Source organism: Gorilla gorilla, chromosome 3, assembly GCF_029281585.2.
Source record: "Gorilla gorilla gorilla isolate KB3781 chromosome 3, NHGRI_mGorGor1-v2.1_pri, whole genome shotgun sequence".
NCBI lineage: Eukaryota > Metazoa > Chordata > Mammalia > Primates > Hominidae > Gorilla > Gorilla gorilla.
The window spans coordinates 90,249,621-90,321,709 of NC_073227.2; the positions used below are offsets into that span (position 1 = coordinate 90,249,621).

The 72,089-nt window shown below is 34.0% G+C and overlaps 2 protein-coding genes across 3 annotated transcripts; both read left to right on the forward strand.

Moving 5' to 3' along the window:
* The first annotated feature begins 9,548 nt into the window (after positions 1 to 9,548).
* Positions 9,549 to 17,985, forward strand: HTN1 (histatin 1). 2 transcript variants are annotated; one of them, XM_004038766.5, is made up of 6 exons: positions 9,549 to 9,606; positions 12,168 to 12,231; positions 13,429 to 13,449; positions 13,528 to 13,557; positions 14,606 to 14,710; positions 17,717 to 17,985. In XM_004038766.5, exons 2-5 carry the CDS (start codon positions 12,181 to 12,183, stop codon positions 14,675 to 14,677), a joined length of 174 nt encoding a protein of 57 aa, XP_004038814.1. In that variant the 5' UTR covers positions 9,549 to 9,606; positions 12,168 to 12,180; the 3' UTR covers positions 14,678 to 14,710; positions 17,717 to 17,985. The 2 variants fall into 2 exon arrangements, with proteins under 2 accessions (XP_004038814.1, XP_063561193.1); XM_063705123.1 differs by lacking the exon at positions 13,429 to 13,449.
* Positions 17,986 to 26,539: 8,554 nt separating this feature from the next.
* On the forward strand, positions 26,540 to 45,956 carry LOC109026609 (alpha-S2-casein-like A). The gene is made up of 13 exons (XM_019025341.3): positions 26,540 to 26,583; positions 28,213 to 28,275; positions 29,589 to 29,618; positions 30,386 to 30,409; positions 31,687 to 31,713; positions 32,160 to 32,186; positions 33,271 to 33,294; positions 33,379 to 33,423; positions 39,464 to 39,487; positions 40,435 to 40,458; positions 42,170 to 42,293; positions 43,358 to 43,403; positions 45,663 to 45,956. Exons 2-12 carry the CDS (start codon positions 28,225 to 28,227, stop codon positions 43,381 to 43,383), a joined length of 426 nt encoding a protein of 141 aa, XP_018880886.3. The 5' UTR covers positions 26,540 to 26,583; positions 28,213 to 28,224; the 3' UTR covers positions 43,384 to 43,403; positions 45,663 to 45,956.
* The last annotated feature ends 26,133 nt before the right edge of the window (positions 45,957 to 72,089 follow it).

Consider the following 72,089-nt stretch of genomic DNA (forward strand, 5'->3'; position numbering starts at 1 on the left):
GGAGGAGAAAGGGCGCTCTGTTTTTTGGAATTTTCAGCTTTTCTGCTCTGATTTCTCCCCATCTTTGTGGTTTTATCTACCTTTGGTCTTTGATGTTGGTGACCTACAGATGGGGTTTTGGTGTGGATGTCCTTTTTGTTGATGTTGATGGTATTCCTTTCTGTTTGTTAGTTTTCCTTCTAACAATCGGACCCTTCAGCTGCAGGTCTGTTGGAGTTTGCTGGAGGTCCACTCCAGACCCTGTTTGCCTGGGTATCATGAGCGGAGGCTGCAGAACAGCAAATATTGCTGCCTGATCCTTCCTCTGGGAGTGTCGTCCCAGAGGGGCACCCACCTGTTTGAGGTGTCTGTCAGCCCCTTCTGGGAGGTGTTACCCAGTCAGGCTACAAGGGGGTCCGGGACCTGCTTGAGGAGGCAGTCTGTCCATTCTCAGGGCTCAAACACCATGCTCAGAGAACCAATGCTCTCTTCAGAGCTGTCAGACAGGGATGTTTAAGTCTGCAGAAGCTGTTTGCTGCCTTTTGTTCTAATATGTCCTGGCACCAGAGGTGGAATCTATAGAGGCAGTAGGCCTTGCTGAGCTGTGGTGGGCTCTGCCCAGTTCGTGCTTCCTGGCCTCTTTGTTTACACTGTGAGCTACTCAAGCCTCAGCAATGGCGGATGCCCTCTTCCTGCCAGGCAGCAGCCACGCAGGTAAATCTCAGACTGCTGCGCTAGAAGTGAGCAAGGCTCTGTGGGCATGGGACCCACCAAGCCAGGCATGGGAAGGTATCTCCTGGTCTGCCGGTTGCTAAGACTGTGGGAAAAGCACAGTATTTATTCAGGAGTGTACCATTTCTCCAGGTACAGTCAGTCACGGCTCCTCTTGGCTAGGAAAGGGAAATCCCACGACCCCTTATGCTTCCCGGGTGAGGCGACCCACCGCCCTGCTTTGATTCACCCTCCATGGGCTGCACTCACTGTCCAACCAGTCCCAGTGAGATGAACCAGGTACCTCAGCTGGAAATGCAGAAATCACTCATCTTCTGTGTCAATCTCACTGCGAGCTGCAGACCGGAGCTGTTTCTATTTGGCCATCTTGGAAGCCAGCTCACCACCAAAGTAATCTTACCAAAGATTACCAAAGTCATGTGAAATGAAAGGCATCTGAGTTAGCCTCTATTAGTCTGATAAGCACTGACTTTTCTTTAAGCCAATAGATTAAAACTCTTTCAAATAATTTGGTAGTGAGATACCACTTCCATGTGACACATTCAATTATATAAATATAACAGACATACAAAGGCAGGTCCAGAAGATTTTTCATTTGGCTGTTTTGAAAAAATTTGCTCCCTTACTTTAGATTATTAATAAAGAAATGTTACAGGAGCCCACAAAAGGTGAAGGAGAAAATTACCATCTCTGGCCTTTTCAAATGAGAGAAAGCACTGAACCTCAGGGATATCAATCTGAAGAATTAGAAACAGAAACATTTCTTGAGCAAACGGTCATATTATTTTAGAAGAAAAAATCACAATATAAGATTCTTTCTCATATAAAATTAAATTTCTATTATCCTTTTTGTTTACCAAAGGTACCTTTTAATATGTATAACTTTCCTTACATTTCTCTTATTTTGTTTCCTTTTACTTCATTTTATATACCTCTAAATAATCTTTGAATTAGACAAAAAACCTTTACCTTTTAATTAAAAAAACACTTTTTAACGTGTTTCTCTGTATTTTTTAAATTGGAAATTAGTCAGACATTTAATTAATATCTATTATTTAATATAACCTCAGATTATAAATTATATGACAACTTTAATATAATGGATTGAAGTGTCCTGATAGTGGGTACGTATCCACAGTGTTTCACCCCTGAGTTATTTCTGCCCTCTTACTTGCCTTGTTTTTTCTCTTCAGAGGTCTGGCACCTCCAAGAAGGCTCAAAAGATGGAGTAACCAGCTCCCATATGCATTTACCTATGAGTCTTTTTTAACTACTTTTGTTGGGGGTTCCCTGCAGGGCTGCTGTACATCACAGGGGGTCAAACCCCCAGACACTTTCACTTGGCTTCTGGTCACCCAGGGGCACCGTTTGCCTGGGAGGGGCAAAATGTCTTTTCTCTTCAGAGTGAGAAAACTCAGTCTCCCATTTATCTACGAAAACAACAGTTCAGTTCCTCGCACAAATGTGCAGACAAGACAATTGTGCTTAATTTGGGGAGAAAAAGCAGTGGAGAAGACCCTTTAGAATATACCTCTCTGAACCAGACACCAAACAGGTTGCCCAAAAAGGGGTCATTTTCCTTGTCTTTAGAAAAAGGCAATGGAAAATATCCTTTAGAATGCACCTCTCAAATAGAATTAGAATCCTAAACAACTTCCTAGGAGGAAAAAAAAATGCAGCTCAGAACAAATCAAGGACCCGCAACCAAAGGGACGTTCAGGGCTCAGGAGGACTTGCCAGTTTCACTAGAGGAGATGCTCAAAGTCAGGGAGGCTTTCAATGGGCCCCTGCTTGTACCCTAGCTCCAAGTTTGGGCCACTCCTTCAGTGTTCTGACTCTTCTCTGAGGCCCCACATGTTCAGGCAACAAATTGTTGTTGACAAAAAGAATCAAACTCTGCAAAATATTTGAAGAGATTTATTCTGAGTCAGAAATGAGTGACCAATGGCCTTTGACACAGACCGTAGGAGATTCTGAGAACATGTCCCCAAAAATGGCTAGGGTACAGCTTAGTTTTATACATTTTAGGGAGACATGAGACATCAATCAAATCCATGTAAGATATATTATACAATGGATTTGTACAGATAGGTGGACACTTCAATTTGTCCACTAAGTTCTAAGGGATGTTTCAAGAAACAACCTATGTATGAGATCAGAGTTTATCATATTATTTTTGTATAAAAGGATAGAAGTGAAAAAACTTTTATACTTGATCTTTAGTTATAAAATTAAGATACTAACTATTCTCTCATTTTTCATTTTTCCAAGAGAGCTGACGTATCTGAAGAGGTAAGTCACCTTCATTCACAGGAAAACTTAATAATCAAACACATATTGAATTTTTACTCTTGTCTTTATTTTCACAGAAATATCATGGGTGTAAAAGAAAATTCCTTTCAAGGATTCTCTTGATAATGTTGTGCAGTCCAAACAAGTGTTCTTTTCTGATTATTTAATCTCCTGGTATAATCTGTGATCATTTTTGAAATACATGTATATTATAAACGGCTAAAGTGTATATTAATTTCACTTACTCATGATACACTGGCAAAAGTCCCACATGTCTTAGAGAATTTAGGTGGAAGTTCATAATGCCAATTTAAAGAAGTCAATTATTCTCTGAGAACTAAAATAAATTTGGTAAATAATTATGTTGACATAAATAATAGTTAAAAGCCAATTCTACTAAGTATAATATATGCCTATACTGCCATATTACATGTGCTGGCAATCACACAGGTAATATGGGAAGTTCCAATCATTTGATTTGTTGATGGTGATAAAGTCTTTCAGTTAAACTGGCTAATCTAAATAAAATAGAATATAGTATTTCTTTAATATATTTCTTAATGTGTATCTTTGATATGTCATTATTGTTTGATCTCTCATCTTAATGTGATGGAGTTTAAAAAAATTCTTCTTAGTAATATAATAAATACATTGATAAAATGGCACTAAATAAAAACATAAACATTGGGGAAGGATAGTTATTTGGGTTAAGAGAAGGCAGAGTTAAAGAATGCAGTAGTGACATGGAGAAACTCCACTTAAGTTGGAAGTATTAAATTTTTCTTTCCCATAATACTCAATGATGGGCAAAGTAGTAGCTTAAAGGTAGTATTATAAAAAAAAAAGTTTTAATCCTCATTTGGAGTGGTTGCCTGTAATCAGTATTCCCATGTGTACTGTAAAACAAGAACTGGCAACAAAGTAAAAAGGTAAATGCTTTATGATTTTTACCTACTTTTACATTTTTTTATAAAAATGATAAATCTAACTAGTAGTTTAAAAATGATATTGCAGTTGATATACGAGTTGCAGTTGATACAACAAACTAAGCTTTTAAACACATTATTGTGAAACTCTTGCACTGTCACTGTCCCAATTATCTACAGCTTTCTCTAGTTCTTGTGTCTGTATGCAGGAAAGGTCTAACCAACATCAGCCATATCCAGACTATTGGCCATATCCAGCATATCCACCATATTACCTATATCCCTATCCATAGCCTTACAGTGTTCCTCAGTAACCACAGGACGTAAGTATAAAAGTAGGCTAGGTCTAGTGATATTCTTTACTTTCCAAAAATATCCATGCTCACAGTTAAAAGAGGAAAACAAACACGAGATATCAAACAAACAATAGACCCAGTAAGAGATGTGGGAAGGTTTAGCTCCTTGAAATGTATTTATTTATATAAACACCTCTGAGAGAAAGTTTCCGTCCTGTCGTGGTTAAGAGGCTGGACTCTGGAGAGGAGGAACCCTGAGTTTGTATCATGTTCCTGACAACTACTAGTTTCTTTACTGTATTAGTCCGTTCTCATGCTGCTAAGAAGACATACCCGAAACTGGGTAATTTATAAAGGAAAGAGGGTTAATGGACTTACAGTTTCACATGGCTGGGGAGACCTCACAATCATGGCAGAAGAAGAAGGAAGGGGAAACGAACTTCTTACACGGCTGCAGACATGAGGGCATGTGCAGGAGGACTCCCATTTATAGAACCATCAGATCTCCTGAGACTTATTCACTACCACAAGAACAGTATGGAGGAAAATGCTCCCACCATTCAATTATCTCCACCTGGCCTGCCTTTGACATATGAGGTTTATTACAATTCAAGGTGAGATTCCAGTGGGGACACAGCCAAACCATATCAACCTTGAAATTAGTAGTTTCTTAATCTTCTTTAAACATCAGTTTTCTTATCAACAAAATAGATATTATAATAATATCTATTATATAATTAATATATAATTAATTAATAATAATATTATTATATATCTATTATATAATTAATATATAATTAATTAATAATAATTAACCTCATTTTAGAATTGGGATGACTATTAACAAATATATTACGTAAAATCCCTTGACTAGAAAGGTGTACAGTTATGACTGCAGATTTCCCTGCCACTAATTCTGTTTCAGAATGTTGTTCAAAACTATGCCTTCTGAAACACAATCTTTGGAGAAGATGTACAAGCACTATCTGGGAAATTGTTGGAAATTTACATTATATGCCCTAAGTAAATCCAAGAGCAATTACTGAAAGAATCACTAGTATAATACCAACAAGGAGATATAAAAATGTCTTCAATTTCTTTTTTAGAATATCAGTTTTATCTAACTATACACAACATTAAATGTTCTGAATTCTGTGCAATATTAAATATTTATCTACAAAATAAAGCAAATTTTCAGAGATTAAAGATAACTTCTACATTCATCAAAGTTGAAATATTTCATGGAATTTTAAATATTTCTCAGTGCATTGTGAGATTTTATTCCAAGTAAATATCCTGTTGACATTAATGATATGGGAAACAGCCTGAACTTGATCTTCTAAGCATTTGATAATAGCTGATGAAATTTAATCAAGAAAGGATACATTTAAAATATTATTTGGGGAAAATAAATATGAATAAAGTATGTAGGCAGTATTTAAGTGGGAGAAAAAATAGAATAATAATGGAACTTAAGAGAAATTTAAATTTAAATTGCAGGTGTTGGATGATAATTTTTATTTATTCTGATACCCATTTAACAAGTATTTAATTGCCTATTATGTGTCAAATATTATTTTGAGCCCTGCATTATATTAGCCTAAATGATCTGTAAATAGCTATGCTGCACTAGGAAGAATATAAATGTTTTCTACAGGAGTTGGTTGAATTACCGAAAGGACAAAGTAAAATGAAAGACTACGGTTTAGTGTATTTTCTCTGTTTCAAGATGACTGACTTCCTAATGGATGTTTGATTGGATAGTTGCAATTTCAAACCATTAAGCTGTTTGCAGTGCTGTTTCTGAGTAATAGAAGTCCATTCTTTTTATAAGTGCAATATATTTTAAACAATTCTTATGCAAAAGTTCTTTATTTCTATTTTCTATATTTACAAATATAGCTATTCCTTACATCACTTCTTTTACCCGGTTTGAGAAGCACTGACTGAAGCACTCTATGTCAGAGGTCCTTTAGTCAAATTATTCCTAATTTAGTCTGTAGTATTTTATATTTTACAAGCATATAATCCTTAAGCTCAGCTAGATTATTGGGTCTATTTATTCTGACATTTGATTGGCTCCGGGTTTCCTTTGGTACACCTAATTTTCTCACCCTCGAAGTTTCTCACATTTTTTACCTCAGTTTCTACAAGACAGAAGGTAACCGTACCGCCCCCCCACCCCCACCCATCCCACTCATTGTCACTGCACAGTAAGGGAAACACAGACCCCAAACCATCTAATGCCCCCCATCAGTTTGTCTGCAATGACTTTCTTTATTATTATTATTATTATTATACTTTAAGTTTTAGGGTACATGTGCACAACATGCAGGTTTGTTATATATGTATACATGTGCCATGTTGGTGTGCTGCACCCATTAACTCGTCATTTAGCATTAGGTATATCTCCTAATGCTATCCCTCCCCACTCCCCCCACCCCACCACAGTCCCCGGTGTGATGTTCCCCTTCCTGTGTCCATGTGTTCTCATTGTTCAATTCCCACCTATGAGTGAGAACATGTGGTATTTTCATCACAGGAGATTCGGAGAATAAGGAGGAGGAGAAGAAGCAGAAAATGGAGGAAGAGGAGCCCAGAGAAGAAGAGGAGAAAGAGGAGGAGGGAGAGAAGCAGAAGAAGGTGAAGAAGGAGGATAAAAACCCAGCATAAATATCACTATAAAAACCCATTCATGGGTTGCATCCATAAGCAACCAGTGTATTGCCACAACTGTGATAAGACAGTGGCTCTTTGTTGATGCTTCCCTTGTAATTGAAAGGCATGGCCTTTTCAAAGAACATGATGTTTGCTTATAGAAGACAAGATACCTGTTTTACTTAATTATAAAATACGAAGCCATGTTCTGGTCCATTAGTCTTCTAAAATGGCTTACTGTTCCTGGAGGGTGAGACCATCCCTAGCATGAGAAGGTCACTACTGTATTTCTACACCACCATGCTTGTTCCACCTGTCATACATAACCACCACACTTCCTAACTTGGGGAAGCAGAAAATCATGGGTGAAATAATGCCTACATTTTGGTGTTCCAACATAAAATGTATATGCTTTAGGTTTAATTGTAGTTTTTAAATGAGTATATTGACATCTGCCATATCTTACCTGTTAGTTTGCTGTTTGGTAGTGTGCTTTTGGACTATTAGTTTGCTTTTTGTGCACTAGAACATGAATATCTTAGATCCACTGGAACTGTACCTAATATTGTTAGAAAAATGAACTAGGGAAGAAATGAGAGGAGGCAGAGAAGAAAAGAAGAAAGGAAGGAAACCACTTGACATTTTGTAATTAATTAAAGCAGGGTATATTTTTTAAATCAGACATAGTTCAGTAGTTACTGAACCATGAGATGGTGCAGTGGCTCATGCCTGTAATCCCAGCATTCTGGAAGGCTTAGGCACGAGGACCACCTGAAATCAAAAGTTCAAGAACAGTGTTGACAAAATTGTGAAACCCATCTCCATAAAAAATAAAATTAAAAATTTAGGCTGGTGCAGTCGTGTGTACCTGTGTCTCTAGCTACTTAGGAGTATGAGGGGAGGTTTGCTTGAGCCCTGTAGTTCCAGACTGCAGTTAGCTATGATTGTACCACTGCACTCCAGCCTGGGTGATGAATGCAGCCTATGTACCTATTAAAAAAAAATAGTCACTGAATCCTATGTAACTTTGTTTCATTGAGAATGTAAAGAGAATGGGTTTGTTTTGTGCCAGAGAAGAGACCTTATATCTCTGATGCTTAGAAATTTCATGCCAAAAGAAAAATTTAAATCTAATATACTTGAATTACATATTTGCCTAAATAAATAATTTACATTTTTGTATATTACCTATAGAATACCATAATTTCTAATAGGACTGTTCAAATTAGCATAGATGATTTATCTAATAAATATTTCCTTTAAAAACTCACACACAAATTCATTTTATTTTATTTTATTTTACTTTCCTATTTTACTTTAAGTTCTGGGATACATGTGCAGAACATGCAGATTTGTTGCATTGGTAAATGTGTGCCATGGTGGTTTGCTGCACCTATCAACCCATCATCTAGGTTTTAAGCCCCACATGCATTAGCTATTTGCCCTGATGCTCTCCCTCCCTCCCCCACCACCAGGCCCTGGTGGGTGTTGTTTCCTTCTCTGAATCAGACACAAATTTAAAACGTAATTTCTAATTAGTGGGATCAAGCTAAAGACCATGCGTTTACAAATCTGTTAAGTAGTTTTTCTATCTTTAAAGTACACAAGGAGTCTCCTGGACACGTTCTTAAAATTCCGGTTCCAGGTGTACACCACAAGATTCTGACTCAGTAAGTTTGGAAAAGTAGACTAAGAATCCGCATTTCAACAGGTACCAGCTGATGCTGATCATGATGGTCGCATGTGGCACCCTCTGAGGAACAATGGACTGGGCTGTATAACTTATCTGAACTTTAGAAAAGAGTTTTTAATACTCAGTTCTTAGCACATCAAATTCTCCAACTGGTAGCGAGTAGGTGAATGCTTATACATGTTTGCCTATGAATTAAATTAAAATTCTGTTTTTCTCTTTCTGTCTAATATAGTTATTTCAACAAATGACCTCTATAAATATATATGAACCTCTGAAAACTCCAGGGAAGTAAATTCAAATTTCTAAACATAAGAAATCAGTTTTATGTGAGAGATATATGACCAGCACCTAGAAATGTTTGACATTAAATATGAGAATGTTTTTATCATATGATATCCAAAAGATGATTGAATTTTTTCAAATGTTTTCATTCACTTTATTACTTAAAACATTTAAAGTCAATGTAAAGGTAAAAATACAAGATAAATAATGATTTGTAGGAAAACTTTTGAAGTACAGAATGACTCCAATTTTGTTGTGCCAATTATCACTATTTACTAGAGAATGTGTAAAATTTTGATAACATGGTAAGTATTATTTTTGACATAGCATTGTTCCATCTTGGACATATATTTGTTGAAAAGTAGTAGATGGTATTCTACAGAAACATCTTTATCACTGCAATCATTTCTATGCCTGGTTTCCTCCAGCATGCTTTTCCGTTGTCTGACTCACTCAGGGCTAGACTAACACTGGGATTAGCATGTGATGGGTCCATTTGCTTTCCGGTTGCTTTGTCTTCACAATGATCTATTGTAAAATCACCTGGTTAAGTTTATTTTTAGAATTTGTAGAGACAGATTTTGGGCATTACTTTCCATCTCAATCATATGATCTCCTAATTGATGCTATTTAGAAAAACAAAAGGGAGATTTCAACGTGTTTAAATACATCAGCCATATAGAAAAGGACATCTCTTGAGACTTCACTTCAGCTTCACTGACTTCTTGACTCTCCTCTTGAGTAAAAGGTAATATGTTCAAGTACAATCTAATATTATATATTAGCATAAGCTTTTGTTTGCTAAAATCGATTGTAACCCACTTATGAACATGTATATTATCTATTTAAATCTAGTTTACTTGAATTGCATATTTGCCTAAATAATTTACATTTTTGTATATTACCTATAGAATACCATAATTTCTAATAGGACTGTTCAAATTAGCATAGATGATTCATCTAATAAATATTTCCTTTAAAAACTCACACACAAATTCATTTTATTTTATTTTATTTTACTTTCCTATTTTACTTTAAGTTCTGGGATACATGCGCAGAACATGCAGATTTGTTGCATTGGTAAACGTGTGCCATGGTGGTTTGCTGCACCTATCAACCCATCATCTAGGTTTTAAGCCCCACATGCATTAGCTATTTGCCCTGATGCTGTAATGTGTACAATTTTGTAATCGGGATCTGAAGATGACTTCCTGATCTCAATTCCTATGAATTAACACCAGCAATCATCACGCAAAGTAAATTATGTGGAATATGGCAATGTATTACATCCTCTCTGATGGTGGGACCTCAATTAACTCTTTTTATTTCCTTGTCTAGATACCCAATATCTACTTTCTTAATTATTAATTCTACATTTAACTTAAAGCAGGAGTTCAAATTTTATAAGAAGATACTGATAAATTCTCTCTTCGTAAATGTATTATTATAAAGGTTTATTTTTAAAAATTTACTTTCTTCTTAATAGGAAACTATTTTATTACTTTTTTATTGACCTTTCCATCATTTAAAACAGTTCTGTTATAATGCAAAGCATATACTGTATAAGAGTTAGTCATCTCAATCTTACTAATTTGTTTAACTCATTTTCATTCATTTGTGTTATGGCAGAAAAGAAAGAGTTTACTGTTCCAAATTTTTATTGATGTGTTACTTGGGAAATATGTTTTTCATAACCATTAATTATATATTGATTATCTATGTTCATTTATCTATCAGTTTTTGTGTTAGTAAAAGAAGACCAATTTCTTAGAACCCTTTTTTATTTTGTACTTGCAACAGAATTGACAATCATTAACAACAGTAAAATTCTCATGCCTTTTGTATCATAAAAAGAGTTGTAGTAGGATTTATATATTAGGTAATAGAAAAACTTCAAACTACATAATTTTTATAGTTAGTCCTATAGTAGAAGTTTCCATTTAAATGAGTGAAGCAAAATGAACAAATAAATAATATGGTAAATGCCATAAATCATGGGTTCTGTTTTCCATGATAAAGATGTAGGGCTGTTTAAGAGCAGGACATTTTATTATAATTAGATGAAAAATGTTACTGTAATGTTATATCACAAATGACAGGTAAGAGAGATTAGAAAAAAAATTTTAAATTACCTATTAATGGATTACTTTATAGCTGCAATTAACAGCCAAAAATGCCATGTAACTGTAAGTCTTGTGGTAATTGTGTTTTCCAATGGAAATGCTTTTATTTACATTTGTAATTTAGAAATAAGTAATCTGCTATACTTTTTTATATCTGCAAAGGAACTGGATACACTTGCATATACATAATTATAAAAGCATATCAGAGTCCCAGATGAGGCTAACTTTGTTGAATAATATTATTTGAAATGTTAAATAATCTTCACCAGTACAACTTCTCAAAGTAGCTACAAACATTTTCCCTGTAAATTCTCTTCATTTTATTTTTCGCTACCCAATATCACTAATGTTCTAATCTCAGGGTTACACCATCTGTGGATTCTCTAATAGAACTCTGGCTCATAGTCACTGACTTTATTATAAAGCCAGTCCCCATTGCTTGTCATTCTACTTTCCTAATATCTCTTTACACTGTACCTTAATTAGCATTCTTAATGTCATTATATAAGTCCCCTGTAGTGTCACAACAACCTAAGTGGTCATCTTTTCTCCAGTTTTGTCCTCCCTACGTGTTGAACTGTTTGCATTTTTAACATGCTTTCCTCTCTGTTTTATTTCTTTATAGGCTCCCAACACCACCCTTTACTCATTCCATATAATCCAACTCAAGCTTGCCTTTCTTCATTACCTTCTTACTCCCATCCTCTTGGTCTATTTAAGATGTCCATTTGTGTGTTTCTTTAGCATATTAATATTTCCAAATCAGAGCACTCACCTTTACTTATCAATTCATAAGGCCATGCCTGGGGCTCACACCTGTAATCCAAGCATTTTGAAAGGCCAAGGCAGGAAGATTCCTAGAGCCCAGGAGTTTCAGAACAGTCTGGGCAATATAGTGAGACTAAAAACATTCTCTACTGAAAAAAAAAAAGAAAGAAAAATTCGCTGGGCATGGTGGCACACACTTGTAGTTCCAGCTACAAGTGGGACTAGGGAGGCTATGGTGGGAGGATGGCTTGAGCCCAGATGGTCCAGGCTGCAGTGATCTGTGCTCATGCCCCTGCACTCCAGCCTGGAAAACAGAGCATGTCTCCCAATGCTTTGAAGCATAGTGTCATCAATAGAAGTTTGATGAATGAATGCATGAAAGAATGTGATTACTGATTTTTCATGTTTGATTTTATAGGACTCAGCCAACTATGAAGTTTTTTGTCTTTGCTTTAATCTTGGCTCTCATGATTTCCATGACTGTAAGTATATCTAGAAATTTTAAAGACTACGTTCTCAGTACTTATCCCAAGTGTCTCTCTTATTCCTTGTGTTCTGGCATATACTCATGTTGACCTCAATACAGCTTTATAAGCTTTAATATTTCCCTACAAGGAGTTTCTTTGAATTAACTTATATAAGTTCTTTAAGAACTTGGAATAGATATTCATCACATACCTACAAACACTCAAGTACAATTACTTGAATGTAAAAGTAAAAGAAAATTTAGCGAGCTTTTTAAATATGTGGGACTAAGATCTGTGAAAGTATCTTTAAATGTGAAAAGCTCTAGACCATCTGAAGTTAGAAATCTGAGGAAAGAACAAGGTGCACTTCAATGGAACCCAAGTATTAGAGGGTGTCAAAATAGGAATTTTCAAGTCATTTCTTGCACAACCTACTCTTAAAGTCAGCATACAATTATTTAATTCTTCCTAAAATAAAGCTGCCTATTTTCAACCATAAAACAAATCTCCATATTTATTAAGTGTCATGAGTTCCCAGCTCTATTGCCATTTACTACTGTGTATTAGTAGGAAAAGCACTTGACCTCTCTGGAGCTCTTTCTCCTTCTCTACTTCCACCGCCTCTTCCTCCTCCTCCTCCTCCTCCTCCTCTTTCTATGAAGTTAATAGAAAATTGGTCACAAAAGAATAATAATACTCCAAACTATCCACTAAATTCTAATGAATGTTTCGAAACTGAATTGGGTATGATATCACAGTTTATCACATGATTTTATTATAAAAGGATAGAAGTAGAAAAATAAACAAATAAGAACAGAGTAAAGCATAATGCCTGTCTCTATCAGCAAATAAAATATTTGTATGTTGGTAGCTTTTGAGCTACATGGAACATATTCATATAAAAAACAATCCAGAGTTTCATTTTTCAGTTTCCACTCTCTTATTCACCAGTGACAGACTTTTCCTGCCTTACATAAAAAAGATATATAAACCAAAATGAGTTGATATTTGAATATAGCACATTAATTATAGCTTTTACCCCTCACTCATTTTGAAGATGTCATAAAGCTAAAATAACTAATTTAGTCTGTCATCAACCAAAGAATGCCTCCATTCTGTTTAATCATAAATGTGGCTAAGTCAATATTTATACTTACTCTTGAATTATAAAATTAAAATATTAATTATTTTCTCATTTTCTTTTTTTCCAAGAGAGCTGATTCACATGAAAAGGTAAGACATTTTCATTTATGGGAAAACTTGATAAATAATCATATATTGAATTTTTAATCTTTTCTTTTTATTTCATAGAGACATCATGGGTATAGAAGAAAATTCCATGTAAGTGTTCTTCTGATAATGTGCACTCTAAATAAATTTTCCTCTCTGACTATTTATTCTCCTAGAAGAATCAATAGTTGTCTCTCAAATATATCTATATCATTAATTGCTAAAGTGCACATTGATTTCATTTATTTATGATGCAAAGGCAAAAAGTCACAAATATCTTGTGTCCTAAAATCATTTCAACGGAAACTCAATTCCACCTGAAATAACTCAATTGTCAATTATTCTCTGAGAACTTATCTTTGTCCTGTAAATAATTACATTGACCTAAAGAATAGTTGAAATCCTAATTCTATTAAGTATAACATATGCTTAATAAAGCATAGAGGCTTCTCATGTAATGTGGTAAGTTTCTACCTTCTGAATTTTTGAGGATGATACAGTGTTTAAATTAAACTGACTGTGCTAAATTAGACAGAAAATTGTATTTCTCTAACATTTTTCTCACTGTATGTACATAAAGTCTCATATTATTTTGACCTGTAATATCAATATGAATCTGGGTTCTAAAGTTCTCCTTACTAACATAGCAAGTATACATGTTAAAAAAGCACCAAGTGAAAAGATGCAGAAAAATGGATGAAGACTGTTTGTGTTAACAGCAGTGGGTATGAAAGAATGTAGGAGTTGTAAAGGAAAGTAAGATCACTAAAGGAATGACATTAAGAAGCACCACCTAAGTTGGAAACACTAACTTAATCCTTTCCATAATACTCAATAGTGAGCAAAATAGTAGCTTGGAGGTAATATTTTAAAGACGATTTGAACCCTGGTTAGAGAGGTTACCTATAATCAGTGTTTCCACCTGTGCTATTGTCACAAAAATATCAGCAAACAGTAAATACTTTACCATTTTTACCTACTTTTAAACACTTTTTGTGATAAAAAAGAAAAATGTAAAAGTTTGAAAACATTTATGTAGATAAAATACAAGGTCTTAACAACTTTAACAATCTAAGCTTTTAATGACAGTTTTTGAGAAACACTTGTACTGTCATTCTCTATTCTCTGCAATTTGCTCTCTCCTTTTGTGTGTATGCAGGAAAAGCATCATTCACATCGAGAATTTCCATTTTATGGGGACTATGGATCAAATTATCTGTATGACAATTGATATCCTTAGTAATCATGGGGCATGATTATAGAGGTAAGCTGACTCTAGTTACTTGTCTTTCTAGAAGTGTCAACATTGACAGTTTAAAAAAAAAAGCCATAAGCTAACAACCATTACAGTTTAAGAAATGTAGCATGGGTTGGCTCCTTGAAGTGTATTCATTTATCTAAATGCTTCTGAAGCTGTAGATATGTGGTGTTATTTCTGAGGTCTCTGTTCTGTGCCATTGGTCTGTATGTCTGTTTTGGTACTGGTACCATGCTGTTTTGGTAACTATAGCTTTGCAGTATAGTTTGAAGTCAGGTAGCGTGATGCCTTCAACTTTGTTCTTTTGCTTACAATTGTCTTGGGTATATGAGCTTTTCTTTGGATCCATATGAAATTTAAAGTAGTTATTTCTAATTCTGTGAAGAATGTCAATGGTCGTTTGATGGGAATAGCATTGAATCTATAAATTACTTTGGTCAGTATGGCCATTTTCATGATAATGATTTTTCTTATCCATGAGAATGGAATGTTTTTCCATTTGTTTGTGTCCTTTCTTATTTCCTTGAGCAGTGGTTTGTAGTTCTCCTTGAAGAGGGCCTTCACATCCTTTGTTAGCTGTATTTCTAGGTATTTTATTCTCTTTGTAGCAATTGTGAATGGGAGTTCATTCATGATTTGGGTCTCTGCTTGCCATCTGATATTCAACAAACCTGACAAAACAAGTAATCAGGAAAGGATCTCCTATTGAATAAATGATGCTGAGAAAACTGGGTAGCCATATGCAGAAAACCGAAACTGGACCCCTTCCTTACACCTTACACAAAAATTAACTCAAGACGGATTAAAAACTTAAATGTAATACCCCAAACCATGAAAACCTGAGAAGAAAACTTAGGTGATACCATTCAGGACAGCCGTTGGCAAAGACTTCATGTAAAAAAATGCCAAAAGCAATTGCAACAAAAGCCAAAATTGACAAATGGGATCTAATTAAACTAAAGAGCTTCTGCACAACAAAAGAAACTATCATCAGAGTGAACAGGCAACCTAGAGAATGGGAGAAAATGTTTGCAATCTACTCATCTGTCAAGCTCTAATATCCAGAATCTACAAGGAACTTAAACAAATTTACAAGACAAAAACAAACAACCCCATCTAAAAGTGGGCAAAGGACATGAACAGATAGTTCTCAGAAGAAGACATTCATGCAGCCAACAAACATGAAAAAAAGCTTATCATCACTGATCATTAGAGAAATGCAAATAAAAATCACGATGAGATACCATCTCACTACCAGTCAGAATGGTGATTATTAAAAAGTCAAGAAACAATAGATGCAGGTAATGCTGTGGAGAGGCAAGAACACTTTTACACTGTGTGTGAGAATGTAAATTAGTTCAACCATTGTGGAAGACAGTATGGTGATTCCTCAAGGATCTAGAACCGGAAATACCATTTGATGCAGCAATCCCATGACTGGGTATATACCCAAAGGAACATAAATCATTCTACTATAAAGACATATGCCTACATATGTTTATTGCAGCACTATTTACAATAGCAAAGACATGGAACCAACCCAAATGACCATTAATGATAGACTGGATAAAGAAAATGTGGTACATATACACCATGGAGTACTATGCAGCCATACAAAGGAATGAGATCCTGTCCTTTGCAGAGACATGGATGAAGCTGGAAGCCATCATCCTCAGCAAACTAACACAGGAACAGAAAGGAAACAGCACAAGGTCTCACTCATAAGTGGGAGCTGAACAGTGAGAACACATGAAGACAGGGAGGGGACAACACAAACCAGGGATGGAGGGCAGGGGGTAAGGGAAGGTAACTTAGAGGACTGATCAATAGGTGCAGCAAACCACCATGGCACACATATACCTATGTAACAAAACTGCATGTTCTGCACATGTATTCTAGAACTTAAAGTAAAATAAAAAAATAAAATGAAATAAAATAAAAATGCCTCTGAGGGAAAGCTTCTGTTCACTAGTGTTAAGATGCTGAGTTCTGGGTAGGGGAACCCCTAACATTTGTATCCTGACCCTGACAACTAGTTTCATGACCTGGAACTATTCCTAATCTTCTCCATACCTCAGTTTTCTAATCGACAAATACATATTATAATACTACTTGAGCTTTTTATAGAGTTGGAAAGACTATTGAGAGACATTATATAGAAGCCCTTGTTCTGGAAGGTGTATGGTTGTGGCCATAGGCTTCTCTGCCACTAATTCTGTACATGGATGTTATTTGAAGTTTTCTGTCCTAAAATGAAATCTTTGAAGAAGTTGCACAACCACCATCTGGGAACTCATAAAAAATTTACATTTTATGCCTAAGCAACTCTAATGAACAATTGCTATAGGAATGACTAATATAACATCAACAAGGAGATGGGAATTTTCAAGGAAATAGAAAATGGTAACAATTTCCTTTTCATAAAGTCAGTTTTATTTATCTATATTCACAGCATAAAATATTCCAAAATCTATGAGATATTAAATATTACACTTCAAAATAAAGCAATATTTTTGAGATAAAAGAGTACTGTTCTACAATTCAAAGCTGAAATAGTTCAAAAGGTGTCAAATATTTTTTAATGTATTGGGACATTTTATTCACATTGAATTCCTGCTCTTTGTGATATCAGAAAAAGCCTGATCTTGATCCTCCAGGTGTTAGATAATTGCTGATGACATTTAATCAGGGGAGGATATATTTAGAATATTATTTGGGGGAGATAGATGAAATGTGTAGGCTATATTTAAGTGGGAGAATGAAGTAAGATGATGATGGAAAACCTCAAGAAAAATTTAAATTTAATTGCAAATGCTGAATGATAATTTTTATTTATTCTGATCCCACTTAATGAGTATTTAATTGTCTACTCTATATCAAATAGTATTTTGGTCCCTGCATTATAATAAATAAAACTATCTATAAATAAATACTTTCTGCCAGCAAGAGTATAAATTTATTTATAGGAATATCCATTTTGGAGATAGAGTGTTATTTTCTTTTTCTTCACAGGTTTGACTGGCAAATTCACTTTTTACTCATTTATTCTCATTCATCGTACCGCATCACACTACCACTACTTTTTGAAGAATTATCATAAGGCAATGGAGAATAAAAGAAAGACCATGATTTAGTGAATTCTTTGTTTCATGATACTTCCCTTCCTAATTATCATTTGATTAGATACTTGCAATTTAAACTGTTAAGCTGTTTTCACTGCTGTTTCTGAGTAATAGAAATTCATTCCTCTCCAAAAGCAATAAATTTCAAGCACATTATTATGTGTATGCTCTTTATTTCTCTTTTTTATATTTACATATATAAAGATTTCTTTCTTCACTTCGTTTTCCCAGTTTGAGTAGCACTGACTATAGTACTTTATACCACAGCTCTTTTGAAATGATTATTTTTAATTTAGCATGTTATATTCACTTTGTGTTACAAATATATGGTCCTCAATCACATCTAGATTACTAGACCTACTGATACGAACATTTGATTTGTTTCTGGTGTCCTTTGCCACAGCACATTTCTTAGCCTTGTACATTCCCACATTTCTTATCTCAGGCCCTACAGTCCAGAAGATGACCCCCATGTCACTCCACAGCAGTAGGCAGGCACTCAGAACACAAACCATCTAATGCTCTCTATCAGTTTGTCAATATAGCCATTGAACAAAAATTTATTGAGTGATACCAGCTTTCAGATACTGTTCTAGAGGCTGCAGTCACAGAAAAAGAGTCAGAGCCCTGTTGTCAGAGCTTTTACATTGCAATTGGGAGATGCAGACAAAAAGTAAACAAATAACACATGACTTAGGCAATAATAAGTGTGCTAAGGAAGTGTAAAGCAGGACTAGGATATAGAGGCAGCCTCAAATAGGATAGTCAAAGATAACCTCTCTGGTGTAGGCGACCTTTTAGAAAAGATATAATTTAAATATGGGAGTAAGCATGAAGAAAGACATTTTCAAGCAGAAGAAATAACAAGTACAAATCCATTGTGAATTTTTGGTTACATATGAGGTGTAGAGTAGTTTCTCCACTCTTGTGTAAAATGATGGCAATTTCATAGGAGTGGCATTGAATCTGTATATTGTTTGGGACAGTGTAGCCATTTTAATAATATTGATTCTTCTAATCCATGAGCATGGAATGTTTTCCATTTGTTTGTGTCTTTTGTGATTTCTTTCAACAATGTTTTGTAGTTCTCCCTGTAGAAATCTTTCATCTCCTTGGTTAGATGTATTTACAGGTTTTTATTTTGTGTGTGTGTGGCTATTGTAAATGAGATTGTGTTCTTGATTTGGCACCTTGCATATGATTCATGAATAGAAATGCTACTGATCTGTGTCCATTAGTTTTGTTTCCTGAAACTGTACTGAAGTGGTTTATCAGTTCCAGGAGTCTTTTGGTGGAGCTTTTAGGGTTTTGTAGGTATTGAATCAAATTTCCATGAAGAGAGAGAATTTGACTTCCACTTTTCCTAGTTTTTTATTACTATATCTTGTTGATAGCTCTTTCTATTTCTTTCAATATTATGTTGAATAGGAGTGGTGTGATTGGACATCCTTGTCTTGCTCCAGTTCTCAAGGTGAATGCTTCTAGTTTTTGCCCATTCAGCATGATGATGGCTGTGGGTTTGTCACAGCTAGTTCTTTTTATTTCAAGATATGTTCCTTCGATGTCTAGATCGTTAAGGGTTTTTATCATGAAGGAACATTGAGTTTTATCAAAAGCTCTTTCTGCACCTGTTAAGATTATATGGTTTTTGCTTTTACTTCTGTTTATGTGGCAAATCACATTTATTGATTTATGTATGGTGAACCAATCTTGCATCTCTGGAATGAAGCCTGCTTGACAATGGTGAATTAACTTTTCAATGTGCTGTTGGTATCGGTTTGCTAGTATTTTGGTGAGGATTTTGCATCTATATGCATCGAGTATATTGGCCTATAGTTTTCTTGTGTGTGGGGGGGTGTGTGTTTGTGTGTGTGTGTGTGTGTGTGTGTGTGTCTTTGCCAGGTTTTGCTATTGCAGTGATTCTGGCTTAACAGATGAGTTAGGAAGGAATCTCTCCTCCTCAGTTTTTTGGAAAAGCTTTAGTATAATTAATACCAGCTCTCAGTATGTCTGGTAGAATTAAGCTGTGAATCCATGTGGTCTGGGGCTTTTTTTTTTTTTGATTGGTAGGTTTTGAATTACTGACTCAATAATTAAACTCAATATTTGTCTGTTCCAGGTATCCATTTCTTCCTGGTTCAATCTTGAGTGATTGTCTATTTCTAGGAACTTATTCATTTCTGCTTGGTTTACTAGTTGTGTGCATAGAGGTGTTCATAATTGTCTCTAAGGATCTTTGCAATTCTGTGGACTCAGTTGTAAAGTCACCTTTGTCATTTCTGTTGGTTCTTATTTGAATCTTGTCTTTTATTTTTTCTTATTAATCTAGCTGGCAGTCTATTGATCTCATTTATCATTTGAAAAAACTAACTTTTGGTTTCATTGATTTCTTGTATGGCTTCTGGTTCCGAGTTCCATTTACTGCATTTACTTCTTATCCTAATGCTTTTTATTTGCTTGCTTCTTGTTGTTGTTGTTTGAGACAGAGTTTCACTCTTGTCACACAGGCTGGAGTGCAATGGCATGATCTTGGCTCACTGCAACCTCCACCTCCCGGGTTCAGGCGATTCTCCTGCCTCAGCCTCCTGTGTGGCTGGGATTACAGGTGCCCACCACCACACCTGGCTAATTTTTGTTTTTTGTTTTGTTTTGTTTTTTTGGTGGAAACAGGGTTTCACCGTGTTGGCCGGGCTGGTCTCGAACTCCTGACCTCAGGTGATCTGCCCACCTCGGCCTTCCAAAGTGCTGGGATTACAGGCATTAGCCACTGTGCCCAGCCGTATCCTGATGTTTTATTAAGAATCTGTAAGACTCATGAGGGTCAGCAAAGTCCTTCATGATGAGTCTTCTCAAACAGTTGTATGATTCTGCAGGAGTAATGTCACCTTGAGTGCCCACGTAAAACGAACCCTCTTAACCCCAGCATTTACCATGACTGGATAATAGGGATATTCAGTGGGTGAATATGCCAGCTATCATAAAGCCAGTCCCACATGGCTTGCATATGAAGTATATCAGCTGCTTCATCTTGGTGCTGCACTTTTGGCATTTTATAGGGAGAGTTGGGCAGTCCCCTTCTTAGGAAAAACAGACCTTACAGTGGTGTTTATCCAGTCCACTAGGCTGGTCATTCTTTCTGGAATGACCTCCTGTGCATATGGATCACATATACTCATCAACAATTCTTTAATAGTGAGCTGTGGAGCCTGAATTAACCCAAACATACTTTTTCATTCCGTAGCATTTAAAATTAAGGATACTGTCCTTAAAGTAGTTATTTTTATGATCCATTATCAGAAAGATTTCTCATGAAGGAGATGATACCAATTTACAAAATGCAATTATACCCTCTGGATTTTGTACTTACTTGATTTTGCCTTTCTCCCACATTGACTATCCTTTTAGTAACCACAGGTCTCAGAGGTAACTTTTTGTTGCTCTGGGTTAATAGTTTTCTTTAGGGTAGCTTTGAGGTTAGTGGCCTGAGCTGAGACATTCCCGTATCTGAGCTTGGTCTAGCCTGAAGACCCAACCCAGCACGCTTTTACTTTCATTTTAGCTATTTATAGATAACAATAAGCAAGTGATCGAATATTTTGCGTTTTTCTTATTACTTTGCATTTCCTCATGCACTGGGTGAACTAATTCCCTGAGAGTATGGGTATGATACAGCTCTAAATTCCACTGGTAACTTTTATCTTCAGTAACTGAATGCAGCCCAGCTGCAGCTCCTGAAGATGGGCAACCACACGGCCACCCAAGAGTCAAGGTTTCTCATTCCACATCTTTTCATTTTCTCTTAATCCATTTATTTTTTTCTGTATAATTTTTCCTTCATTTAAAAATGACTCCTAAATAGTCTTTAAACAAGAAAAAAATACACTTTTCTTTAGCAAAAAAAATACATCTTTGTGTTTTATAAACTTCATCAGACACACCTTTCACTCTCCTACTGTTTTAACTCTTAGTAACCCAATTCCCAGTGAAAAAACACGGTTTAACAAACCATGGTTTGACAAACCATGACTTTAAGATTTTAAATTACTGGAGAGAATTTTAAGATTAAATTTACCAAAGTAATCTTACCAAAGATTACCCAAGTCATGTGAAATAAAAGGTATCTGAGTTAGCCTCTATTAGCCTGCTAAGCACTGACTTTTCTTTAAGCCAATAGATTAGAGCTTTTTCAAATAATTTGGTAGTGAAACATCACTTCCACGTGACACATACAAATATATAAATGTAATAGACATACAAAGGCCAGTCCAAAAGATTTTTCATTTGGCTGTTTTGAAAAAATTCTCTCACTTACTTTAGATTATTAATAAAGAGATGTTATAGGAGCCAACAAAAGGTGAAGGAGAGTTATCTACCATCTCAGGCCTTTTCAAAACAGAGAAAGCATCAAACTTCTGGGATAGCAGTCTGAAGAATTGCAAAAAGAAACGTTTCTTGAACAACCAGCCTTATTATTTTAGAAGAAAAAATTCAAAATATAAGATTATTACTAATATAAAGTTGAATTTCTATTAACATTTTTCTTCTTACCAAAAGTATCTTTTTATATCTATAACTTTCCTTACATTTCTCTTATTTTCTGGTTCCTTTTACTTCATTTTATATACCTCTAAATAACCTTTGAATTAGACAAAAAATATTTACCTCTTAATAAAAAAACACTGTTTAAAATATTTTTCTGTATTTTTAAAATTGGAAATTACCCAGACATTTAATTAATGTCTATTTTTTAATATAATCTTAGATTCTAAATTATATGACAAGTTCAGCATAGTGGATTGACCTGTCTTGATAGTGGGTGGGACTCCACAGTGTTTCACCACTGAGTCACTTCCGCCCTCTTACATGCCTTGGTTTCTCTCTTCAGAGGTCTCCTACCACCAAGAAGGTTCAAAACATGGAGTGACCAGCTCCCATATACATTTCCTTAATGAGTCTTTTTAAACTGAAGTTGTTGGGGGTTCCCCGCAGGGCTGCTGCACATCACAGGAGGTCAACCCTCCAGATACTCTCACTTGGCTTCTGGTCACCCAGGGGCACCTTTCGGCTGGAAGGAGCAAAATGCCCTTTCTCTTCGGAACTGAGAAAACTCAGCCTCTCATTTATCTAGGAAAACAACAGTTCAGTTCCTCACACGAATATGCAGACAAGACAATTGTGCTAATTTGGGAGAAAAAGCAATGGAGAAGACCCTTTAGAATGTACCTCTGTGAACTGGAAACCAAACAGGTTGCCCAAAAGGAGGTTATTCTCCTTGTCTTTAAAAAAAGGCAATGGAAAAGATCCTTTAGAATGCACCTCTGTAGGAGAATCTCTTGAACCCGGGAGGCGGAGGTTGCGGTGAGCCGAGATCGCGCCGTTGCACTCCAGCCTGGGCAAACAGAGCGAAACTCCGTCTAAAAAAAAAAAAAAAAATGCACCTCTCAAATAGAATTAGGATCCTAAACAACTTCCTAGCACGAAAAAAAAATGCAGCTCAGAATAAATCAAGGACCCTCAACCAAAGGGACGTTCAGGGCTCAGGAGGACTTGCCAGTTTCACTAGAGGAGATGCTCAAAGTCAGGGAGGCTTTCAATGGGCCCCTGCTTGTACCCTAGCTCCAAGTTTGGGCAACTCCTTCAGGGTCCTGAGTCTTCTCTGAGGCCCCACATGCTCAGGCAACAAATTATTGTTCACAAAAATAATCAAACTGTAAAACATTTGAAGAGATTTATTCTGAGTCAAAAATGAGTGACCAATGGCCTTTGACACAGACCATAGGAGATCCTGAGAACACGTCCCCAAGGCAGTCAGGGTACAGCTTAGTTTTATACATTTTAGGGAGACATGAGACATTGATCAACTACATGTAAGCTATGTTATACATTGGTTTTGTCCAGAAAGGTGGGACAACTGGAAGCAGGGGCTTCCAAGTCATAGATAGATTCAACAATTGTCTGATTGCCAATTGAGTCAGAAAGTTAGGTTATTGTCTAAAGACTTAGGAAAGACTGGGTTAAGATAAGGGGATGTGGACACCAAGGTTCTATCATGCAGGTGAAGCTTCCATGTAGCAGGCTTTGGAGAAAATAGACTGTAAATGTTTCTTATCAGACTTAAAGAGTCTGTTCTATCAGTAATTCCAACAGGGACGAGAGTATAAAGAGGCATGTTTAACCCTCTGCTTCCCATCATGGCCTCAACTAGTTTTTCAGGTTAGCTGTGGAATGTTCTTGCTGAGAGGAGTCCATTCAGATGGTCAGGGGCCTTACAATTTTAGTTTTGGTTTACACCTGTAGGTATTAACACACTCAAGGTTGTTTTACAGTTGATTTAAGTCCTGTGTTGTTTTCTTAGTTTTTCTCTATTATTTTTGACATTTTTATTCCTATATTTTCAATTTTCTTCCTTACAATTTTAGTTTTGGTTTATATCTGTAGGTATTAACACACTCAAGGTTGTTTTACAGTTCATTGAAATCCTGTGCTGTGTTTTTAGTTTTTCTCTATTATTTTTGATAGTTTTATTCTTATATTTTCAATTTCCTTAACTTTTTTCTTTATTATCTGGCATGCTGTTAATTATGTACTTTTTATGTCAGATATTGTATTTTTAAATATACTCATGCTCCCTCTATTTTAACATAGACAATATAGTTACAACACATATTTGTATTATTGTTTACTAATTCTATCATTTGTATCACTTCTAGGACTATTTATATTGATTGATTATTTTTCTTCACTGCAAGTCATGTTTTCTTTCTTTGTTACATGCCTGGTAATTCTTTATTGGCTGACAGACCTTGTGATTAGCTTGTTTGAGCCCTGAATTTTTTTATTCCTTTAAATATCGTTGAGCTATGTTCTAGGTCATAGTAAAGTTGCTTTTAAACAATTTTCACTTTAGATACTTGCTTTAAAGCTTTACTAGGAAACGCAGAACAGAAAATTCATTCATTTATAGGTAAACTTAACACATTACTCAAGCAATACCTTTCTAAGTATTCTAACCATGCCATGTATACTACAAGGTATTTCCACTCTGGCTGATGGTAACATGATCTATTCCCAGTCCTGTTTGTGCTCCAGGCATTATACCATCTGCTTCTTTCTGATGTTCTTTCCCCAGCCTCATAGAGTTTTCTTGCATTCATTCCTGCTAATCAAAACTCAGCAGATAATTAAAGATAACCCTCTTTAGATCTCCAGAATTCCTTCCCTGTGCAATACCTTCCTATCTTTGAAATCTTTTCCTCTTCAGTATTGGGTATTAATTTTAGAGGCTTCCATCCACTAATCTCAACTATATCTCTTCAATTAAGGGAATTGCTTATTCTATTTAAACGCTTCCTTTCTCTGTTGCAGTTTGTACATTTTTTCCTCATAATAAGGTGAGATAATTATAGGGCTCATCTCACTCTTTTCCCTTCTCTTGGGAATCACCATCCTGCATTTCTTATTGTATAAGACAGGAAAATTTTTATATCATTTATTTTGTTATTTGTCTAGTTACTGAAACCAGGAGTTAAGGTAAATGCAGTCCCTGATATGCAATTCTGGCCAAAAACTGAATTCCAGAGTAAAAGTGTTTTGAGGTTTTCACAAGGCCCTAAAAGTCCTGCATTATTTGGCTCCTTTTGTTTCTCTGACCTCAGGTTAACCAGATTTACTCAACCCCAGCCACACTGTTCTACTTGTTATTTTTAAAAATGCCACGCATGATCCTATTTTAAGGCCCGCACTAGGTTGCTCTTCTCCCAGCATTCTTCCTGGTTTATACATTTACTTCTTTACATTTTTACTCTTTTGCTCAGGGAAGATTTCCTGGCTATACTGTCTAATATTGAAAACCCCTTCCCTACCAAAACTTTTTATTTCTTTTTCCAATTCCGTTTTCCCCTTAGTATTTATCACTATCAAACCAACTATAGATTACTTAATTATCATGTTTATTAGTCTCCCTTTCAGTTAAACCATAAACTCCATAAAGCCTGGAACTTTTCTTTTTTCATGACTCTATTTTATGTGTTCAAAAGAGTTCATGGCATATAGTAGGTTCTCAGTAAATCTTTGTTCAGTCAAATATAGTTATATATTAGCGCCTATCTACATATAAATTTTTATATTTTCTTTTAATTAAATGTAAAAAACCATACACCAACTGTATAAGGAATTGTGTTTCTATGAGAATCACAGGATATTTTCACAGCTTTGTCCAAATTTTAAGCTGATGTTTTAAAACAGAAATTTATCAGGCATTTCCAATGAGAATTTGAGAGACGGAAATTCTTGCTCACACAAAATGAGGAGTCACAAAGACACAAGAATTCATGTTGTGTTCAGGAAAGGGTCTGAACGAGGCATAAAGAGTAACAAGAAACGGGGCACAAATATTAGCTATGGAAAATTTGATAACAGGAGACAAGGAAATAAAAAAATACTTATCTTAAATCAAAAAACTATTTCATGAATGAGGCTACATACAAAATACAGCCAGTTATTAAGTATTATAACACCCTCATTTCCTGTTATCATGTTCTAAATCAAACTGTCCCAAAGCACTCCTTGGAATTTGTGGAACAAAAATCAAGAAAAAAATTTCTAACCATTCTGACTTCTCAGAATTCAAGTGCCTTTTTAGATATTTTAAAGCACAGAATTTCCCTATTATGGAGGAACAAGGTTTAAATAGTATTAAAATAACGCACTGCAGATTATCCACTGTGTAGTCCACTGGTCTTCCATTTGGGAAGCAAGGTAATATCTTCATATATTATTTTTCTTATATTAAGTGCTAATAAAAAATATTTTAAAGCTTATTACTCTTCTGTACAATAAAAATGCAATTATTTTTAAAGGTGTCAATATGAACACACCATAAATTGCTCAAGAAATATTTTTATTTGTTACAGACTTCTTTTTTTATTTTTTAATAATACAATTAATATATTATGCTTATTATGACACAGTCTTATAGGTACTGAGGTTATTTTCTGAAGTCATGACCAAGATAATCAGTTTGTATATGGCCTCTCGACCACTTTCTCCATCTGGAAATGGGAGGCAAAAATTCTGACGTTACATAGTTATTCTGAAGATTACAGATAACAGTAAAATGTCTAGCAAATGTCTAGCACAATATTTGCCATAGTCGTTGCTTAGTAGTTACAGCTATTTTTAATTTCCTTTCCCAAAATATTAAGAATATGTCTAATTAAGAACTAACAGTTTCCATGTTTTAATTCTTTCATCTATGTAAAATGCTATTTATAGGTAAAATTGATATAAACACAGCCATATAAAATATATTATTTCAGGTATTTATTATAAAGATAATGAAATATGCCTTACAATTGTGAACAAAGCTTTGCCTATATGAAATATGCTCTATATATATTTATTATTTGCATCTTAGAAGAATAAATAATTATTTCATCAACTATATGGTATTATTAATGATTATTTCATCAACTACACGGTATTATTACTCACTTCAGGGGTGAGATATTTTATACTATATAATTGAGAAATCTTTCAAAAATTATGCAATAAAATATGAAGGTATAATTTGATGCCTGTATAGACGCACCCTCTGTATCCACAAAGGTGTGGATCATAAGCCCATTTTGTTATCATTGGGTAAGCTTTAAATTATCCTTTAAAAATAAATTGTAAATATGTACACTATAAAGAGTTACATATATCAAAAATATTTTAGAATAACTTTAATTTTTACTTATTCATTTAAACATAAGGAAGAGAAATTTAGTGACAGGTATTCAGAAAACCTTGTGGATTTGTTTATATCAATAATATGAGATATCAATCTAGCTGGAAGGGATCTTAGAGATCGTGTAGTCAACTCACATTTATTAAATGTATTAAATAAGGTATGGTGATGTTCACTGGCTTACTGAAGCTTTAGTGGTCAGTCCAGGGTTAAACTGGGACCTGCAGGATTCTTTATTCCCAATCCAGTGTTAATTCTACCTGCTATTTCCTATTAGGGAGCCAGGCTGCATGTTTTGACTCCTTGAAATCCGATTTTAAAAGGAGTTCCTGTTGTATTTTGTTTTTCTGATAATCATTCTTCACAAAATGCCTGTCATTGGAGATTAGCCCCAAGAACCAATGATATTTGAATGAATCTTCCACATTTTAACAAATATGCCTTTAAATTAGTCCTGTTGAAAAAAAAGTCTCTTTCAAAATAAACTACTATATTTATATTCATATTTATGAGCTTCTCAAAAGCAAATGCTTTCAATCTTCATTATCTTTTCTCAATCATCTGGTATAAAAATAATAATAGGTAAATAAATAAAAGAATGTGTAAGTTTTGGAACTATAAATTATGTGATTAATTTTCTGTACATGTTTTTGCAGGACCAAACAACCATGAAGTTCTTCATCTTTACCTGCCTTTTGGCTGTTGCTCTGGCACATCATGTAAACATACTGGGACATATAGTGATATCAATTCTTATTTAAGTGTATAAGAAAAATGAACTTTTTACTATATGCAGAAGATTCAGGCATTAACAGTAATATACAGAGACTAAATATGTGACCTTTTAGTCTATGATCAATGACATTATTGACTACCTTAAACAGAGTGTTCAGGCAAATAGTCTTTCTACAAAGTGACTTCACTTTAGTATTGGATAGGCTGTATGTATAGGAAAAAAAGGCAGGAATTTTCCTCCGTAATATGTTGGAATACATGTTGAAATTTTCTGGAGGGATTATTTCCACTCTGCCACATGTCTCTAGAAGTGTAAGAAAGCCTCACCACTATAATTGCAGATTCCAAAGGTAGCTATCAATGGAGTAACAGAATTTCAGCATTCTTGATAAAAGTAATTAAGAAGCCATGATGATAAAATATACACAAGGACATGTTACAGAGGATGGAGTTAGTAGCTCTAGATTTTCAGTGGCAACTTTGTAAATTATTTACCCAATAACCCAGTGAGGATATAATAATGATATTCATGTCACAAAACTGTAAGTATGTAATAGACAATACATATAAAAGTGCTTTGCGTACATGGATATAGATACATATATATACAGACATATATACATTTTGTACTACCTGTAATTTTAATCTTCTAACATTATTAGCACCCTCATTCACAGGAAAAAAAAACTCACATACCCACCTCCTTCCCACTCCAACATGTCACTCTTCCCATAAAGTCATCTTTTACTTTTATAGTGCTCAGTGTACTCTTTTATAATGCACATCCCCATATGTAAGAGATATATACATGCAGGCATTTGTGCCTTCTTAAATTTGTAGCCAACTGAGTAAATCTAAAGTGAGAATTTCATTTTTAATATGAACAGTTTGGTTTAAAAAGTAAAAAAAAAAACAATGCTTTAGTAATCAGTAATACACAGGATCAATAATTTCTTCTATCTTATGCTCTACTGGTGGTTACTAGCTGTAACCACTCTCTTTCCTTCACTTTTAAAAATTAAATAGTTGGCCTCAATTGTTCCATTTAATAGACAAGGATACTCAGCTAAAAATCAAGGGACATTTGTTTCAGAGTTTTCCGGGGAAATTCAGAGTAATGTTTTCATTATTTATTGACAATATTAGAAACAGAGGTAATTTGTTAAAGGAGGCCTCATTTCATTGAATTTCCCCAAGAAGCAGTGTTATAATATTTTATTGCCATTAAATAGTAGAGACAAAGATTCACATTGATATTTTAAATTAAATTTGTGTTTGTTTTTTGTGACTTATATAGGAGATAAAGCACTCCTCCTCTTCCAGTGAGGTAAGGTACTTTATTATAAAAACACTTCTTGGCACCTGATAACACAAATGTCCTGGGTTAGTTTCATTTTTGTGATCAGTAACAGCAGAGTTACAGAATCATGGAAAATTTGAAGTGCAATTATTGCTTGAATGTGTGGGGAGAATAAACGAAAATGCATGCATCCAAATGTAGCAAGATTAGATTTGTGCACTTTTCCACTTGATTCTCTGGTAGTTATCCAATAATGGTGATATTAGTATGGAAGTAATGGTGTCGTTTACATATTATTATGGAGTCCATTACATATTATTATGGAGAAAGGGGCTCAGGTACACCTACATCTATATTAAGTGCTCATTTCCAAATGTCTTCTTGCTCATGGCTACATACAAGGTGTCCAAAGTTCTTTAAGGTTGGCCAAATAATTGCCGTGTTATGCTACTATATATTTCACTTAGAAATCAAAGAGAGAAAAAGACAAAGAAAAGAAAACTGTGCAGAAGACAAATAAAATTATTTCTTTGCTGCTTGCTGTTAGCATTTGCAAAAATATTGTATCTGGCTTATCCCACAAGTATATTAAGAGTTCAGATTAAGTTATTTAACTAGAATATAATAATAAGTTAATTAAGGAGAGTAAAATTTTTGGTCAAATTCACTCTGTAATTCAGGAAAAGACCAAGTATTTTATCTTGAGCTACTTAGTATGAATTGATGCTAATTTGGGTAGTATGAATAAAATATTTCACAAGTAATCAAATATATTATTAATTTATTTTTCTAAGGAATCTGCCAGCATCTACCAAGAAGTAAGTCATAACTTCTTACATTAAATATTTTAAAATAATTTGTCATTTTTATATAGCTATAAAATGAATATTATTTATTTTTTCCAGAAGTTTAAGCTTAACAATAATATGATCTTCCAAACCAGTCAGGTAAAATTCATTTGTAAATGTTGTGTTTGATTAATGAGGTGTATTTTTATCAATTATAAATTATTTTCCATGTGAGTATTGTTTTTTCATCTCCAAGTGTAAAGTGAGTGATGTTTGTATTGTCTTAACTGCTATGAAATTATGTGAAAGGATCACGTGAAAACATATTTGTGGCCCATTTGTGAAACAAGTTTTCAAAGTGTCATCTCTTTGAATGGAGTTATTTATGATCAATCATCTACTCTTCACCTCACTAATTCTTGACTTTTTGGATGACCATTTAATGTATTTTACTTTACGCTAAAAAATCTATATAAGAATTATGGAAAATTATGTTTCTCTTGAATCAGGATTTGAATCAATTCCAATTTCGTTTTTGGAAGGACATTTGCTCCAAATTCTAGCAAGTATAAGACTTTGATTTCAAATCTGATCTTGAGTAAAGTTGAAATTAGCACATATAAAAAGTATACTTGTTGTAAGAGAAATTTGAAAAACAGGACAAAAGCATGCACTTGTCCTAATTCAATGAATAATTCAACTGAAGAATATTAATTTGTGCAAGACTCAATGAATCCACTAAACACTTCCACAGTTATTTCCAACAAAGAATAGAGACCTAGTAATTTTGTGATTTTTAATTCCTTCAGCTAATTTTTAATATTTATCTCAAAATTTTGTCTTTTAAAATTAAATACATTTATTTTTAATGAAAACTTTTATAATCTATCTGCAATTCACAAGTTTAAGTCCTAATTATGTATTTCAAATATACATTAAAATGTTTACAGTTATTTAAAGTTAAAAATAATTATCCAGCTGTGGACTAAATTAATTTTGTGTATTCACTTATTCATTTAACAAATATTATTGAGGAAGAACTGTATCCCAAACAATATTCTAGGCTCTGAAATACCACAGCAAATAAATACAACAAACAAATTCCCTCACTCATGGGGCTTACATTTGAATTTACTACTGTTGGCACGTTTATTATGAAATGAACAATTTTGATATAATTCTTTCAAATCCATAAAATGAAAATGAATGCTTCTCTCTGTGGTAGGTGGGTTTTTTCTTTACATTCAGTAGAATATACCTTATAAGCAATGCTACAGGAATAATATGTCTAATTCTTTTTTAACTAGGAAACTGCAAATAAAATAGACACGATGGTGAGATATTTTTATTCATCTGAACTATATTTGATTGACAATATGTATACCTAATATTAAATATTAATAATAGTCTGTAACACATCTGGAATATTCCTCTTTTAATAATCCAGAAATTATTTTTAAAATTTTTTTAAAATTATAACTTCATCCTGCATCCATTCTTTTTATTCTCTTAAATTTGCCCTTATTCTCGTAATGGAGATACTTCCATTTAAATAACAGATTATGTGAATCCCTCCCATTTTTTTTGCAAAGATGATTCATAATAAGAACCTATGAAACCTGATTATATTGTTTTTATTTCAATCCTTCTTTTGATGTTTAGTACAATAATGAAGTAGGTAATTAATGTGGAACATATCTTAAGTAACTACTGCTATTCAAGGATTCAATTTATTCCCTCTCCAAATTATTTTATTTTTATTTTCATTTCAATTTATCAGCAATCTTCTAGCAGTTTATCTAGTGGGGTAAGATACTGTTTCTTTTAAAATCAAAGAAATAGCAGCTTTCTAGTAGTAGTATACAATAGTTTGATAATTTACATCTAAACACTCAAAGGGAGAAGTGGAAAAATCACATACATAACTCAAAATCATTTTGAGTGGCTGAAATTGACTATATTGAGAATTATTATTTATTCTGCCCTATTCTCTCTGCAAATGTATATGTGACTCAATAGGAAATCGCATTTTTGTGCCAAGCAAGAGCTTGCCAATTTCCTTCAGCATCATTTCTCTTTGGAAACCCTCTCAATATTGTTTAGCACAGCAGCTCTCAAACGGTAGTCCCGAGATAAGTAGCACCACAGCACCTGGAAAACAGTTAGAAATACAAAATCATAGTCCTCACAGCTGACTTACTAAATCAAAAACTCTGGTTTGGAGCTAAGCAATCTGTATTTTAGCAAGTCCTCTAGGTGATACTGATACACATAATACTTTGAGAACCACTTTTACAAAGATTGAATGAAGATTTGGGTTAGGAATTGTGTAAGTCACCAACCCATGAAACATTCTCTGGTGGCGAGCCAGGTTGTAAGAGTGCCCTAGAATAGCAGGCAGTGTCATCGTGGATTATTGTCCAGTGTCCCATGACCTTGGACAAAGCCTAGGTTCTTTATAATCAGTGCCTTAGGAAGCTCACCTTAGTCTTTCCTTAATTTTAAGTGTTGATCTCAATCTGAGAGCCTTGAGCCATGTCTGTCATTTCAACAAAGAGCATGTAGGGTTTAGTTTATTACACCCTCACCAGGTCTATTTTGCATATTTTTGGTCACCTGCCTGTACTCTGTAGTCATATGAAATTGCCTGAAAAATGTGAAATTAATAAAGCATTCAAAATAAAACACATTTTAGTCCTTTTATTATGTTGACAGAAAAAGTCCTGGTGATAAATAATGTCACATATTTAATTCTTAATAAATGAGAGTATCTTAGTGCTAGTGGGTTGGACCCTGAATAATTACTCGTCCCTAACTTTCTCCCAAAATTATGTAGAGACAATTATCACTATGTCATTCAAGTAAAGCTATTTATCATTTTGCTCCTTTAGGAATCTGCTCAAGTATCCACTGACGTAAGTCATTATTTAAATAAAATTAATACCATTAGTAACATTTTTATTTTGTATTTCTCTAATACGTCCTTTGGGTTTCAATAGAACAATGAACTGACTGAGGAAGAAAGGATCTTCTTAAAGCAGATGGTAAGTTTTTCATACAATGTATTATTTCAAGTAAAAGAATATATTTCACAATTATTTCTTCTTCCAAATGATCACATCATTTCTTCTCAATGAAATATTTGCACCACATTGAAATATCTAGCACCACACTTATGATAAAATTACTTTTTCCTGTTGTTGTTACTGTGATACATAAATACTATGGTAACAAATATATCTAGAGTTATCTTTTAAGAAAAATGAGCAATCCAACTAAATTTGGAAGAATTACAAACATAATAATAAATTATTAGGCTGGGCATGGTGGTTCATACCTGTAATCTTAGCACTTTTAGGAGGCTGAGGAAGGAGGATTGTTTTAGGCCAGGAGTTCAAGACCAGCCTAAGCAACATAGCAAGACCTCAACTCTCAAAAAAAAAAGGAATTAAAGTGATCTAATCGAGACATCACCATAGTTTAACAAACACAAAATTCATCACTCAGCTCTATGAAGTAGCAACAGGAATTTATAAGCTTTTAACCACTTTCATTCTAAGCCATAGGAAATCACATAACTCATCCTCTGTGGACTAGAGAAATGTGCAGTGCAAGGAAAGAGGATAGGCTTCAGGGTCAAGTGATTTCCCTTCCAACTTCAGCTAAGTTATTATTTAACCGCTGGACCTTACGTTTTTCTCAACTGAAAATGAATTTAGTAATACTAATCCTACAGGTTTTTATGAGGATGATGCTAGATAATATAGGTAAATTATATAATCAATTGCTTGAAAAATTTCCAAGATGTGCCAAAAGTAGCTATTATTAAATATATACACAGACAAAAAATCCATTTTAAATCTTGGTCATGTTAAAACAAGATATCTAAAATAAAACTATTTTATTTTTAGAAAATTCTAATTGCCCCGATAATGTTTTTTATACTTTGTCTAAATAAATTTAATTGTATTCTTCCCTTGTTTGTTGTAATCATGTGTCCATTTAACACTTATCCCCGAGCAATTCAAAAAACACATGTTTTACACACCTATTTACTTATCATCTGTATGAACTGGAAATTCTCCAAGAGTGAAGATGCCATTTTAAGTTATTCCATCTTTAATTTCTACAGGAATTTTTCGTTAAGTATTCACAGCAAAATCAAAGTAGAAACATACTAGAAAATTTTTCAGATGGACATATGTGATAGGTACTATAAAAACCACTCTTCATATTTCAATCCATATAAAACTTCAAGGTATGTGATGCTTATGAGAGGTAAAGCAACCAGCCCAGGGGAAAGGGAATGTAAATGAGATGTCCCTACTCCAACTGCAAAGCTTCTTCAACTGGATGTGGAAAAATGAATGAAAAACTAAGACAAATTTCTTGATGAGCCTCCACTTCCCTTCACACACATTCTTTTGCTTTTTACACTCAGTAAAAAGCTTCACTTCAACAGGAATACTAAAATAGCCACATGATTTCTTTAATTCTAAAGCTCACTTTTTGAATGTAAGCACTATGATATTGAATTGTATATTGAAAATGATTTTCCTTGATCAATTTGATGTAATTTATATATTATCTTAAAAAGTTTTAAATTTAATTTTGCTCAGATATGCTCTGAGCCATGAAGAAGATTCAATACTAATGTAAATATTGATCATTTTCTTTCTTTACAGAACAAAATCAACCAGTATTACCCAGAGTCAAGCTTTCCCCAATATCTTCAGGCTTCTCACCAACCTCAGATAGTTATGAACCCAGGGAATCAAATTAAGACAATAACCTATCCTAATAGTCCCATTCCGGTGAGCTCTGCATTTTTGTTTGCTTCTTTCTTAACTTTCTTTTGAAAGAAAACATAATTAAACTAACCAGAGGGAAAATGTTCCAATCATTTTGAATGTAGAAATTCAAATAAATTTAAATAATATTTTCTAGAATAGAAATAAACCACAAATCATTAGCCAAAATACTATTAAAAAGCACTACTAACAAGAGTTACCAGTATCAATCCACGTTACTCCCCAAATTTACATGCCCTCAGAAGATCACCATTTATCGATGGTGCTCAAAGTCTTTGTTACTTCACTTATCTCTGTATCTTAGGTTTATGCCGTGGCAGATTTTGCTGTCTCCTTGACTTTAAAGTCAATTAGATAGTAAAGGTAAGGTGCTGAATTGCATACACTATATATACCCAACTTAGGAAAAGAGAAAAAAGATAGTTCCATGATCAATTTTTCACATGGAAACAACAGTTTCTTCTCCCTTAGACTCTACTAGACTTAACCATCTCTTTCTTATCTTTTTGGTTTTTTAATTGGCCTCAGTCATTCCTCTTACTAAAATATTTTTGCTTAGCTAAAAGTAAATTATAGTTACTAGTGGATGGCTAATACACTAACATTTTGCCACATTTTGATTTTAAAGTCAATTTTTTATGTAAAGAAAATGCTTTAATGTTCAAAACTTCTCTTTGACAGAGGACATACGCTCAACGCTATAATTTTCAGCATTTATCATAAAACCAAATACACATTTCCTTATCTAAGCAATATATAGTTATATGGAAACATTGCAGTATTCTTTAGAGCATTTCCACATACAGTATTCTACTTTTTAAAATGTGGCATCCTTAATAACCACAATCCAATACTTGTGCCAACTCTTAAACATAACAAATAAATTAAGTTAGACAGTAATTTCTTTTAGGTACAGAATTATTTGTGTATTGTTACTGTAGGAAACTACAAGAATTTAATAAAGGAAGACTGATTTTAACTAAACTTTTTCCAGAAAGGGTCAGATATTTCACTTGATTATTTAATTAGGTCATAAAATTGAAATTTTTTATGTTTGTTATTATACAGAAAAAAAGCATCATTTATCTGGTGAGACAAGGCAGTTGCTCATGTAGACAACATCTTGACAACTACATAATCTTGACATCTTGATAAGCCTCCACTTCCCTTCACACATATTCTTTTGCTTTTTACACTCAGTAAAAAGCTTCACTTCAACAGGAATACTAAAATAGCCACACGATTTCTTTTTTTTTATTTATTTTATTATTATTATACTTTAAGTTTTAGGGTACATGTGCACAATGTGCAGGTTTGTTACATATGTATGCATGTACCATGCTGGTGTACTGCACCCATTAACTTGTCATTTAGCGTTAGGTGTATCTCCTAATGCTATCCCTCCCCCCGCCCCCCACCCCACAACAGTCCCCAGAGTGTGATATTCCCCTTCCTGTGTCCATGTGTTCTCATTGTTCAATTCCCACCGGTGAGTGAGAACATGCGGTGTTTGGTTTTTTGTCCTTGTGATAGTTTACTGAGAATGATGATTTCCAGCTTCATCCATGTCCCTACAAAGGACATGAACTCATCATTTTTATGGCTGCATAGTATTCCATGGTGTATATGTGCCACATTTTCTCAATCCAGTCTATCATTGTTGGACATTTGGGTTAGTTCCGAGTCTTTGCTATTGTGAATAGTGCCGCAATAAACATACGTGTGCATGTGTCTTTATAGCAGAATAATTTATAGTCCTTTGGGTATATACCCAGTAATGGGATGGCTGGGACAACTGGAATTTCTAGTTCTAGATCCCTGAGGAATCACCACACTGACTTCCACAATGGTTGAACTAGTTTACAGTCCCACCAACAGTGTAAAAGTGTTCCTATTTCTCCACATCCTCTCCAGCACCTGTTGTTTCCTGACTTTTTAATGATTGCCATTCTAACTGGTGTGAGATGGTATCTCATTGTGGTTTTGATTTGCATTTCTCTGATGGCCAGTGATAGTGAGCATTTTTTCATGTGTTTTTTGGCTGCATCAATGTCTTCTTTTGAGAAGTGTCTGTTCTTGTCCTTTGCCCACTTTCTGATGGGGTTGTTTGTTTTTTTCTTGTAAATTTGTTTGAGTTCACTGTAGATTCTGGATATTAGCCCTTTGTCAGATGAGTAGGTGGCGAAAATTTTCTCCCATTTTGTAGGTTGCCTGTTCACTCTGATGGTAGTTTCTTTTGCTATGCAGAAGCTCTTTAGTTTAATTAGATCCCATTTGTCAATTTTGTCTTTTGTTGCCATTGCTTTTGGTGTTTTAGACATGAAGTCCTTTCCCATGCCTATGTCCTGAATGGTAATGCCTAGGTTTTCTTCTAGGGTTTTTATGGTTTTAGGTCTAACATTTAAGTCTTTAATCCATCTTGAATTAATTTTTGTATAAGGTGTAAGGAAGGGATCCAGTTTCAGCTTTCTACATATGGCTAGCCAGTTTTCCCAGCACCATTTATTAAATAGGGAATCCTTTCCTCATTGCTTGTTTTTCTCAGGTTTGTCAAAGATCAGATAGTTGTAGACATGCAGTGTTATTTCTGAGGGCTCTGTTCTGTTCCATTGATCTATATCTCTGTTTTGGTACCAGTACCATGCTGAGGTACAGGGTTCATCTCACTAGGGAGTGCCAGACAGTGGGCACAGGACAGTGGGTGCAGTGCACCGTGGGTGAGCAGAAGCAGGGCGAGGCATTGCCTCACTCAGGAAGCACAAGGAGTCAGGGAGTTCCCTTTCCTAGTCAAAGAAAGGGGTGACAGATGGCACCTGGAAAATCAGGTCACTCCCACCCTAATACTGAACTTTTCCAATGGGCTTAAAAAACGGCACACCAGGAGATTATATCCCGCACATGGCTCTGAGGGCCCTACACCCACGGAGTCCCGCTGATTGCTAGCACAGCAGTCTGAGATCAAACTGCAAGGCAGCAGTGAGGCTGGGGGAGGGCGCCCGCCATTACCCAGGCTTGCTTAGGTAAACAAAGCAGCTGGGAAGCTCGAACTGGGTGGAGCCCACCACAGCTCAAGGAGGCCTGCCTGCCTATGTAGGCTCCACCTCTGGGGGCAGGGCACAGACAAACAAAAAGACAGCAGTAACCTCTGCAGACTTAAATGTCTCTGTCTGACAGCTTTGAAGAGAGCAGTGGTTCTCCCAGCACGCAGCTGGAGATCTGAGAACGGGCAGACTGCCTCCTCAAGTGGGTCCCTGACCCCTGACCACCGAGCAGCCTAACTGGGAGGCACCCCCCAGTAGGGGCAGACTGACATCTCACATGCCGGGTACTCCTCTGAGACAAAACTTTCAGAGGAATGATCAGACAGTAGCAGCATTCGCGGTTCACAAAAATCCGCTGTTCTGCAGACACCGCTGCTGATACCCAGGCAAACAGGGTCTGGAGTGGACCTCTAGCAAACTCCAACAGACCTGCAGCTGAGGGTCTGTTAGAAGGAAAACTAACAAACAGAAAGGACATCCACACCAAAAACCCATCTGTACATCACAATCATCAAAGACCAAAAGTAGATAAAACCACAAAGATGGGGGAAAAACAGCACAGAAAAACTGGAAACTCTAAATAGCAGAGCGCCTCTCCTCCTCCAAAGGAACGCAGTTCCTCACCAGCAACGGAGCAAAGCTGGATGGAGAATGACTTTGATGAGTTGATTTCTTTAATTCTAAAGTTCAGTTTTTGAATGTAAGCACTATGATATTGAATAGTCCGGATATTAAATTCTGTACAAGATTTCCTTTATTCCAAATTATTATTCTTTATGCATCAAATTAGAATTACAGAATTAGAGAAAATAAAAAGTGCAGCAATGGCAAGAATAATTTGTGGATGCCGACTATAACTGTAACATTTAAAGTTAGCCAGATTAGATTGGTACAGGACCAGGCTCTAGAAAAAAATGTTCAGTACCATTTCTTTTGCTAGCTGTCATTGAATAACAATATTCCTTCAGGAATCATGGTGTCCATTCTCAAATTTGTAAACTGGATAAGAGGAATTTATTATATGTTTTCCGAATAAAGATTCAACTTTATACATTGTTAATTTTCAATATATTTCTACTAATGGTGCATAACATATGCCTAGAGATACCCTGAATATCACCTAATGATTTGCCTAGTTTTGTTCTTTTGTGAAAAAGTGGTAAACTGCATGGTGGAAAGTAATATCTGAATTGATATATAATTAAGATGTCTTATCTTTTCTTTTTCCTAAGGAATCTACCAGCATCTCCCAAGAAGTAAGTCATAACTACTAAAATTAAATAAAAATTTAAAGTTATCTTTTATTACATAAATTTTAAAAAGCTATTTTTATTTCATAATAGTTATGATATAACTGTGCCAAAATGCTGGGATTACAGGCATAAGCCACCACGCCCAGCCTGAACTTCATTTTTTAATACAGCTCAGTATGAAATCTAGAGCCTGCCAATTGCTTTCACTAAAGTTTTACTCTCTCAATATTATTTAGGAGATAACTAGTATTAGTTAGGAGATAATAAGTATCATCCAGTAGGGTGAATTATATGAGTTATTTGGTGACTGCCACAAGAAACACCTATTGTAATAGAAAGAGCCAGGTAGGTGAGCACAATTGGAAAATGTCCTGGGGAAGGGGGAAATACGGATTGTGAGCTGGAGTCTTGTGACCAGAGGCACAGTACAAGGTCTTCCTTATCGGTGCCTTAGGAAGCATATTTTATTTTTTTTCAATCTCAGTATAAGAACCCATATCACTCTAGAAACAGCATGTGAGCTTTGGTTTACATCACACCTCACCTGGCCTATGTGTTCATTATTTTACCTGACTACTCTCTGTAGTCATTTTTACTGTCTGAACAATGCACCTGGATGAAGACTTTGTAATAACACATGTCTTTAGAAATGTGTCATTGTTAACACAGAGTGTGTGCTCTAATAATGAATGTTTTATTGTAATGATTCTTAATTGATTTCTCTAATCGGTGATTAAGATCACTTCTCATTAACAATGACTTGGCTCTGAATTTTTCTTTTTTTTTAATTATACTTTAAGTTTTAGGGTACATGTGTACAACATGCAGGTTTGTTACATATATATACATGTGCCATGTTGGTGTGTGCTTTAGCACTTTACTATAACTAGTTACATGCAATTACTGGTGTGTCATACAAGTAAAGCTGAGTTTTAATTTCTTCCCTTTAGAAATCTGCTGAAGTATTCCCTGAGGTGTGTAATTATCTTTGAAGCAAAATACAATTAATATTACCCAGTAGTAATTTCTTCTGTTTTCATAACAGTTGTTTTTGGTTCTAAACAGAAAATTAAGTCAAATGAAGAAAAGAACTACCTGAAACAGCTGGTAGTTATTTCATAAACTTACAGTGCAAATAAAGAAAAAATATATATATACACACACACATATATATACATGTTTATACATGTATATATATATAAAATCTCAACTCTTTCTTCCCCTCAACTTTCACATCACTGAATTCCAAATAAATATTTAAAATCAAATTTAAAATCTATAGTAGTTCTGTTATTGTTGTTATCATGGTATGCACCTTTCTTTTCAAATAAATATGAATATATCTTTTAAGAAAAACAATTTTAATCTATTGTTTTTTGAGCAATTGCAAATCTCAAAAAATAATGTTTATATTTTAAATGATTTAATCAAGGTACTAGTATAGCACAACTGTATTCCAACTTCTCTTTGACAATATGTTATGACCTAATTTCTCAAAATAAAAAACTGTTAGTGATTATTTTCAAGCTGTAGTTCTTGTAGCCAATCAGTGTGGTCAAGAGGCTTATGTATCTCAGTGAGAGGACATAGGCTTTGGAGTCAGGCAGTTTATTTTCCAACTGCAGCTCCACCCTTTTTTATGGCTGTGACATTTTTTAAGTACTTTGTCCCTCTCAACTATAGTGTCTTCAACAAAACAGTGAACATGTAAGTATACTTCTGACTTTAATTTTTTTGGAAAGGATCATTTCAGGTAATACATGTAAACTGTATAATACAATAAATGTACTATAGCAGTAATATTAATATTATGGTCATCATCCTCCGAGACACTGAAATTTCTTGTAAAATTTTTGTAACAGAAGTACTATTTGCTTCAATGTTCTCAAATTAATTCTCCCAACTAAAAACCTATCTGGTTTCATAAGTTCTAGTTGCTATGAAAATCTTTATACTTTGTCAAAATGATCCCAAAAGAATTCTACCATTGTATCAGTTGTATATCATAGCCATGGATCCAGTCAACACTTACTGTATGTTTATAAAAACTGGAAATTATCCTGTGTAAAGTTGCCATTTTAATTCCATCTTTATTACCTACAATAATCTATAATAAGGTTTATGAAGAATGCTTAAAGAAAGAAGTTGGATGTAGAGAACATCCATTGTACATAAAAGAGGTGACCAGCACTAATCAGAATGCTCTCTATATATTAACTTAAGTAATTCTGCAATGTAAATGATGCTCAGAGAGCTTAAGCAACAAGACCACTATCATAGATTCCAGTGAGTAAAATCACAAAAAATTATGCTGAGGCTCTCTGACTCTAAGGATTATATACAGAACAATAAATAATAAACTGAGACACATATCTGTAATTCAAATAATTTTCCTCTTGGCTTCTTACATACAAATTTATTTTTTTCTCTTAGACATCTTTGTGTGAGTGTCAGAATTAGAGACTCTCTTTAATTCTGAAGAATTCTGAAGTTTACTCCATAACGTATAAATATTTACAGTGATTTTTACATAAGTAAACTCTCCTTTTGCTGGTTCTACCTGGAATAATTTAGCAGTTATGTAAATAGGCAAAGTTTTAATTCATTTGCTTCTATGTAGCTCTCTTTTGAACTCTGGGAGAGATTAAACATGGGATAATTATTAATAATTTTATTTCTTTCTAGACAAAAACCAACCAGTTTCTTCAGAAGTTCACTGTCCCCCAGTATGTCCTGGCTGTTCCCCTTGTAGTCTATGAGCCTGTGGAATCACATTCAGGAAAACACCTACCCATATATTCCCATTTAGGTATGTTTGCCCTTTTAAAAAAATACATAATTATTGTGTTTTGTGAAAAATGAGATAAAAAGAAATGAAATTAAAAAAAGAATCTAAGTTATCACGTAGAAGTTAAATCAAATTTAAATCAAAATGTTAAGGCCAGTAATGAAATAAAAATCATATGGTTCAAATACAACTGCAATCATAATGCTACGGAAAAAGAATTGCATTATATTAGATTTTAATTTTCTAAACATTTGTGTATATATTCTCTTGATTTTTACAGTAATCCATTGAAGTAGAAAGATAGAAATAATATTAATTTTACAACAGATTCTGAAATTAAAAGAAGTGGATTCAATTTTCCAAGCTATATTTAATAGTTTACCTTCATTTAATAAGTCTTTTGGCTTAGGACGCCTTTTCTTTAACATAAGAAGTAAATGGTAGAGCAGGAAATTGAATCTAAAAAGCTGAAATTGGCTGGGCGCGATAGCTCGCGCCTGTAATCCCAGCACTTTGGGAGGCCGAGGCAGGCAGATCACCAGAGATCAGGAGTTCAAGACCAGCCTGGCCAACATGGTGAAACCTCATCTCTACTAAAAGTACAAAATTTAGCTGGGCATGGTGGCGGGCGCCTATAATCCCAGCTACTAATGAAGCTGAGGCAGGAGAATCGCTTGAACCCGGGAGGTGGAGTTTGCAGTGAGGCAAGATCGCGCCCTTGCACTCCAGCCAGGACAACAACAGTGAAACTCCGTCTCAAAAAAAAAAAAAAAAAGAAAAGAAAAGAAGAGAAAAATAAAGCTGAAAATTTAACATAAATATTAATAATTTGGCATCAGAAGTCCTAGGACTGGGTCTGAGATCTGATAATTCTCTGAATTCTATTTTCTATTTTTATTTTGAGATGTGACTGAATTTCTTAGATAGGCATGTAACATTTGGAGGACTTTATCATTATCATTATAGAAAATAAGATTTCTATAATTTAGGTTTGAATGTTAGATGTCTAAAATTGTTTCTAAATATTTCAAGTGAGATATAAATAGCCTTTGTACATTAAAATGCATTATTCTTTTTCTTTTAAGAAGAACAAGTAAGATTCTTGAATTAACTGCTGCAATTTGAGCTTGAGTAAGTACCTTTAAGACTAGTCATTGAACAAAAATTTAAGTAGGATCTTCACTTAAGAATACAACATCAAAGCAATAATTTAAATACTTTAGATAAATTCTCTTTAAATCAGAGATTGGCTTACAAAATACTTTAACTTTTGCTATACACTTTTTGATTCACAAAGAAGAGTTATCTGTGTAACTTGCAGGCATATGGTTTCTTGCAAATTTTAAAAAATAAACTATAGAAAATTTCCTCTGTGAACTGGATGCATTTAACCAGAAGTAATGACTCTTAGAAGAAATCTTCACAAAGACAAGTGGCTACACTGGTTTACTTTAAAGTTTGCCTTTTGATTTTCACTCAACATTTCTGCTTGGAGAAATATATATATATTTAGTAGATTTTTTTAAATTTTACAATTTGAGCTACTTTATACAAATTTTTTCTGCAGCAATTTCTCTGGGAAAACTCATATAGATATAGATATAGATAAATATATAAAGCCTACTTTCCTACTTGCCATCACTGTCATTCCCCTTGAGATTCCAATCTAGATTGCATTTGCCTCCACAGTATATGTAGAATCTGACAGGTCCTAATGTAAATGATGAGTTAATAGGTGCAGCACACCAACATGGCACATGTATACATATGTAACAAACCTGCATGTTGTGCACATGTACCCTAGAACTTAAAGTAAAGTAAAAAAAAAAAAAAAAATTCTGACAGAGCATCAACTCAATGGTGACTTATAGTCATGGTTCACTTTATCTGGTCTCCTTTTTTCCTTATGTTTTCATTATAATTATTAGAGGTTTCTCCACTCTGAAATTTAGTCGCCCTCAGTTTATCTCCATTGTTCTATCTACATCTCCTAAACTTAAATGGTTGGTCAAAACCTATATGCATAGATGTGTATAATAATAAGTATACATCATCGTGACAAAGGGTGCAACAGCAAATCTGATAATAATAGCTGACGTTTGTTGAGTGCTTAGAGTGCGCCCGCCACAGTTCTAAACTTTTTTCCAGTATTAACTAGTTTCATGGTCACATAACCCTGTGAAGTGGTTATCATTATTAACTAATGTATAAAAGAGACAAGCAATGCACAAAAAAGTTACATAAATTGCCCATGATCATATTGTATGTGATAAGTGAAAGAGCCAAGATTCCAACCTAGTGTCTGGCCCTAGATTGCTTCCTCTGAAAGACTCAACTACTGAGGCAACCCCGTATCCATGTCAGGAGTTCAAGAATAATGTGAAAGGGCATTGGTCTCACAGCTTGATTCTATTTTTGTTTGGTTTTCCTGACAATGGAAAGAGATCAAGCAACTCTTCCAAATAACCTTATATGAGAAAAAATAACACCATAATTTTTATGGATGAGAGCTGAGGTTGTAGTTGTATTTTCTGAATAATGATATCCCCTTTGATGTCATTCATTCTGTATTTTGAAATTGCTTATCATGAGTCCCACAATATGAGAAACTTGGTAAAAAAAAAAAATGAGATACTGACAACCTTCCTTAACCTCAGTTCTAGAAGGGTAAATAGGTTTACAAAGAAGTTTACTAAGTGCAAAATTAGAATTGTGAGCATGATACTGTGATAGAATAAAAAAATCAATTGGATCAGATTAAGACCTGAACCTTTAGGTAAACCAGAAATAAACAAAGCAAGGCAATGCCAGAAGAATATTATAAGGCAGAACTTAATTAAATCTACAGAATATTTACAACATAAAACTATTAATAAAAAGATTTCTAATAAAATAGATTATGAAGACTTTACTTTTTAAAGGTTTTTAAAATTTTTTCCAAAAGGACATTTTCCCAGTGTAATTATTTGACAAATCTATAATCCAAATACATCAAGAAATACTCAATGTAGGAAGTAATATTATATTTTATATCTAGTAAACTATTTGGAATTTAAAAAAATGTTTCTTCAAAATTGGATGAGAGATGTAAATATTTCTTATTTAATGGGAGCATTAAATAGAATCTTTATTTGCATAACACAGTGAAGAGTTTGACTATTAACTGTCAATCATTCAGTCATTTATAAAATAAATATTAGTAGCCTACTGCTTTAGCACTAGAAAAGATCAATTAGTAATAACTATAAATAATTATATTATATTACACTATCTTGCATGTTTCAATGTTTATATGTATTTTGTGCACAAGTATTTTACATATTATATATAGTATGTGTTTTCTGGAATATAAATTTTATAGATAATCCAATATTTTTTCTTTATTCATAGGTATGACTAGAAAAATCATTCCTTTATAATTTCTTCATCTACCACATCACCTCCTACTAGCAATATATTTTGGCATGCTTCTTGAAATGTCAACAGTATTGAGCCAAAAGAAGACTGTGTGGAACATTTTCCATATTGGTTATGATATTTTTAATTTGTGTTGGATATGCCAGATCTGAATTGTGGTATCGTATTTACTGTATTGATAATTAAATGAGGTCTTTTCTCCACTATCTCTGAAATATAGAACTGTATATCAGTTGCCAAAACATTAAAATTTCAAACAAAGTTGTAGCTAGTGTTTTGGGTTTTTTTTTTTTTCCATTCCTCATACTTAGAGAGACCAGACCACTATTACTAGAATAAATCAGCTTGAACATCACTGAAATAACTTTATATACATTTGAGGCCCTTAATTTCAAGGTTGACTCTCATATCACATGCATTTGAATGTTACATACTTATGGGTCTCAACAACAACTGTATCCTAAGCACTTACTGGCCCTCATTCTAACATCTCTCTAGTTTGTCCCTGCTTCCATCTGTCTATCCCATACATCTTTCTCCAGAGTTCTCAAGTCTCCAGTCTGTGCCTGGCCAGTTAATAATCTGCAATATCATTCCATAAAAAGTGATTTAATCACTAACAAAGTACAGCTTTGAAGGCCTTCCCTCAGGGTTTAGACTTCTTTCAGCAAACAATGAGTACCTATGATACGCCAGGCGTTTTTCAATATGTTGTTTTATAGCTGAAAAGAAAAACAATATCTTGGCTTTATGGCCAAGATTACATTTTAATCATTGGAGAAAGACAACAAACAAGAAAAGAAGCAAGACAGGGTATGCCATGTGGTGATAACCTAAAGAAAAATAAAGTAGAGCAATGGGAGCGTATTTTACATAGGGGTGGTCAAGGAAAGCAATTTGGGCAAGTCAAAGTTTGAGCAGTGAAATGAAATTAGTGTGAGAAGGAGCTGGAGAAGTACCGTTCCAACAAAAGAAAAGTAAAAGAAAATTCACTGAAGTGGGTGAAGGTGGGAGGAGTGAAGATTATCTTGGTCTTGCAATTTGCCTTAAGCAATTGGTTTGAGCTGGTAGCTGAGAGTTATTTGCAGGTGAGCATCATTATATAGCATATTTTTTGGAAAGATGAATAGGGTAAAAGATAGGGGAATATGTATTGGACTTCAAAGAATCCTCCAATTCCTTAAGGTTTCCCTCATTGGATTCAATTATTTCTTTATTATTATTATTATTATACTTTAAGTTGTGGGATACATATGCAGAACGTGCAGGTTTGTTACATAGGTATACACGTGCCATGGTGGTTTGCTGCACCCATCAACCTGTCATCTATATTATGTATTTCTCCTAATGCTATCCCTCCCCTAGCCCCCTACCCGCAACGGGCCCCAGTGTGTGATATTCCCTTCCGTGTGTCCATGTGTTCTCATTATTCAACTCCCACTTATGAGTGAGAACATGCAGTGTTTGGTTTTCTGTTCCTGTGTTAGTTTGCTGAGAATTACAGTTTCCAGCTTTATCCATGTCCCTTCAAAGGACATGAACTCATCCATTTTATGGTTGCATAGTATTCCATGGCTTATATGTGCCACATTTTCTTTATCCAGTCTATCGTTGGTGGGCATTCGGGTTGGTTCCAAGTCTTTGCTATTGTGAATACTGCTGCAATAAACATACGTGTGCGTGTGTCTTTATAGTAGAATGATTTATAATCCTTTGGATATATACCCAGTAATGGGATTGCTGGGTCAATTGGTATTTCTGGTTCTAGATCCTTGAGGAATTGCCACACTGTTTTCCACAATGGTTGAACTAATTTACATTCCCACCAACCGTGTAAAAGCGTTCCTATTTCTCCACATCCTCTCCAGCATCTGTTGTTTCTTGACTTTTTAATAAATGCTGTTGGGAAAACTGGCTAGCCATATGCAGAAAACTGGAACTGGACCCGTTCCTTGCACCTTATACAAAAATTAACTCGATGGATTAGAGACTTAAACATAAGACCTAAAATCATAAAAACCCTACAAGAAAACCTAGGAAATATCATTCAGGACATAGGAAAAGGCAACAACTCATGAAGAAAATGTCAAAAGCAATGACAACAAAAGCCAAAATTGACAAATGGAATCTAATTAAACTAAAGAGCTTATGCACAACAAAAGAAGCTATCATCAGAGTGAAGAGACAACCTACAGAATGGGAGAACATTTTTGCAATCTATCCATCTAACAAAGGGCTAATATCCAGAATCTACAAGGAACTTAAACAAGTTTACAATAAAAAAACAAACAACCCCATCAAAAAGTGGGTGAAGGATATGAACAGAAACTTCTCAAAAGAAGACATTTATGCAGCCAACAAACATGAAAAAATGCTCATCATCACTGGTCATTGGAGAAATGCAAATCAAAACCCCAATGTATATTGACAATATACATTTTTTTCCTGTCATCTTGTCAATTTGAGAATTTTAATGATTACCTACAGTCTGATAATGCTCCAAACTTTAGATATAGTTTTAATTGTTCTGCTCTCAATTTGGGCTAATATACCCAATTATCTTCTGGGCATGACTAATTTTGTATTTCCCAAATTGAAATATAATCACTTCAAGTATTTTTTTCACTTGAATCTCTTTTACACAGAATGCATCCATGTGAACTCACATTTCATTCTAAATTTGCAGTTCTATATTTTTATTATAATAAAATGAAACATGATTATATTTTTAACTCAGATTCTTTTGCAGATAATGAAATAGACTTCTAGGATTTGGACTCTCTTCTAGGACTCTCTAAACTCTAACTTTTCTCATTAGTGTAAGTTGGAAGTGTGATATTTCTTTCCACTAATTAGAATAGTTTAAAAAAATTAAAACAACCAAAGGTACCATTAACACCTTGGCAGGTATTGCATCTTTATGTCACCATTCTTATAAAGCTGCAATAGCTCTTTGTTATTTGTTCTCTAAGTAAAATGCTTTTTTTATTTCTCAAGAAGTGGAATTCTATCACGGAGAAAAATGTACCTTTTATTTCCTTTACTGCATAATAGCAGGACATGTTGTTTCCCAGCAGTGTTCTAAAACTATCTGTTATGGAATATGAGATTGTAAAAAAACACAAAAATGCAACCTTTGTTTTTAATTTCTGTCCTTGTTTCTGGTTATCAAGCATAATCCTCACACTTCCTGAAGTGTTTAATTTTAAGGGGGAAATTAATAATGCCTCTATTTTAATATTACAAACCAAAATAAGAATCTAGTTTATTTATTTTGTATTGAAACATAATTGATGTGCATATTTGGGGGGGTACATGTGATAATCTGACACACTCATATAATCAAATCAGGGTAATTAGAATAACCGTTGCCTTAGATGTTGGTCTTTCCTTTATCCTAGAAACATTTAAATTAGTTTCTTCTAACTATTTTCGAATATACAATCTATTATTGTAAACTATAGTCACCCTGCTTATCTGTCAACACAAGGTCTTATTTCTTCTATCAAATTGTATATTATATATATAATCAACATATCTTCATCTTCCTCTCCTGTGTCCCCTTCCTGGTCTCTGGGAACCACCAATCTATTCTCTATCTTTATGAGATCCACTTTTCTAGCTCCCATGTATAAGTGAGAACATGCAATATTTGTCTTTCTGTGTTTGGCTTATTTCACTTAACATAATAACCTACGGCTTCATCCATCTTGCTACAAATAACAGGATTTCACTCTTTTTATGGCTGAATAATAGAATCATTGTATTTCAAAATGGGTTTATACTTCTTAGTTTATAGAACAGTAGTTAGCTTAAAGTTTCGATTTCCAAACGCTTGAAAGTATTTACATTTTTATATTACTTTCTTTCTTTTCTTTTTTCTTTTTTTTTTTTTTTTTTTTTTGAGACGAAGTCTCGCTCTGTCGCCCAGGCTGGAGTGCAGTGGCGCGATCTCAGCTCACTGTAAGCTCCGCATCCCGGGTTCACTCCTTTCTCCTGCCTCAGCCTCCCAGGTAGCTGGGACTACAGGTGCCCGCCACCACACCCGGCTAATTTTTTATGTTTTAGTAGAGACGGGGTTTCAGCGTGTTAGCCAGGATGGTCTCAATCTCCAGACCTCATGATCCACCTGCCTCGGCCTCCCAGAGTGCTAGGATTGCAGGCATGAGCCACTGCACCTGGCCTTATATTACTTTCTATCCAAAGAGTCAATCACATTGCCCATATAATCCCAGTGCCCTGTATAGTGAGTGCTTAATAACAATTGTTTGAATGAATAAGTGAATAAAGAAATAAAGTAACCAGAAATGGAAAGAAAGAAAAGAGGGAGGCTGGGCACAGTGGCTCAAGCCTGTAATCTCAGCACTTTGGGAGGCCAAGGCAGGCAGATCATTTGAGGTCAGGAGTTCAAGGCCAGCCTGGCCAATATGGTGAAACCCTGTCTCTACTAAAAATAAAAATTAAAAAAAGTATCCAGGTGTGATGGCAGGCTCCTGTAATCCCAGCTTCTTGGGAGGTTGAGGCAAGAGGATCCCTTGAACCCAGGAGGCAGAGGTTGCAGTGAACTGAGATCGCGTCACTGCACTCCAGCCTAGGTGACAGAGTAAGGCCCTGTCTCAAAAAATAAAAATAAAAATAAAAACAAGAGAAAAAGAAAAAGAAAAGAAAAGGAAAGAAAGAAAAGAAGAAAAGAAAAGAAGAGAAAAAGACAATATAGTCAAACAGCCAAACAATCCATTTCAAAAATTACTATTAGAAGATGAATTTTTTTTTATTTTCCCAATAGTTATAATCGAGACTATGTCTTTGGGGGAAGAGCCTACATAGCTACAATACTTAAAAGTCTCTTGCATAAATTATTATATTGAATTATTGTTACCAACTTTAAACATATACATTCTTTTATCTAGAAAGGTGAAAAAGGAGACAATTTCTAATGGGCCTGTTTTAATATCCTTTAGAAATATTTCCTCAAAACACATGATACAAAATCAAACTTCAAGTTTAAGTTTGAGCTCAAACCTATAGACAAGTGGTATATTATTTAGCTTAATGTCTGTGGCCTAAACAAAACTAGGAAAAACATCCTAATATTCTGTTCTGATTACACTCAGTTATCCAACTAGAAGGATGTAAATTATGTGTATCCATTTTCCTAGAGATTCAGTGGAAAACACACATTTTTCTAACACATGTAAGCATGCCACTGCATAACCTCACTTGAAGGATGTTAAACCCTCTAAGGCCCAAAACAAGTAGATTTAATTCCATGTGGTAGAGTTCAACTTGCTAAGTGAGATATATTAAAGTTCTGACTTCAAGGACATATATATTTTTGAGGACAAGTTTATTAATTCAAACCCTATAAGAGACTGAATTTTGCTCAGAGCTGTATCTATTATCCCTATGTATGAGAAAATGGTAAACAAAGTTTTAGGTCTTCTTTTTGGTACAAGAATGTCCATCTCAGACATGAGGTTTTTGAGATACAATATAGTTAATATTCTACAGACACACATATGACATTCGAATTCATTTCTACAGTTAACTTATTCTAATAACTTTTTCTTTATTGATGTATTCATATGTACCTAGACTAATATTGGCATTAAGCAACTGACAGTTTTATTAATAACCTGACTTATTTGTTTCACAATCTTCTATTGTAATAACCTTGTTATTTTACTTCCTAGCATCTGATGGGACTATCCTTCACTTGCATAATTTGATCTCACAATTGACATGATTCATTGCATCAAGATAATGACTTTAGTGAATTTAAATATCAGGTTAGTACAAAAGTTATTGCGGGCGTTGACATTGATTTCAAGGGCAAACTCCGCAATTACTTTTGTACCAACCTGATATATCAACTCACCTGACATGCACATTATTTCGCAGGTCTTCAGGACAGTTCCTCTGAATCTTGAGACCTCATTTTGATCACAAGACAATACATTCATGCATGTATTGTCAACATGGTGTCTATTTTCAAATGTCTGTGGACTGTTACTGTCAGAATAAACTATGACAAAATCAAAGCATACTTATTTAATAATAAATACCCATAAAAACTATTTGAAAAAATGATGACTTTATAGATAAGAAAATATGTATAAGAATATTATAATAAAATGAGACATGATTATATTTTTAACTCAGACTCTTTTGCAGATAATGAAATAGACTTCCAGGATTTGGACTCTCTTCTAGGACTCTCTAAACTCTAACTATTCTCATTAGTGTAAGTTGGAAGTATGACATTTGTTTCCACTAATTAGAATAGTTTAAAAAAATTAAAACTGCCAAAGGTACCATGAACACCTCTGCAGGTATATAAGAATATAAAGTCATCATATATATGTAAAGTCATCTTTACATATATATATCTTTATATATAACAATAGAAAGGTTTGCTTGTGATCTAGGTATGTGTTAGTCAACATTAACATTATTATATAAACTACAGAAACAATGAAGAAATTGATGCCTCTATTGCTGTGATATCACATAAACTTTTTATAACATAAATGTGTGTTAAATAATGTTATTATTTATTGTTAACAAGATGAAATTCAAAATTTATATACAAATGATCTCCTAGTCAGTAGGAATGTATTTTTTTGCAAGTTTACTTATTGCTTCAAAGTTTAACATAGCATTTCAAAACTACTTTATTTCCATATCTAAAATATTTTCTTCTGTTTTCTCATCACTTTCTGCATTGAAGTCAGTTTTGTTTATTCTGCATATCGAATACCATGTGCCAATTAAATTAGTTTTATTTAACTTGTGAATTAGATATAAAGGATGAACCACTACCTTTTTTAAACATTTCCGATTGTCACCTTTGGAAAAATATATTACAAGTTCTACTTTAAATATTTAATGATTACAATTTTTTTAGGACAAGAATTTTTTCTCGATTTTCAAGTTTAAAATGTTTCTAGCATACTGTTTTTATTGACAAAAAATACATATTAAACTCATTGATAAATTTCTTTACATTTTTCTGAAAAAAAAGTGACAATCTTGTCACTTCTGTGATAATATTCCCATCAAAATATATTTTAATTTGGATAGTATTGGAACTCAGAAAAAAGCAGTATATATATATATAGAGAGAGAGAGAGCAGTATACATAGTATATATATATAGCAGTATATATAGTATATATATATATAGCAGTATATATATAGCAGTATATATATACTATATATATACAGCAGTATATATATACTATATATATACAGCAGTATATATATATAGCAGTATATATATATACTATATATATAGCAGTATATATATATACTATATATAGCAGTATATATATATACTATATGTAGCAGTATATATATATATATAGCATACTACAGAAATATGAAAATATATAAACTCAAAATGGATTAAGGATTTAAATGTAAGACCTGAAACTGTAAAACTACTAGAAGAAAAAAATAGATAAAAAGTTCCACAACATTAGTCTTAGCAATGATTTCTTAGATACAACACCAAAAGCAAAAGCAAATAAATAAATAGATAGACAGATAGCAAAAACAAGTGACACTACATCAAACAAAACACTTTCTGCACAGTAAAGGAAATAACTGATAAAATAAAGTCAACCACAGGAATGTGAGAAAATAATAGCAAATCATATATCCAATTTATTCTTACAACTATTATTACAAAATCTTGTAGATGGGAAAATTGCCAGTGAAAGAGATTAAGTAATTTGCCCCTGTAGCCTCTATTTTATTTGGTTTTACTTGTTATGCTTTTCTGCTTGGTAATTCTTCTGATAAGCCTCTTTATTTGATTACTTCTTTCAGGTATTTTCATGGATTCCTCTTCTTCCTCGTGTATATAACATTAATGTTCTCTAGGGTTCTGATCTCAGCCTACTTCTTATCTGAGTCTGCATTTTTCCTATATAATCTTGCCCACATCAATGATTTTACTTAGCATCTGTAACCCATGACTCCCAAATACACTCACCTATCTCCTAGTCATCTCTGCATAGTATTTGTTTGTCCTCCAGAATAATAAGTAAGCATCTTTGGGGCAATGTCATATGTTTTCACTTGAATCTCCTGTACTCAAAACCATATCTGCGTCTAATTGCATTCAAAGGTTGTTATAAACTTGTCAAGTATCATGTTTCTATATTACAGTAAAATAAAACAATAATATAACATAGACTTAAGCTGCTTAGGGGCATAAAAATGAACTTGTTGAATTTGTCAAAATGATTTGACAAAAATAATTTGACAGAATGATTTGTTGAGGACGTTCCAGCTTTGGGTTTCTCTCATTAGTATGGATTGATGGTTAAAGATCACCTTGTCACTGGAGGAAGTTTAAAAACATAAAAGAGGAAAACACATGATAAAAGTTAGCCATGTGTTGTATTCTTATGGAACCACACTTACGGGATCAATATCTCTTTGTTGAGTTGTGTCTTGTAAATGAAACACCTTGACATTTTCAAGGACATAGAATTTGGTCTTGGAGGAAAATGAATCATTCTTTCTTTATTGAAAAATAGCAGTACATGTTCTGGTACATCAGTTTTCTAAGGTCATCCACTGGTCATGGAATATAAGATTATAGATAAAATAAGAATGCCACTCCTGTATTTAGAGTTGGCAGTTCTTATTTCTTAATATCAAACATAATCACACACTTCCTATCTTGTTCAGTCTTAAACCAATTAACTTAATAATACCTATAATTGGTGTCCAAACATAAAATACAGGATGCGTTGTTTCAATGTGGTTTATGTCTTCAGTTCTGTAAAAGCAGGTGCCATCTAAATTTTTTACATTTTGTTTATATATTTATTTATTTAAATGGATAAAAATGTATATACTTAAGCTGTACATGATATTTGATATATGTATACATTGTAGAATGGCTAAATCTAGCTAACATTTATTATCTCACATACTATTTTTTTGTGACGAGAACATGTAAAATCTACTCTGTTAACAATTTTCAAGTATATAATGCATTGTTTTTAACTATAATTACCATGTTGTACAATAGATCTCTTGATCTTACTTCTCTTATCTAAATGAAATTTTGTATCCTTTGACAAATGTCTTCCCAACCCACCACCACCACCCTAGACCCTGGTTCTATTTTCTGATTCTATGAGTTTGGCTTTTTTCGACTCCACATATGAGTGAAATCTCGCTATTTGCCGTTCTGTGCCTGGCTTATTTCACTTAGTATAATGTCCTCCAAATTTATTCATGTTGTCAAAAGTGATAGAATTTCCTTCTTTGTTAAGGCTGAATTGTATTCCATTGTGTATATATACCATATTTTCTTTATCCATTCATCCATTTATGGACACTTAATTTGATGCTGTATTTTGGCTATGTGAATAATGCCTCAATGAACATAGAAATATAGTTATTTTTGAGATAGTTATTTTATTTATTTTGTATACACTTATAAGTAGGATTGCTGGATCATATGGTAGTTCTATTTTTAGTGATCTGAGAAACATCCATGCAGCTTTCAATAATGACTGTACTAATTTACATTCCTACCAACAGTGTATTGGGTTCCTTTCTCTCCATATCTTTGCCAACACTTGTCTTTTTTAATAATAGCCATCCTAACAATCTGAGGTAATATCTTCATTTAGATAAAAGCAACATCATTTTAATTTTAATTTCAAATTTGTTATATTCCCCCTACTCATATATTGCTTTTTATCTACCCAGCAATGTGACCTTAGTGCCTATAACAGTGTTTAATATCTATTGTTCGGAAAAATATGGGGGGAAATACAGGAAGGGAGGAAAGAAGAAAGAGAGGGAGGAGGAAAGAGTGGGTAGAAGAAAGACAAAAAAGGAAGCAAGGAGGAAGAAAGGAATAAAAACTGGAAGAAAAAGAATGTAATCAACCATGTTGAAATGCATTTTTAAAATGTCATAGCAGTGAATATTTTAAAAGTCAGACATATTCCAATAGTTATTCGTAGGGAACCTGCATATTAATGATACTTAAAAGTTAGAGGCCAAAATAACTTGATTTAATTATCTTGCTCTCACAATCGTATGTATGTATTTATTTCCTTATGATCCAGAAAAATGTCGATTTCCAGTGGGGAGAATGAGTTACTAATTCATTGTGGTGAAAACTTGGAAGATTTTATTATCCTAAAATCTAATGTATATTTAAAATTATACTTATAACATATAATAATTAATTTATACTTTGTCCTCAAGGTAAATTCAGGATGTGAGTATATATATGTATGTGTATGTATATACATATGTTTGTATGTGTGCGTGTTTGTGTATGTGTTTGTGTATGTGTATAATCTCTTGGTTAGAATAAATGATCTTTTCACAAAATTATTTATTGTATTAAAGTATCACTTGACTCTTTCTAAGTTATTTTCTTCCCACATTTAAGTTTTGCCTCCTATTTTTATTTTATTTCTGTCGTTAAAAAGTTTATTTTGCAAAATTAAAAGCACACAACAGTCTTCCCTGTTTTATTTATTAATTGTATTTAAGTTTTTAAAATTTATTACTCGCACAATAATTGTACATACTTATGGAGAACAAAGTGATGTTTTGATACTTGTATATATTGTATAATAATCAAATCAGGGTAATTAACACATCCATCACTGTAAACATTTATAATTTCTTTGTGATGAGAACATCTATAAATCTCCTTCTAGCTACTTTGAAAGACACAATATATTGATGTTAACTCTAGTCAACACACTATGCAATCAAACACCAGAACTTGTACTTTCCACCTAACAGTGGACCATTGCCGTTGACCAATCTTTTCCCATCTTCCCATTCCCCCTACTATTCCCATTCTTTGGTAACTATCTGGTAACTATTTCACTCTCTACTTTTATAAGAACAACTTTGTAAATTCCACATATGAGTAGAAATCATGAAGTATTTATTTTCTGTGCCTGGCTTACTTCACTTTTTAACTATTTAAAAAGAAGAAAATATTTATTTTATTTTTGTTTTTTTCAAATGATTATGATTGTATCTTTTGGATTTTTCTTTTAAAGCCAGGAAATGTGATACTTTGGCAGGGAATGACCACTTTATCAAGGCATCTGCCTTATTCTAATTTAAATATACCAGAGAAAAACAATGCCATGATTACATCTTTTATTTAAATTTTTGAGTGACACAATAATTGTTAATAATTATCTTCCTATCTAACTGTACCTTCATAAATCTCAATAATTATTATAACATCAATAATTATCATGCATAATAATGTGGTTGAAAATTCTGTATAGTGTTTGCCTGTTGGAAAATTTCATTATGATATACTTAATAATTCACATTCTAAATAACACACTGCATTCTTAATACAAATAAATGAAGAAAAACAGCAGACAAGAAGCAAGTAAAATACATAGTCATTATCAATTCTGTAGGTGTTTGATGATTAAAATTTTTAGCAGAAAAAAACCTTTGAGTTTTCAAATATAATATTCTTCTGTAAAATTTTATTATTCTTGACTGAAAATTTCAGGAGAACTCTGCTAATAATTATCATATTTTTCAGTTAGGTAAAATATGAGAGTCATAAGTTCTGTGGGGATTAAACATCCCTCACAATGTATTTTAATTTTGATGTGTGTAATTCAAATATAGTTCATATTTAATAGCATTAGCTGTGATTTTACTTGCACAAAACTGTTATGAAATTATAACAAACAGTAACACGTTCAGCTTTTTATAAATGATAAAATAGTGAAGAGTATTTAATAATTTTTTCCTTTCACGGTAGACATACACACAAAAAATGTTTGGCTGCTTAATAATCTATCACTTTTTCCTTTAAACTTTTCACCAGCTTGTTTTTAAATTATTCCTAATGCATTTTTTTGCGAATGAGTCCTTATAATTTTACCTCCCTTAATGGCCATGTCATCTGCTCTTTTGCCCACCTTCCCTCAAATTTTTCTCTACATTGATTCCATGGTTATCAATCTAAAATGCAATGCTTCCCATATCACATGTTGGCTTGAAGTCTTTCATGCTGCCTTCAGCCCTCATAATAATATAAAAAATATTAAGCCCCTGCTACCCCTTACCCTCAGCTCTTACCCCTCTCTTACACTCAATATTCCCATTGTGCTGTCATATCTGTACAGATTTCCAACACTTTGCATTTCCTCATCTCCTTTCTGTAACTCCTCTCGTATTATAGGACATACCATGATGTTTACCAAGTTTGTTCAGTCTGGGTGATACGTACATTTTAGGTGTTCTCATAATGTTTTGACATTTAAGCATATTTTTATTAAAACATTTTGGATAACGTATCTTATATAACTTCGTCAGAAAATAAGCTCCTTGAAATAAGGAAATATGTTTTAATTCTCTTTGTATTACAAGTACCTCAGTGCTTTAGAACATAGAATAATCAGTACATGCTTGACAAAAAATGAATGAGCTACTTTACCATACATACATTACTAAATCTCAAATGATATCAAGCTTCTATTCATTACCTTTATCCATGTTTGGCGGTTACCATGTCTACATGTATAAGAGAAAATTTGGAGGACAAATTGATTACATTAACAGTATCTAGTCTATTTTGTTCTGGGTTATGTTTGTATTTACTTGTATGTTGTTTATTGAGTTAATCTGTTTCATACAATAATTTCCTCAAATTAGCTTACAAAATTTCCTTAAGGTGATCAAATACATTTTTACACACACACAAACACACACACCCTTAGCTCAGATATATTTGGCTCGAAGTCAAAATTGAAAAAATTACTCAATAAAGAAGTGGGGTGACAAGCTAACAGAGTGTCCTTAAATGTAAAAAAAAAAAATCACTGTAATAAAAGTCAGTATTTCCTGACCTGAGTACAACTGTATCTGTAGACCCATCACACAACTTCCCTGAACCTCTCTTCCTCTTCTGGTATAATTAGAGGACATTTTCCCTCTGGTATTCCTGGTATATAGTTACTGTGAAATTCTCACATGGTTAGTGGCAGTACTTCAAATTATAAACACATGCTCTACTCTGAGTTTAAAATTAGAAACAAATTGTGAAACAATAGTTTACCATCTTATCATGTATGAAATAAGGGAAGGAAAATACACTAAAAAGAAAAAACAGAATACAGATGCTATCATCAAAGCATATATTTGAATTTAAGAACTCTTGTTTTTAGGACTTGGGAAAATTTCTCTTTAAAATCTCTGTTCACTACTAGTATTATGTATTTAAAAATAAATGGCAATTTTTGTATACAAATTATCCAGTGCTGTCAATTCTACAGTGGCACAAAGTCAAGTGTAATTTTACTCTCAATTGTGTTATAAAATTAAGAGCTTTTTCTGCTTTTTTGTTCCTGTAAAAGTTAATAATTCACTGGAAGACATAAGACATTTCTATTCACAGGAATTATTGACAATCTATTTTTCAAATACTTATTCCTTATTTCAACGGAAATATTATTATATAATATATATTATTTAAATTGACTAAGCAAGATAGTGTGATGTAATGTCACTTTAAAATTTTATTTCTTTTAAGTTTTTTCCCAACATTATTTAAGTCTGATATCTTATAGCACTTTACTACAGCATATCAATGTATTAGGGCCTCAAAAACGTCTTCTTACTAATTTATATAATTAAATAGATGAACAATAAGTACATTCATCAAAAGTTGCACAATTTGAGCCAGAAATAGTACAATTAGAGCATTTAAACCATGAGAAATACATGGCTTTAAAGAAATAAATGCTAAAGAATATAGGGGTTAGTTTCAACCTCTTTAGTCGAGTTAAAACCAGCATGATGTACTATTAAACACACACTAGAATGGCCAAAATCAAAATGACTGAAAAAAATACCTAGATGTAAATTAGGATGTAGAACAACAAGAAACTTTCATACATCATTAGTGGGAGTGTAAAGTTATTCCAAATGGTACCCTAGAAAATTGTTTAGCGATTTCTGAAAATATTAAATGTGCGTCTGCCACAAACACTATTACTATGTCTTATCCGAGAGAGGAAAAAATGATGTCTTCAGATATTCTTGCACAAATAACATCGTAGGACTTTTATTTGTAGTAGTCTCAAACTAGAAACAGCCATGTCCTTCAATGGGAGATGGATAAACCAACAGCCAGTCCTTCAGTGGGAGATAGATAAACAAACTGCGTAGTCATGAATAGATTACACAGCAATGGTTCCAACAATGTGGATAAATTTCAAAAGAATTTAGCCACATGCAGAAAGCTAAAGACCTTAGAGTATATGCCATATGATTCTACACGAACCGGCAAAAACTATTCATCAACTTATATGAGAGGTTGTTTCTGCAAAGGGTGATCAGCTAAGGGCCAGGGAAACTTTCTGGGATGATGGAAAGACTGTGTATTTCTACCCTAATAGCAGATTGACATAGCCACTTAAAATATGTTTTCACCATATAGAATTATACCTGAATTTCTTTAAAGTTATTAGTTAATGAAAAGAAAAATTGTTCTGAATACAACTGAAGCTTTGTTCTTCCGGCTCAATTATATTCCCACTAATTCTATACCTTCTCAGAGGTTACCAGGATTCTGCAGTCAGCATGTATGCTTCCCAGGCATATTATATATATTATACTTGTATTACACATGCATGTAGCTTATTACAATGGATAGTAGATGTGGGTTTAAAAATGTTTTCTTTTCTGTGTAATGAGATAACATTTTCACTATTTTAAAATTAGAGACAACTGTGCATTTTTTGAGTTTCAGAAAAGAATGAATTCATAGACTTCTTAAAGCACACCAAAAATATATTATCAATAAATATTTTTTAGAAAAAAGTTTAGACATATGTATCATGTTATTCTTAACAGTTCACATTAATTTAATATTGCTTTCACTTAGCAAGGACCACTTTCTCTCTGACTCAGAAATTAGAAAAAATGTCTGTGTTATTTTCAATGAATCAATATTCACTAAACAATAATTAACATTGTTAATAATAATTTACATTTTTGAATTATTTTTAGCGGTTATTAACCTGTTTTCAGGTTTTGCTTTCATTTTCACAGGGCTGTTGTCCTTTTTGTTTGTTTCTCACCTCTCAATGCCCTCAACTCTGTAATAACTCCCTCATGTGTTATTTTCCTTCTGAAAGATGTGGTTCTTATACCTAGGGACATTTCTGTTTGTAGGAAGGTATCTTAACGAACTATAGACATAATCATCTTAAGGCATTAATCATTAAAGCGTGAAAACTGACAACAAGTGTATGCATATACACGTTGCAATAATATAGGGCTTTCTATGTCACAGGATTTGCTTTCTTTATCTCTGTTTATTTATATCTTACTGAACTTATATACTCCATGCCTTTTTTTTTTATTATACTTTAAGTTCTAGGGTACATGTGCACAATGTGCAGGTTTGTTACATGTGTATACATGTGCCAAGTTGGTGTGCTGCAACCACTAACTCATCATTTACATTAGGTATATCTCCTAATGCTATCCCTTCCCCATCCCCCCACCCCACGACAGGCCCCAGTGTGTGATGTTCCCCTTCCTGTGTCCATGTATTCTCATTGTTCAATTCCCACCTATGAGTGAGAGCATGCAGTATTTGTTTTTTTGTCCTTGCAATAGCTTGCTGAGAATGATGGTTTCCAGCTTCATCCATGTCCCTACAAAGGACATGAACTCATCATTTTTTATGGCTGCATAATATTCCATGGTGTATATGTGCCACATTTTCTTAATCCAGTCTATCATTGTTGGACATTTGGCTTGGTTCCAAGTCTTTGCTATTGTGAATAGTACCTCAGTACACATACGTGTGCATGTGTCTTTATAGCAGCATCATTCATAATCCTTTAGGTATATACCCAGTAATGAGATGGCTGGGTCAAATGGTATTTCTAGTTGTAGATCCTTGAGGAATCGCCACACTCTCGTCCACAATGGTTGAACTAGTTTACAGTCCCACCAACAGTGTAAAAGTGTTCCTATTTCTCCACATCCTCTCCAGTACCTGTTGTTTCCTGACTTTTTAATGATTCCCATTCTAACCGTTGTGAGATGGTATCTTGTTGTGGTTTTAATTTGCATTTCTCTGATGGCCAGTGATGATGAGCATTTTTTAATGTGTCTGTTGGCTGCATCAATGTCTTCTTTTGAGAAGTGTCTGTTCATAACCTTCGCCCATTTGTTGATGGGGTTGTTTGTTATTTTCTTGTAAATTTGTTTGAGTTCTTTGTAGATTCTGGATATTAGCCCTTTGTCAGATGAGTAGATTGCAAAAATTATCTCCCATTCTGTATGTTGCCTGTTCACTCTGATGGTAGTTTCTTTTGCTGCGCAGAAGCTCTTTAGTTTAATGAGATCCCATTTGTCAATATTGGCTTTTGTTGCCATTGCTTTTGGTGTTTTAGACATGAAGTCCTTGCCCATGCCTATGTCCTGAATGGTATTGCCTAGGTTTTCATCGAGGGTTGTTATGGTTTCAGGTCTAACATGTAAGTCTTTAATCTATCTTGAATTAATTTTTGTGTAAGGTGTAAGGAAGGGATCCAGTTTCAGCTTTCTACATATGGCTAGCCAGTTTTCCCAGCACCATTTATTAAATAGGTAATACTTTCCCCATTGTTTGTTTTTGTCAGGTTTGTCAAAGATCAGATGGTTGTAGATGTGTGGTATTATTTCTGAGGTCTCCGTTCTGTTCCATTGGTCTATATCTCTGTTTTTGTACCAATACCATGCTGTATTGGTTACTATAGCCTTGTAGTATAGTTTGAAGTCAGGTAGTGTGATGCCTCCAGCTTTGTTCTTTTGGCTTAGGATTGTCTTGGGAATGCGGGCCCTTTTTTGGTTCCATATGAACTTTAAAGTAGTTTTTTTCCAATTCCCTGAAGAAAGTCATTGGTAGCTTGATGGGGATGGCATTGAATCTATAAATTACCTTGGGCAGTATGGCCATTTTCATGATATTGATTCTTCCTATCCATGAGCATAGAACATTCTTCCATTTGTTTGTGTCCTCTTTTATTTCACTGAGCAGTGGTTTGTAGTTCTCCTTGAAGAGGACCTTCACATCCCTTGTAAGTTGGATTCCTCGGTATTTTATTCTCTTTGAAGCAGTTTTGAATGGGAGTTCAGTCATGATTTGGCTCTCTGTTTGCCTGTTATTGGTGTATAAGAATGCTTGTGATTTTTGCACATTGATTTTGTATCCTGAGACTTTGCTGAAGTTGCTTACCAGCTTAAGGAGATTTTTGGCTGAGGTGATGGGGTTTCCTAAATATACAATCATGGCATCTGCAAACAGGGACAACTTGACTTCCTCTTTTCCTAATTGAATACCCTTTATTTCTTTCTCCTGCCTGATTGCCCTGGCCAGAACTTCCAACACTATGTTGAATAGGAGTGGTGAGAGAGCATCCCTGTCTTGTGCCAGTTTTCAAAGTGGAAAGAGCTTTAATTTTGCTTTAATTTTTTTTCATTCTCATGTTAGCTGTACACTGCTTTTATGTGCATGTCTCTGTTTTCCTGATCAAAAAACCTTAAAGTTCTTTACTGCCTATTGGACTAAATTAGGTTTCCATATTTAGGGGATGGTAGAAACACTATGTATTTCTACCCTGATAACAGATTGACATAGCCACCTAAAACAGGTTTCACCACATGTAATCATACCTCATTTTTTTAAGTTATTAATGAAAAGAGAAATTATTCTGAATGCAACTGAAATTTTCTTCTTCCCACTCAATTTTATTCTTGTCCTTACTTTCTCAGAGGTAACCAGGATTCTCTGTCTTGTTGTGGAGAAAAATAAGAAATCCTTGTCATTGTTCATTGAAATTCAAATTAAACTGTGCAGAAGTATATTTAGTATATCTATAATCATTTGCAGCTTTCAACTTTGAATCAAAAAAACAGTTTTATCTTTAAAAAGATGAGACATTAATTTTTAAAGTAAAAATGTTTAATCTGTTGCAGAATTTGAAGTTTTTTACATGGTACATTTAAAAAGATTAAATTGTTATTCTAAAAAGAAATTTTATAATATTCCCAGGTTTTCATGCTTTCATATAAGACCAAGAAGAGTTTTTAATCCTAACCACATGTTAGAATGCATTAGGGAATCTAATAAAATATAGTTGCCAGAATCCCACCAATTGAATAAAAATCTCTGACAGAGCCAAGACATCAGCATTTTTCAATAGATCCCCAAATGAGTGAAAGTTGCATTTACTTTGCATGAATTTGGTGACAAGTGTTGCTGATTTTACTTGTTGCATGTTAGGGTACTTAGCAGATATTAAAAAGCCAAGAACATGTACAAGATGGATTTGCAGATTGTAGCTTTCCTATTGTATTACTCATCCCTATTATCTCTAATTGTTTAGTATTTATTCATACAACTAATTTTTTTTTGTAAAGTCGATTGTTGCCAGCAGTGCAACTGTATTACACTGTATTAGGTATGTCTTTTATGTACTTCTTAAAGTCTTTTTGATTTATTTATTGTGATTTAAACAACATCCAAGTGAGAGTTTAGCATCAGAAAAGGTTAAATCATAATAATAACTAATACAGATAAGGGCTTTAATATTCTCACCAAAGCCTTTAACTATGGCCTTTAATATTTGCACCAAAGCTTTTAGGTAGTTAAGTATTATTGTACACTGTTCACGGTACAACTGTTATTGTACACTGTTCATATTACAGTTTAAATATCTAACAAGCATCACAAAGTAAACTTTTATAAAACTAAGTTCCTAATGTTCTCCCCCAAGCCAGCTCTTCTCTCCATCTTTGCCAACTCAGTAAGTAATAATTACATTATTCTAGGTAAGCAAGCAAAAAACCTGGGATAATTATTAACCGTTTTTTTCTCTCACACCTCAATTCCAACCTATTAAGCTACATTTGCCATAACTTTCAAATTATGTCTAGAATGTGACAATTTCTCACTATCTCCAATGCTACCATACTAATATGTAAGAATTATTGAAATAGCCTCCAAATTGCTCCTTCAGTTTACTTTTAGCAGGTAATCTAGAGTTCTCTTCAACTTTATATCAGTTTCCAATCGCATAAATGTTTTATTGAAGTCTCCATAATACTCAAACGCCCTATATTATGGTCCCATTTGTCTCTCTGACCTCATTTTGACCACATTCACTGTTATCCAACTACACTGACCTATACAATATTTCTCAAAGTTGCTAGGCATGGCTATATATCAAGCTCCTTGCAAGTGATTTCCTCCTGGACTGTCTGCAAGCTTTTGTTTCTTATTTCCTTGAAGATTTTACTCTCCTGCTCAGGGAGGCATTTCCTGGCCATCCTGTCTAACAGAGAACACCCGATCCCGACCAATGCTTTTTATCCTCTTTCTCCAACTCAGTTGTTGCCTTAGTGTGATTCACTATCCAACCAATCATATATTACTTTTCATATGTTCATTTTTCTCAGCCAGTCAAAATATAAGCTCCACAAAAAGCAGAATTTCTTATTGTCATTGTTGTTTGTGATTTTATTCCAGATGCTTAGAAAAATTCCTGGCACATACTAGATACTCAAGAATTATTCACACAAAGTAAAGAATCTTAACTGTATTGTCAACTTCAGCATCTGTCGAAATATTTTCTCCATTGCATATACAAAAAGCTCAAGTGTACTACAAAAAGAATTACTGTGTTTGTCAAATATTTTGGAGATCGTTTCACAGATGGATTCAATTTTTAACTGAATCTTCATGAACGTTTGAAAATTGTCATGAGAGAGAATATAGAAAATGTAAAGGAAGGGCATTTTCAGGTAGAGGAAATATGGAGTGTTGCATGTACTCTGGAAAGATTGTAAATGGCACATGCAACATGTCAAAAAATGGAGTCAGAAATATCTCCTAGAACGATTTTGATTGATCCTGAATTCTACGTTAAATATCTTGAACATTACCTAGATTTTATAACAAGACCATAGAAATGTTTGATTCAGTAAAATTACCTGTTATATCTACTTTAGAGAGAAAATGTTTGTGAAGTTGCTCTTGAAAATGCATTTTACAAATAACAGACAAGATGTAAGAAAGCCTGTTAGAAAGCTGAGTATGAGCAATATCAGATAAACTATGCAGAGGCAATAGATTGAAAAGATTAGGTGGAAGAAGTCAAAGTATAAATGTTTCCAAGAATTTTGGTGGCTAATGAAAGGGGAAAATGGGTGATTCAGTTAGTGGGTGGAACAGAGTGATGGTATCTGTAAAATGAAGGAGAATTAAGGATATTTTAGGCTAAGCAAAGAAGCAGGTGCAAATGAAACAAGTAAAGCTGTACAAAGAAAAAGTAACAAACATAAAAGTAAGCTTGTAGAGAATGAGGAAAGAGCAGATAGGCCCATATCTCACAGAGACATAACTCAGAACAATTAATGAAGAGTCACAAAAGTGAGCAAGCATGGTTGTCTGATTTCCAAACTCTCAGAAATTAAAAGAAATAAGTAAGGGCTAAAAGAGTTGCTGCTAAAGACAAGCAACACTGATTGTTAAGGGAAATTAAAGAGCTTACTAAACATCAAGAAGTGCTAGACCAACGTGAGTGACAAATACGGAAATATGAAAAACCAGATTTCTTCTCTTCAGGAGGACGAAGTTATTCATATAGTTCCATGTCAAACAAAATGATCGCTAGGCAGCAATGAAGGTTACATAAAAATCAGAAACAATAAAATGGCAGTTCTATAAACCATAACCCCATGAAAGAAAAAGATTTAAATCTATGAATAGCTATAAATACTAAAGATAATAATCAGTCCTCTGTAGTATTAAAAATATATTCACATATGTGGTAAATTTGACAAATATTTATCCATAAAATTATTAGAAATTTTAACAACATTCTAGTGCTTAAATATCAATGCTTCAGATAATTAGGAGACTTGCTTTTCCAAAACTCTCCATCTTCCAACAATTACAGACACCTAGAAATTAGCATTTTGGCACTTGGGCAACATCCAGCCAACCTTGGGTTCTGTAGGCAAACACTTTTTTTGTTTGTTTTTGTTCTTGCTTTGGTTTTATTTAATGATTATTTTATTATTATGTACACGCTTTCTGCAGTTCATATATATTTTACTAAAATTTTTGTACAGTTTTTTTGTTTTGCCTGAAATTAATAATTTTCTTGTCTTTGGGGGATACTTAGTTTTGCATGTACATTTCATTAATTCTTCCCTAAACATTTTAATAGAAGGACAGCATCTTCTTGTGGAATTTAGAATGCTTTTGATTGCAAGTAGCATAATGCCCAACCTAAACAAAACAGATTTTAAAGAAGATTTCCTCACTCATAAAGAAGTCTGTAGCTAGGGCTTTTTGTGGTTGGTTAATTCAGTGGTATTTCAATGTCATTATGAATACAGGTGCTTTTCACATTTCTGTTTTGCCAGCCACAGCATGTTGATTTTTTGTTTTCAGGCTTGACCTCTCATGAGCATAAGATGACTATTATAGCTCCAAGTATCACTTCCATACACCAAAGGCAGGAAGAGGAACACTTCTTCATCCCTCTTCCTTTGCTCTCCCTTTATTTCTTTTTTCTTTTCGTTTCTTCTCTTTTTTTTTTTTTTTACTATTTATAGTTCCCTTTTTTTTTCTTTTTATACTTTAAGTTCTAGGGTACATGTGCACAACGTGCAGGTTTGTTACATATGTATACATTCACCATGTTGGTGTGCGCTGCGCACATTAACTCATCATTTACATTAGGTATATCTCCTAATGCTATCTCTCCCCCTTCCCTCCACCCCATGACAGGCCCCAGTGTGTGATGTTCCCCACCCTGTGTCCAAGTGTTCTCATTGTTCAATTCCTACCTGTGAGTGAGAACATGCAGTGTTTGGTTTTCTCTCCTTGCGATAGTTTGATGAGAATGATAGTTTCCAGCTTCATCCATGTCCCTAACAAAGGACATGAACTCATCATTTTTTATGGCTGCATAGTATTCCATGGTGCATATGTGCCACATTTTCTTAATCCAGTCTATCATTGATGGACATCTGGGTTGGTTCCAAGTCTTTGCTATTGTGAATAGTGCCGCAATAAATATATGTGTGTGTGTCTTTATAGCACCATGATTTATAATCCTTTGGGTATATACCCAGTAATGGGATGGCTGGGTCAAATGGTATTTCTAGTTCTAGATCCTTGAGGAATCACCACACTCTCTTCCACAATGGTTGACCTAGTTTACAGTCCCACCAACAGTGTAAAAGTGTTCCTATTTCTCCACATCCTCTCCAGCACCTGTTGTTTCCTGACTTTTTAATGATTGCCATTCTAACTGGTGTGAGATGGTATCTCATTGTGGTTTTGATTTGCATTTCTCTGATGGCCAGTGATGATGAGCATTTTTCATGTGTCTGTTGGCTACATAAATGTCTTCTTTTGAGAAGTGTCTGTTCATATCCTTTGCCCACTTTTTGATGGGGTTGTTTGATTTGTTTTTGAGAAAGGCTCTTTCTTTGTTGGTCAGGCTAGGGTGCAGTGGTATAATTATGGCTCACTACAGCCTCCAACTCCTGGGCTCAAGCGATCCTCCCATCTCAGCCTCCTGAGTAGCTGGAACTACAGGCATGTGCCACCACTTCAGGCTAACTTTTTTATTTATGGTAGAGACAAGGCCTCACTGTGTTGCCCAGCCAGTCTCAAACTCCAGTGGTCAAGCGATCCTCCTACCTTGGCCTTTCAACATTCTGGGATTACAGGCATGAGCCACCATGTCCAGCCTTAGACACAAAATTTCTTTTTTTTTTTTTTTTTATGAGACTGAGTGTCACTCTTTCACCCAGGCTGGAGTGCAGTGGCATGATCTCGGCTCACTGCAACCTCCGCCTCCCAGGTTCAAGCGATTCTCCTGTTGCAGCCTCCAGAGTAGCTAGGACTACAGGTGCATGCAACCACATCTGGCTATTTTTTTGTATTTTTAGTAGAGATGGGAAATATGTACCTATTTTAGATTCAAATATGACCTACTTTAGGCAGGTCCAGGTTAAACTAAAATAATTTTAGTGTTAGCCAGGATGGTCTTGATCTCCTGACCTTGTAATCCACCCCCCTCAGACTCCCAAAGTGCTGGGATTACAGGCGTGAGCCACCGCACCCGGCCAGATGCAAAACTTTTTAACAGTTTTAAATTTGGATAATATGTAAAAAATTTTAAATAAATATTGAAAAATAGCAGAAGTGGCAACAATGAGGCATGTATTTTATATTTCGAGATTGACTGGAACTATTAACTTTTCTGTTCAGATCAGGCTAGCACTTTTAGGAAGGCCTCTGTTCCCACAATACCTTACTTTACTTAAACCTGGACCTACTTTAGGCAGGTCCAGGTTTAACTAAAATAATTTTAGTTTACCCGTGTTTACCCATGGGTAATTTTACATTCACCATGTCGCCTGTTTTCTACCCCCAGGAAGCAGAGCAGAGATGTTTGATCTGCTTGGTCACATTTTACCTTGTGACTTCTGAAAAAGTAATCACCATGTAGATACCAATTTACTTTATATAAATTATTGCTAACCACTACATCTTTATATGTTAAATATTACTATTATTATTTCAATATGTAGAAACCTCTGAAAGAAATTAAGAAAACAAACTTTAATGAAAGTTACTGCTATTAAGTTAGAGAGCTGAGTTTCCCATTATATCACATAAACATGTATATAGCTTATTTTATTTTTATTGTTGACAAATTATAGGCAATGGATATTGGGATCACATAAAAAATACGTACATATGTAAGCATTTTTTCACATACTTACACAATCCGATGTATCAAAAATGTAATTTGGTATATTTGTTTAGGATATTTTAGACTAGAGAACACACTGAAGTACCTCTAGGAAAAATCAGCATTTGGAGAGGGCAGAGAAATATGTAGGACTCTCCAGCAATTGTCTCCTGACAGAAACGGCAGTTTCAACAACATCCATGAACAAAAAAATACCTCCACAGGGACTCAGAAAGCCAGGTGAAAAATCATAGTATCTAGTTGTAGCATAATAATAAAAAGACATACATTAAAGAGCGTAGGAAGGATAATTTTACATTACCCGTATCACTTCCTTTCCACCCCCAGGCAGCAGAGCATGGAGAGGTATCATACACTTGAGGAAGAGAGACGGGAGTAAACATAGGATTTTTTTCTTCAACCCCAACACCATTACTGTCATATTAAAACCTAATGCCAGGCACACCCCTATAGTTCCTGACACCAAGCCAGTACCCAAGGACTGAGCCCACAGACTTGCTCTGGTGCCAGGTAAGAACCTGTAACTCCTACCAAGTGGATTTGATCTGCAATCCACATAACTGCTAGCCAACAACAGTGGCCAAGGGCTCCAGACAAACTTTGCTAGCAAGCAGGCCTCAGTGTCTATGAGCTGTGGGTGTGCCCAAACACTGCACTGGCATTAGTGACCAAAGAATTCCAGCCTGGCACTGTACCAGCCACTATGGCCCTAGGCTTAGGATGCCGTCTAGTGATGCAATGGCTGTAGCAGTCATGAACTTAGGGACCATGCCAGACAGTTTTTCCAGAATCTCTGGACAGGTTTACTGTTAAGGAGCTTTCCCAGACAAAGCCAGGCTGTAAAGAACAGAATCAAGTACCTACTTCTCCAATGCACAGACATCAGTGAAAAACCACAAGAATTAAGAAAAATTAAAAAACATGATATCACCAAACAAACAAAGTAAGGTGTCAATGACCAATCTTAAGCAAATGGAGATGTATGAATTATGTAAAAAAGAATTTAAAATAGCTGTTTTAAGAAAGCTCAACAAACTTCAAGAAATACAGAGAAAAAATTCAACGCATGAGGAAAACAATAAGTGATCATATAAAAAATTAAAACAGAGATTGAAATCATCAAAAAAAGTAGAAATTTTGGAGCTAAAAATTACAAAGAATTAAATGAAAACTACAATAACAATAGAATTGATCAAGCAAAAGAAAAATATGCGTACCTGAAGGCAGGCTATTTTTAATTATATAGGCAGAAAAAAAGAAAATAGAATAAATAAAGCTTACGGGATTTATGGAACAGCAAGAAAGGGCAAATTTTTTAGTTATTGTAATTCAAGAGAGAGTAGAGAAAGATAAAGGGATTAAAAGAGCATTTTCTAAAATAATAGCAAAAAACTTTCCTGGTGAAAGATATTCAGATACATGGAGGTCAAAAATCTCCAATCAAATTCAATCCATATAAGATAACCCAAGATATAATATAATCAAATGGTCAACAATCAAAGACAAACAGAGGATCCTGAAAGCAGCAAGAAAAAAGAGGCAAGAAACGTAAAAGAGAGTCATAGTATGCCTAGAAGCAGACGTCTCAACAGAAATCTTACAGGACAGGAGAGAGAAATAATATATTCAATTTGCTGAAAGAAAAAAACCTGCCAACCAATAATATTGTACCAAGCAAAGGTGTCCTTTAGAAATGAAGGAGAAATAAATATTTTCCCAGACAAACAAAAGCTGATCACCACTAGCTCTGCTTTAAAAAAAAAATACTAAAGAAGTACTTAAAGTGAAAGAGAAGGGTGCTAATGAGTAACATGAAAACATCTAAAAGTGTAATTCTCTCAAAGTATAACTGCAGTCTGACTTTTTCTGGGAGTGCTCCTTAGCAGTAATTCTCACTAGTGTAAAGTAGTGAATTTGGAATACTTTAATATTGTAATCATGGTGTGTAAATTACTTATATTAATATACCAAGGTGTCTTGTTTTTGTTTTTTGTTTTTGTTTTTGCAATCAAAGTTTGGTTGTTATTGCTTAAAATAACCTATTATAAGAGGTTTTTGAAAACCTCATGGTAGCCACAAAGCCAAAACCTACAATCAGAACACAAAAAATAAGAGGTGAGAAATCAAAATGTACTAGCAGAGAAAATTATTTAACCACAAAGGAAAACTCTATAAGAGGAAGAAAGAATCTACAAAATCACTAGAAATAACAAAGTGGCAGTAGTAAGTATTTACCCATTACTAATTACCTTGAATGTAGTAAATGGATTAAATAATCCAATCAAAAGACAGGGTGGTTGAATGAATAGAAACAAAACTTGTCTATATGCTACCAAGAAGAGACTCACTTCACCCATAAGGACACACATAGACTGCAAATGAAGGAAAGAAAAAATACTACATGCAAATGGATAGAAAAAGAGAACACCAATAGTAATATCAGATAAAGTAGACTTTAAGTCAAAAATTATAAAAAGAGACAAAGAAAGTTATTATGAAGTCATGTAGTGATGAGTTCAGCAAGAAAATATAACAGCTGTAAGTATATTTGCATCTAATAT

Excerpts from the sequence above, each read along its gene's own strand:
- HTN1 (XM_004038766.5), top strand. The coding sequence starts at position 12,181 with ATGAAGTTTTTTGTCTTTGCTTTAATCTTGGCTCTCATGATTTCCATG. Across the intron at positions 12,232-13,428 it reads CTCTCATGATTTCCATGACT|AGAGCTGATTCACATGAAAA; the intron begins GTAAGTATATCT and ends TTTTTTTCCAAG. Across the intron at positions 13,558-14,605 it reads GGTATAGAAGAAAATTCCAT|GAAAAGCATCATTCACATCG; the intron begins GTAAGTGTTCTT and ends GTGTGTATGCAG.
- LOC109026609 (XM_019025341.3), top strand. The coding sequence starts at position 28,225 with ATGAAGTTCTTCATCTTTACCTGCCTTTTGGCTGTTGCTCTGGCACAT. Across the intron at positions 33,295-33,378 it reads CTGCTCAAGTATCCACTGAC|AACAATGAACTGACTGAGGA; the intron begins GTAAGTCATTAT and ends GGGTTTCAATAG. Across the intron at positions 39,488-40,434 it reads CTACCAGCATCTCCCAAGAA|AAATCTGCTGAAGTATTCCC; the intron begins GTAAGTCATAAC and ends TCTTCCCTTTAG.